Genomic DNA, 72,089 nt, shown 5'->3' on the forward strand with positions numbered 1-72,089 from the left:
TGTTGATATAAAGCGTAGTAAACAAGTAAATTCAATAATAATAAAACCAAAAGAGATTGCAAATGTGGAAGCAAAACAAAGCAGCCGAAGATAAAAAATACAACAATAACAAAAAATATGTAAACACAATCAGCTGTCATGTTTTTGTTTAGGCTACAGCTGTTTTTGATTTTATTTAAATTTAAATCACCCTGTTGCAAGTTTCCATTTTGGCAGGGTTTGGAATTTTTTGAAAATATTTATATGTAGTTAAATTTTTAAATATTTACGTGGTCATTCAGAAAATTATATAATTTTTATTGAAATCCAATATTATATGGATCCAGAATATATTGTAATGTTTTTACCTTTCATTTGGTTTATTTCCTTTAAATAAACCGGATACTTTTCATTGGAAATAAAATCAGTTTAGTTTAAAATTTGTAACAACTCTTTATTCAACTGTACTCAACACCAGTTTAAATAGTCACTCTGTGTTTTTATAGAAACACACGTTTATAATTCACAACACACTTAAATTACATTTTATATTCAGTTGATGTTAACTCTAACAGCGCCTGTGATAAACTAAAACACCGACTGCAACCTCTGCCACTATTTGTACATAGCGTCATTTTCCTTCAGTAGCTTCGTGAAAATTCGATTTCTACAATGATCAACTCAAAGTTATTATTCAAAGTTGTATCTTCCACAGCTGTTAATCGGACGGTAAACGATATTGTCCATAATTAGAATTCTATAGAAATAGAAATGTTGAGAAACATGATGCAACTTGAAACCAGCAATTAGAAACCGTTATATTTGAATTCAAATACAATTTCGTAACAATATATTGGTTTTTTTCACCTTTTCAAAACGTTGGTTTATTTCCTTTAAATAAACCGGATACTTTTGATTGCAAATAAAAGCCGTTTAGTAGTTTAAAAATTGTAACAACTCTTTATTTACTTAAAATGTACAACAACAACAATTTAAATTGTCACTATGTGTTCTAATACACACACACTCGTACTAAATTTTATGAAGATCGGCCCATAATTGCTCATAACCCCCAGAAGGACCACTTTCAAAAAACAAATTAACATACATGAATTTCTTATAAGCATCGTAATTAGTTTGAAATTCGATTTCAATAATCATTATTTACACAAGTAACTACCCATTTGTATCACCATCAAATCAACTGGTAACCACTTTAAAATAGTAAGAAGTGCTTTAGAAGAAGTAGACTTTACAGCGCCTGTAATCAGTAATGCAATATTCCTTAGAACTCATTCAACGGCCTTCCGGTGAGAAGCATTATCCAAGGCATGTTCTGGTTACAGCATAATCTTTTATCTAGAATTTTTTTTTTCATCATTTATTTATTGTATCTTCATTATTTATTAGTCCAGCCAGTGCCGGACGAAAAAATTTTGTGTTCATAGTTGTTTTGGTTAAATTGGCATTCTTCCTTCTAGATTAGGTCTGCTGTGTCCCTCCTTCTTAATCGAGTGTGGCCACGGTTATCTAATATGTTGCGGGCCAGCGGGTTTGGGTGAACTTCAAGTTTTTTTTAAATATTTTTGTACGTTTTTCGAGATTTCAGTTTTTACAATGGGCACGTTTAGATCTTTGTGTATATTCGCGTTTTTGATATACCAGGGGGCAACTGTGATCATTCTTAGAAACTTGTTTTGGCGTCTTTGTATCTTTTCTACATTTGACGCTGAGGCCGTGCCCCATAACTGTATGCCATAACACCATATCGGTTTTATGATCATGTTATAAAGTAGAAGTTTACAATCTAAACTAAGCGTGGAGTTTCTGCCAATAAGCCAATTAATTTGAATTGATTTCAATTTCATTTGAGTCAACTTTGCATCTATATGACTTTTCCATGTAAGGCGACGATCGAGATGTATTCCGAGGTATTTCACTTCCGATTGTTGAATTATTGTTTGGTTATTGATATGAATAGGGGGGCATGATTCTCTACGCAATGTAAATGTTATGTGTGTACATTATTGCTCGTTGACTTTAATTTTCCATTGTTTTAACCATTTTTCTAATTCAAATATGTGGTTTTGTAAGTAACGTGCCGCTTGTTGAGGGTTTTCATGAATGCTTAGAATAGCAGTATCATCAGCAAATGTTGATGTATGAGTGCTATTGTTAGTTGGCATATCAGACGAATATATCAAATATAAAAAAGGTCCCAGGATACTGCCTTGGGGGACTCCAGCTTCAATGGGTTGTGCAGTACTTAAAAAGTTTCCCTCTTTAACATTAAAAGTTCGACCAGTTAAATAGCTTTCCAACAGCTTATGTGTGTTTGCGGGTAAATTTTGACACAGTTTGCATATTAATCCAGCATGCCATACCTTATCAAACGCTTGAGATATGTCGATGAAGAGTGCGGAACAGTATTTCTTTTCTTCAAACGCTTTTCTCACCATATTTACAAGTCTATGGGTTTGTTCGATAGTACTGTGTTTTCTTCTAAATCCAAATTGATGATTCGGAATACAATTGTTTTCAGTTAACATCGGGTACAACTTGTTCATAAGTATCTTCTCAAATAGCTTTGATATATTAGACAATAGGCTGATGGGTCTGTATGATTCTACTTTTGTGTGATCTTTTCCCGGCTTGGGTATCATGGTAACCAGTGAAACCTTCCATTCTGGAGGATAATATTCAAGTCGTAATATAGCATTAAAAATAAAAAAATCCATAAGCATCTTGTTGCTGATCTTGTCCATACCAGGCGCTTTCTTGGGATTCAAATCAACAACAGCATTTTCGATCTCTCGAATCTCAAAAAGGTAGTACGGGTACGGCTGCTCCAAAATGGGGTGCAACAGGTGGCAACTCAATTTCTTCGTTTGATGTGTTCGGTGTAAATACTTTTTTTAAATGATTAACAAACAGATTCCCTTTTTCAGTATCATTTCTTGCCCAACCACCACTTGAATTTCGCAAGGGGGACTTACATATAACGGGTCTTTTAAGACTTTTTGTTGCTCGCCATAATGAGTAATCCGATTGCGGGGTTGCGTCCAGGCTTTCTAAATATTTATTCAATGATTCCATTTTTCGAAATTCCAAGAGCTTTTTAAGTCTTTTTATACAATCTTTAAGCTTCGATTTTAGTTGGGGGGATCTGTGCAATTGCCACTCTCTGCGAAATCTTCTTTTTCATTTAAGAGCCGTTCGACATCTGTAGAATTAATTCTATTATATCTGATTTGTCGGGGGGTTTGGGTAGCATGTTGAGCAGCCAGTTTGAGATTTTTATCGAAATTGATAAGAGAGTGATCGATGTTTTCTGGTGTTCTTAGCGGTATGTTTTCCGAGCAATGTGTACTGAGGTATTTTTTATATTTGAGCCAATTTATTCTTGTGCCTGCCATCGCTAAATTACCAGTCGGGGATACAATTTCTAGGGGGCTCAATAAAGTAACAATAGTGGGTGAGTGATCTGAAGATAGTTCCAGCGAGTATTCAATTTGAATCATTTATCTAGGGATTGTTGTGTGTGGCTAAGAATGCCATTTTATTAATTTATTATAGTGATGGTAATATATAACAATATGCAAATACTGATTACTAGTTACTATTACAAGATTGCCATGTTCTTATATTATGTTAATGGTATGACATATACATATACAACATCTCCCTTCTTAAGTCAAAATAGTGTAATATAAAATAATGATTTACAATAAATATAATATAAGTATAAATGTTAATAAAAATAATTTATAAATTAAGTTTCTTAGGCTGTTTTACAATTCGACCTTTTCTTGTTATATATTCCTTGGAATCATTATTAACTGATGGTAATTCAACACTTGTCTGACTGTTTGTTTGGTATTCTTGATTAACTGGATTTTCTATTATTTTATTTTCTGATCTTTTCTTTATATGATCTTGACTTCTTCTGTAAAGAGAACCATTAGAATCTTTTACTATAAATGACCTTGGTTCTTTACATGAATCTATAATTTGTCCTTGAAACCAACAACTTGTTGGAGTTCTTTTAAACATAACATTATCTCCCTCCTGTAAAGGTTCAACTCTTCTAGCAGATTGGTTGTAATAATCTGAATATTTCTGAATGTTTGAATTCAACTTTTTAGTATATTCGTTCTTATTAATAACATTTGGTTCTAAATTTTTTAAAATAGATGGTATTTTTGTTCTTAAGGACCTTGACATTAAGAGCTCTGCTGGACTTGGTAGATTATCTTTTGGTGTTGTTCTATATTGAAGCAATGCCACATAAGGGTCTGAATGACTTTCTTGAGATTTTAATAACATTTTCTTGATTGTCTGAACAGAACGTTCTGCTAACCCATTGGACCTTGCCAAATAAGGACTAGATGTTTTGTGCTCAATTCCCCAATTATGGCAGAAGTCTTTAAAGTCCCTAGAATTATAAGGTGGGCCATTATCTGTTATTAATATAAAAGGAATTCCGTGTCTAGAAAAAATCGATTTTAATTTAAGTATAACTTGGGAACTATTGTACCCTGAATTAAGTAATTCTATTTCAATGTACTTAGAGTAATAATCAACCACAAGTAAATATGTTTTCTTGTTGAACTCGAATAAATCACATCCTAGCTTAAACCAGGGCATATCCACAATTTCATGAGGAACTATTTCCGATTTTGTTTTCGAGTTTTGGTAACGCATACACACCTCACAGTTTGAAACTACATTCTCAATGTCATTGTATAAATTGGGCCAATATACTGACTGTCGAGCTAGGTCTTTGCATCTCTGTATTCCCATGTGTCCCTCATGTATTTTTGACAGAACTGATCTACGTAAGCTTTCTGGAATTAAAATTTGATGATTCTTTAGTAAAACGCCATCCAAAACTGAAATATCTTCCTTTATCCTAAAATATGGCATCACCAATGGTTCAACATTCTTTTTATTATTTGGCCACCCGTTTTCTACATACGCAATAATCTTCTTAAACGTTTCATCTTCTCCTGTGTGTTCTCTAAGAATGTCCATTCTTGTAAAAGGTGTTTCTAAGCACGAAGCCACAAAATTGCAATGAAGAGAAGTTTCCTCATCCATTTCAGTTAATATTGTCTCTGATAAGGGCGCTCTTGATAGAGTATCAGCTATTTGCAGCTCTTTTCCTGGTTTGTAAGCTACGGACAAATTGTATAACTGTAACCGTAACATAAATCTTTGAAGTCTAGCTGGAATTTTGTACAGTGGCTTGTCAAATAAACTAACCAAAGGTTTATGGTCAGTTTCAACCAAAACCTTTGACCCATATACGAATTGATGAAACCTAGTACAACCAAACAGAATTGCAAATAATTCCTTCTCAATTTGAGCATAGTTTTGTTGTGATTCTGTCAATGAAACTGATGCATATGCTATTGGATGTTTATTATGCATAATTGTAGCACCAAGTGCAAATTTTGAAGCGTCAACGGACAACGTCAACTCTTTATTTGGGTCGAAATATGTTAATACTGGCGATTTTGTTATTTCCGATTTAAGATTCTGAAACTCTAACTCATGTCTCTCCGACCAATGCCATTGAATATCATTCCTCAAAAGTTCTCTTAAATTTTTATTTTTTAACGCTAAATTTTCTATAAACGCGCCTAAATAATTCACCATCCCCAAAAATCTTTGCAATTCCTTCACATTTTCCGGTTTAGGCATTTCAACAATAGATTTTATTTTATCTGCATCCGGTTTAATTCCAAAATTACTAAAAATATGACCTAGAAATTTTATCTCCGTTTGAAAAATTTTGCATTTAGACCTATTAAATCGTATTCCCACATCCTTTGCCCTTTGAAAAACCAATTCCAAAATTCTAAAATGTTCCTCTTTTGTAGACGAATAAATCAAAAAATCATCAATATAAATTATCAGCCCCGGAATATCGCCAAATAATTTTACCATTTCTGCATGAAAAATTTCAGGTGCAGAATTAATTCCGAATGGTAATCTCAAAAACCGATAACGCCCAAAAGGCGTATTAAATGTACATAACTTTGAGGACTGTTCATTCAATGGAACCATCCAGAACCCACTGTTAGCATCAAGAGCAGTGAAATACTTCGAACCATTTAGTTTGGCTTTACAGTCTTCAATATTTGGAAAAGGAAAATGTGGCCTTAAAATGGCCTTATTTAAATTTCTAGGGTCCAAGCAGAGTCTTAAATTTCCGTTAGGTTTCGAAACAAGTACAATTGAATTTACCCATTCAGTTGGTTCACTAACCTTTTTTATCACATTCAAATTTTCCATTCTGTTCAATTCCATTTTTAGTGGATCATACAATCTAAATGGAATCTTTCGTGGTGGATCAATTACAGGAGAGACATCCTTCTTTACTCTCAAATTACATTCGCCACGTAAAAGACCAAGGCCTCCAAACACATCAGAATACTTTTCAAAAATTTTATTTACGGACAAAATATTCAAATTTTTAACTAAATTCATTTCAATTGCTGACTGAAGACCTATTATATTTTTGCATTGGATATCTACTACATAAAATTTTAGAATATATGTTTGATTCTCATGAACAACTTTCAAATTTACACTTCCTAAAACTGACAACTTTTCTCCACTAAATGTAAAAATATTAACTTTAGTTTTCTTTAATAAGTTCTTAGTATTTAACTTATTTATAGAGTGTGTTGAAATGATATTAGCTTGAGCTCCAGTATCGATTTGACATACCATTTTGTTGTTTTCAATTCCCACCTCTATATTCCATTCTGCTACTGTTGATTTTGTTGTTTTAGAAAGAGCGCCAATAAATAAATCCTCTTCTTCTTCATCATTATCATAGTCGCCATCTTCGTCGATATTGACGTTTTTGACATATCGTTTTTTCATGAAGCACATTTTTGCAAAATGACCGCTTTTCCCACAATAGTGACATTTGACGCCTTCGGCCGGGCATTTGTTTTTATGGACTAGACCACATCGACCACAATGTGCAACCTGTTGTTTGTTGTAATTTGCAGACTTAAACGTTTTTCTGCGTACCATATTAACGACTGGTTCGTCATCTTGGATGTCCTCCAGTTTCAAAGCATTTTCTTTAGCCATAGCTATGGATTTAGCAATAGCAATAGCCCTATCCAAGGGAATACCACCCTCTGCCAATAACCTCTCTCGGATATTTCCATTTTTTGGCGACAAGCCGCAGGTAAAAATGTCCCTGACGAGATCTTCCCGCAATCCACCAAATTCGCAGTTTAAACTTAAGTTTTTCAAAATTGTGACATATTCATCAATTGCTTGATTTGGTTGTTGTTTGCAAATGAAAAATTTGTGGCGCTCCATTGCTATATTTACTTTTGGTATAAAAAAGCTTTCAAATTTTTCCACCAATGTTGAGTAGGTAATAGTATCAACATTCTCGTTAAAGGAGTTAAAAATCTCAAGGCAATCGCTGCCTAGATGATGAAGTAATAAGGCTACTTTACGACGATCTGCTTGTGTTTCCAAATTTGAAGCAGTCATAAATATTTTAAATTGGGTGTACCATAGCTTCCACTCCTTTGCCAAGTTTGGAGACTTTAAATTGATAGGCTGCAACGTTGTTGCAAAAAATTGTCCTCCTTCTATTCGTTGCATTTTGGAGGGAGCTGCCAAAATTTGCTCACCTTCCTGCATTTTTCTTAAGGCTTGTTGTAAATATTATTTTATATGTTTACTGTAAAAACTTTTATTTTATAGGCTTGTTAAATTCTTTACTCTTTAGATCCCACTTCTGACACCATGTTGTGTGTGGCTAAGAATGCCATTTTATTAATTTATTATAGTGATGGTAATATATAACAATATGCAAATACTGATTACTAGTTACTATTACAAGATTGCCATGTTCTTATATTATGTTAATGGTATGACATATACATATACAACAGGGATATTTTTCATCACTCTAAAATCTATAACATCCGGTATTTTTCGTGGGTCAGTAGGCCAGTAAGTAGGTTGGCCGCTCAAAGCACATTCAAATCCATTTTAGAAATTGTATTGAACAAAACACGACCTTTAGGGGTAACCAGTCGTGATCCCCAGAATGTGTGTTTAGCATTATAATCGCCAGCAACCAGGAAACGGGGGCCTAGTGATTTAAAAAATATATTATATTGACTTTCTGTAATTGAAAATCTAGGGGGTGAGTATATCGATGAAATCACTAAGTTTCTACGAAAATCTTCAAGACAGATTGTAGTAGCTTGAAGATAATCTTCGCAAAAATCACACATTAAGTAGTGTTTGATTCGAGTTTTTATTAAAATTGCCGAGCCTCCGCATGCTCTACCTCTGGGATCTTTGGTGTCATATATTACATATCCATTTATTCGAAATGAACTTCTGGACGTCAAATGAGTTTCAGAAACCAGCATTACATCAATTTGTTGGTTTCTTAAAAAATATTCGAGTTCGTTTTTGTGTTGGAGTATGCCGTTTGCATTCCAAAAACATATTCTTAGGCAGTTCATGGTCTGTTAAGCACAGCCTTCAATAACATTGGGGAAAATCTTTGGTTATCTAGAATGATGTCTATGTACTTTGCATTATCCCTGATATAAAGGCTGATTCCATTCAGTCTAGGTGGTCTTAAGTCATCAATCTTGTACCTCCTACTGAAGAGAACCAGTTCCGTATTTTGGTGGTTCACACAAAGTCCACTCGAAACACTCCACTCAGTGCAATGCAGATTCCATACAATATCAAGTACCCAGAAATTTACTAGATGTTAATACCGCAACGTCGTCAGCATATGCGACTGTTTTGATCCTTCTGCTATCCATTTCGAGCAGTAGTACACCTCCCAGCTTTGTTCCACGATTAGCCACTTTTGAGACACTAATGCCACCTAACGTAGCACATATGACTCTGCGGGAAAAATTGCTGGGGCTTCACTTTGTAGGCCTTCTAAAAGACCTGTTTACACATTCTTTAAGGTCGGATAATCATTCCACTGTGCCTTCTAATAACAAGTGATTGAATAAAAAAAGTATACAACAAAAAATTCAATACTGAGAATCATCCTTAGTATGTCTTCTAGCAGACCTCTAACAGAAGCGAGTTGGGAAGGTCTAAAATTTAAACGATTATGTCTGCAAAATAAGACCTTAGGAAAGCTTATTTACTGGATCTTTTTTCCCGTTGGGTTTGGGGTCCATCATCAAAAAATAAACTCGAATACTTCCACAACCCCAGCTATGCCTATGTCAAACATCATGTTAATCGGATCAGCCAGTTAGAATCGCCAGATTTATATCTGAAATGTTGAACCAGGAGGAAAATCAATAAATTTTAGATGTCAACTATTTTTATCAAATTTTAAAGCAATTTTTGTTTAAACGGATTATTTTTTTTCTTGAGCTGGTTTAATGTTCATTCAATTTGATTTTTAACACTAAAATTTTCAAACATCTCATTAAGCATATGTATACTTACTCATAGAACAGAAATAACTAACAAATATTGAATTTTCAAATGATTCTGCAATTAAACAGACATTTATTTATGTGAACAAACCCACAACAACCATTCGGAACTTTAATGATTGTTTTCGGTTAATGAACCTTTGTTGATAGTTCATGTTGCTGATGATCATGACGACGATGATGTGATGACATGCCTTCTACAGCAGCAACAAAATGCACAAATGCAAACTGACCTTGGTTAAAATAATGAATTTACTGAACCGGCTTTATGATGAACGATAAAAACAACAACACTTTATTACTTATTGAAAATAGGGAAAAAATAACTACAAAACAAATCCAGTTTGGAATAAAGGAATATTGAATGGAAAATAACGCTACGAAAAGTGCATCATTATTGAAATGAACAAGGAAATGAATTATTTAAATACGACCAGACAATACAATTATACACTGGGAGAAATGTGTATGTAATATTTGCATTAATTTATTAATAAGAGTTTCAAGGCGTTCGATATCAAATAACGACTGTAAAACGTAGTGCCGATATTGGATCTGATCTGCAAGACAGAAAATCGCTTACAAACATGTGATCAAATACTGCGACAAGACGCCAAGGGAAGAAAGGAGTTCCCAAACTTAATCCTTAATCGAAGAATGACGAGCTTTGAAAACATCAAAGAACAATGAAAAGTCGCTTTTGTCAGATGAACAATTAATACGATGGAGGATGTACTTTATGGAAACCATCGACAACAATAGAAACCGCTTGTTCCTTGTTATTATTCAAGAATTATTGCTGAACAAGTAAACTGCGACAAGAAGAATGGCAAAGTAATCTGTATCTCACTTTTGTAGATTGGAAATGTGGGTTCTCTTAAAAATCACTGGTATTCCACACATAAGAGCTCAATATGTTAACTTTCAATGTAGAGTCTTACACAGCAACCGGCTCTCAGAACCATTACTTTCGAAATCGGGTGTAAGACAGTAACTAATCGACGCGGTATCCAATGGAACTTAGCCAGTCATTTAGAGGAATAAGACTACACTGACGAAATCTGCTTTCTGTTCACTAAATATTCGGAAATGCAATCGAAAATTGAAATGTTGGTCTTAAAATTATCACGGGGAAGCAAAGGCGATGAAAATAAGAACTGCACACAACAACCCTTTTGTCATCGATCAGGAACAGGTTGAGTTCTATTCTGTTACCTGGGAAGCATTGTTTCATTAGAAGATAGCGCAAACTCAGACATCGAACATAGGATTGGTAAAGCAAATAGTGCGTTCTTTCAACTGCTTTATAGTTGCGAAATGTGGCTGACTATTACAAACCGCTGCTTTCGTTACATTTTGAATATCTGGTGGTCAAACGTCATAACCAACGACGAATTATATAGAAAATTCAACATTGAGCCTATCGAAATTATTATAAGAAAGTGGAAATGGATAGGGCACACTCTTCGGAAGGATTCAGATGAAATAAGCCGCCAAGCCCTAGATTGGAATCCACAAAGCAACAGAAGAAGAGGTCTGCCAAAGGTTGCGGAGGTTATGCCAGGTTATGGCACGTTGGTTTTAGTTCCCAGCCGACCTATATCTTCATATAGGAAGCTGGAACTTTAAATCATGTATTAAAAAGTTAGGTTATGAAAACTAAAAACGGTACAGTTAGACGACGCCAAACATTATCCAATGCGAGAGTGAGCCGCAAAACTCTCGAAGGTAGCGAAAAAGGGACGGCCTTAAGCGATAATGACAATGACGTGCGAGCTCTTTCTCCACCCAGAGCTGAATTACAACTGAATTTATGTTCATGTAAACTTATTTCGTGCAGTGTATTAACGGACTGTCAAAGCTTAAACAATAGTTGTAAACAATAATGTAAACACAATTCCGCCCCAATTTAAGAACACTAACACTTGTCAATGTAGAACTGGATAAAGTAAACGTGTACTTTACACTCTAGACTATTTAATTGCAGTCGTGCATATGTGCATTTGTAGTATATCAAAAATGACTAATAAATTTTGTTATTCGCATGTATGTGCATTATACTTCACATTTACATCTTTAAATTGACCTTTTGATATGACGTCATTAAGACAATGGTGCCAGCTACTGATGAAATTTTTGAAATTGTCGTAAAAATCATCGTTACTCGTACTCATTGTAAGTAATTAATAGTGTTCACAATGATCTACAAACAGTAAATGCAGGCGCAATGAAATGTAAGATAGACTGGTTTATGCACTGGATAGTTAGAGAGAATATTTCTCTTAAAACTGGCGCTATAGATACTGCATGTATATTGATAAGTTTGAAGATACATATGTACATTATTTCGAGAATGTCATAAATAAAAACAAGTAAGAGAGCTATATTCGGCTGTGCCGAATCTTATATATCCTTCACCAAATTATACTTAAAAATACAAATTTTAAATATTTTTAGGTAAACAATATTTATTTTTTTTCCAAAGTTGTTTTTTTCATTTTTTGGAAATTTTTTTTTTCGAATTGTTGTTTTTAAATTTTAAAAAAATTATTTTTTAAAATTTTAATTTTAATATTTATCGAAAAACAAAACTTTTTTTTTCCGATTTTTTTACTATGGTCTTATATACGTAGTTGCAAAGGTCTTTAAAATATCTATCTTTAGATATCCATATTGTCTATATTAATGACTTAGTAATCCATATATAGGTCAAAAATCGAGGTTGTCCTGGATTTTTCCTTATACAGTGGTTGACAAAACAATGGAAACTTTTCCAAATATTCCATATGTAGCCCAAAAATATTCACTATTTCGCTACTGACAAAAAAATGGAAACTTTTAAACTTCTGCAAGAAAGAACGATGTAAAAAGCATCCTGTTTATAGTTATTTTATTTTTAAATTCTGGTAATTTTTCACAATTTCGTTTTCTAAGTTTTTCGCATAATTGCTTTTTTTCAAAGTTAACGAAAATGGCTAAAGTTAAGATAAGTAAAAACTCAATATTTAGGTGGAAGACCTCGTAAGACTACTCCTAGACAAGATAATTTAATAGCGAGAGAGTTCAAGAAATTCCCAAAAATAACTCCTCGAGAGGTTGTTAATAGCCTAAAATTAGAAATAAGTACCCGAACAGTTAGTCTCAGGGGAAATGAGACTGGTCTTGGTTGCTATCGTCCTGTGAAAAAACCACTCATTTCTAAAAAGAACTGTTCTGCTCGTCTACAATTTGCCTGGGTTCATTTAAACTGGTCGATACAGAAATGGAATACTGTCCTCTTTTCCGACGAATCCAAATAAAATTTAAGAGGCCCCTAGTTTGGAGATTCCAACACGACAACGACCCGAAACACACCTCTAGGGTTGTAACTGTGTGGCTACAATCCAACGAGGTACGTGTTTTGAAGTGGCCTGCCCAATCGCCACATCTCAATCCCATAGAGAATCTATGGGAAATTGTAGATCGTAAAATAAGGACCCAAAATTACATCAGGAAGGAAGATTTATTGGAGGCGGTTATAAGGGAATGGCAAAATATTTCAAAGGATACCTTTGACTCTTTAATTGGTTCAATGCATCGTCGATGTGTAGCAGTTATAAAAACTAAGGGATACCCAACAAAATATTGAGTTATTGCAAAGTTAGACCATATTTGTTAAAATAATACCTAAGTTTCCATTGTTTTGTCAATGCCGTAATAAAGAAATCTTTTAATTTTGTTTTCTCATTTTTAGAATTTATTTAATTATGTCCTTTGTTTTTTGTTAAATTAAGTTAATAAAAGTATATAAATAAAATACTACAAAAATGTTAAAAGTTTTTAAAAAATTATTTCAGATTTTAGGACATTAATGAAATATTTGGAAAAGTCAACCACTGTATCTCAGTCATTTGTGGACCGATTTTTTCGATTTTAAATAGCAACCGAGCCGGATATATTCATGTATGAATCGTGTATGTAGGTTATTTGGGGGTTTCGGAAAGTTGATTTCAACAGACAGATAGACGGAAATAAAAAACGATTTTGCTGAAAATGCCGAATTCTACAACAAGTAAAACATTTGCAGTATTCACCGCAACAAGCATTAGTGGATTTGACAGCTTCAGCATCCAAATAACCATAACCAGCTGATCGGTTGAACACACCTGTTAAATCAATTCGCCTTGATAAAGTATCAAGGTGCATTTAATAAGGTGTCATCGGGAGCACAAATGATTATTGATGTAGTACGCATAAATGTCAAACTACACATATAAAAAATAATTGAATTCGCTTGTATTTATTTGAATTCGCCACTTGATAAAGTATGTAGCAAAAATGTTTTTCCTTTTTTTCTCTATATAATTTTAATGGACATTAAGCACCCTACTCCATAGACTTTATGAGTAATATGTTAGTTATTCCGTTTGTAATTTATGATTCATAAATACTGAAACAATTCCGCTTGCTTATAAAATTCTAAGACGTTGCAGATTTGACCGTCTGTCCGTTAAAAGTACGATAATCTTGTTGATCAGAAATGTTTGGTATTGAAAATGGTCAAAATCGGTCTAGTAGAACCAGTAATAAATGTGAGGTAATCTACAAAAATATTTATGTTTTTCCAAATATTTTTCAGATTATACAATTATGCACACATTACTCCTACGATAAAAGTATCAAGTCTGTTAAGAAGAATCTGTTAAGGTAAGAATCGGTCCTTGATTTTGGCTAGACCCCATAAAAATTTGTTCCCGGATCATGGTACATAAATACTTATGGACTAGCAGTATCCAAACAAAATGCACAAACAAATGAAGGGTATATCCAACTGATCTTTCCGTGCACTTCGAGTAACATATGGTTTGCATCATCGATCATTTGGGTGAGCACTAGAGTTTTTCACGGGAATTCCCGGGACGTGAAATCCCGGGAATTCCGCAAAATTTTCAATCCCGAAATCCGGGGAAATTGTGCGAGAATTCCCGGGAATTATTTTCCGTAGTTTTAGGTGATGTTTTTTAACTAGACTTTCTCTAAAAGATGCTTAAAGCTCGAAAATAAATGCAAAAGATTCATACAGCAAAAAAGATTTAACCCAAATAGACCAATAACAAGTTCATTATTCAAAGTATTCCAAACACTCAGGTCTTCTATTCCGATCGAAAGTGGAATTATTTTAGTATTTAGCTTTTTCACAAAAAGTAAAATTACAATTTTTGAATTCCGTTTAATATTATTGGGGTTTCTTCATGTTTTAATTAACATCTTAAATTCTTTTAAATTTTTGCGAATTAATTGGAATCTAATGAAGGTAGAACAAAATCTAGTGGGAATTGATGCCATTCCGATACAAATGGGTGACAGTTCATCTCTTTATATTAAATGGTTAATGGATTTTTATATTTATTACCAATTATATTTTAAAACCCAAGAATAAAATTTTTATAAGCTGTTTAACTAAGTCTACCTTATTAAAATTTAATAATTTGCTCTAGGCGGGAATTCCCGGGATCCCGGGAAATGAAAAAGTGCGGAAAAAACTCTAGTGAGCACCTAATTTAGATCGTGTGATATCACACCTCTGGATTTTTTCTTTAACCAGCTACGATTCAATACTTTGATGTCAACTTTACTCACGTAATTCGCGAGATACCGGTAGAAATGCTGGAAAGAGTGATCGAAAATTGGATCTTTCGAATGGACCTCCTAAAGCGTTATTTAAAACTTAAAAACACCTTTAAATTAATATCCCTTTACATGAGGCAATATTTTTTAAGGATATATATTAGATTAGACAAATAGGTCAACTCAGTGCAATTTTTATAGTGGTGAAATTAGGACAGTCTAGTTGGCATCTCAAATCGTTTGCGATAAATAGAATATTGCGATCATACCAATGAGAGAATATGAATCTGAGAAATCTGTTCAAAGATAGAGAATGAGTGGAGTCTTCTATGAGAAAAAAATAGATACAGGTTCAGATAAATGGAAGCATGAAGCGTCATTCAAGTCGAAATTTTCGTAGTATATAAAACGGTTCAATTCATAAATAAGAGGCTAATATAAACAAGGAATAAGGCAGCTATAAGTATGTCCCTACCGTTGACATAGGGAGCTAGAGGTTCTTAGGAAGAACACATGTTAAATCTGTACACAGGTCACAATAATATTCAAGGTAATAAAGAATCATTAGCACGAAATGAAGCAGATATTAAATAGGATGTTACTTATCCTGGAATATATTCCACGGTAATAATTATGAAGAATCGATGATATATTTACTACACTGTAAATTATGTCACTATCTTAGGTTTCACGATGGACAGTATTCCTATTATTTTTATACCCTTCATACCCTTATACCTATCACTATATAAGTTTGTCATTCCGTTTGTAATTTCTACATTTTCCATTTCCGACCCTATAAAGTATATATATTCTGGATTCTTATAGATAGCGGAGTCTATTACGTCTGTTGAAATCAATTTTCTGAAGACCACAGATATCTTCGGGATCCAAATCTTCAACATGCTTTCGAGAAGTTTCCTATTTAAAATCATTTAACTCTGTGCACAAATGGCTGAGATATGAGGAAAAAACCAGGACAACCTCGATTTTTGATCTATATCTGGATTACTAATACATTAATATAGACAATATGGATATCTAATGATAGATATTTCAAAGACATTTGCAACGACGTATATAAGACCAGAGTAAGTTGGACCTACAATGGGTCAAAATAGGAAAAAATATTTTTTAACCCGAATTTTTTTTTCACCAAAACAAAAAATTTAAAAAAACTAAAAAAAAAATATTTTAAATTTAAAAAAAAATTTTAAATTTAATAAAAAAATTTTAAAATTTATAAAACTTAAAACAAATCGAATAAAAATATGTTCCAAAAAATTAAAAAAAAAAAACTTTGGAACAAGAAAATAAATTTTGTTTAAGTATAATTTGGTGAAGGGTATATAAGATTCGGCACAGCCTAAGAAACCTGTTGTCTTCAAGAAGGACTTAATTGCATTCATGTTGAGATATATAAAGGGCGTGCAAATTTGTTATGAAGCGAATTGGCTTAAAAGCTATTTTTTTGGACAAATTCATTTTTATTGATACCAATGTAAAGTAGAAATGAGAATATGAATATGATGTCGGGCAAATTTTCACCAATAGTACGTCTGAAGACATCCGCTCTTTTCACAAATTTTTAAGCCGACTTTGTAAAAACGCTTCTCTTCTCCAAGACATTGACATCTCCAGTTCTAGAAATTACACGACCAGGTCATTTCTAAACTAAAATTTCGCAACATCCGAATTGTTTGGCCGGTCGTGTGACTCGTGGAGCCATCAATGATGTCAAGATTAGCCAATTGTGGTCACAAAAATTCGGTTATCAATGTTTGGAAACGTCGTTTCATTTTTCATCTTTTTAAAAATACGGTCTGATGATGCCGCCCGACCAGTTTTGTCACTTAGGTTTCCAATATATACAATAAATATACATATCAACTCGTGATTCAAAATATTCGGTTTGGTGGTGTTAGAATTCCATTTGTCCATGAAAAGTCTATTTCTTGGTTTATCAAGACTCTTACGACCTTGTTGATTTATTTGCTATGTTGATGGCAGATTTTGAAATGTCTCCATGTCATAGGTGGTTGAGTTTTGGTTTGTTTGACCAATGACATTTATGACTCCTTGAACACTCCTATTTTCGAGAGTTTAAATATTTCTCTTCTGACGCTTTTCAACGGCCAATATTTCGTATCCATATAAAAAAAAACGGATTTAACATAACTATGTTTTATAAACAAACTTATTTTAGGATACATTATTTAGATTTCTAACAGTCCCACTGTTTTACGGTTTATTGCTATTTGTCTAGTACTAGTAGGTACCTGCTGATAGGTATTTGGGTATTTCCTAATTTAGCTAATACATATTAAGTATATACATAACTAAGTAAATTATTGACCTAAATGTGGTTTTAATAGAATATGAGAATTTCAAATAACCCAGTCCACTAAGACTACAAACATATATATGTATGTATATACTAATTTATGGTGTAGGGGTACTGAAATATTAAAAATTTCCATTACAACCTTATCAACGTTTAGCTCATCACTAGAGATGATTCAGTTAATGTACCAAAAACAAAACTCATTTCCAATGTTTATAGAAACTGAATACATCGATTAAGATCACTCAGTCGCTACTGCGGCAAAAAAAAGAAGAAAACATTTTGTTGCTGTTGAAGCTGCGTTTAAAGATTTGTCTAGTGTTTTGACAGTGGAGCAAAGCGGAAAGGTTTGAAAATAAATTATGAATTACTTTGAAATTTCAAACTTGATGGATGTTCAAGAGAGAAAAGGAAAATTGGTACGTCTTCTTCTAATGGTACTTTTTTAATATATTTAATTATTTAACTTATATATGTACATAATAGTAGAAATTAGGGTTGCCAAATGTGCCGATTTTCGAGGGATTGTCCCGCTTTTAGTCATGAAATCCCGCGTCCCGCTCGGGATTCGTAATTCCCGCTTTTTGGATTTTCTAAATCTAAAAATTTTAACAATTAGTGGAACTGATATGTATGTATTTCCCGTGAGCAAATATTTATTCAGAAAAGAGTTCGTATACTTAACCAGTTATTTCTTAATGATCAATCGGCTCTGAATAATAATCCGTGACTAAAATACCCAAGAATTGGAGGCCGACCGACCATACTTTGTTATTCAATAATGATAGTTTCCAACTCAACAAATGCTTGCGAAATCATTTGGAACTACTGAGTCAGCAATTACAAAACGTTTGCATTAAGCAGGATACATACAAAAGCAAGGAAATACGAATTGAAGCTGAGATACGTTGAAAGACGTTTGAAATGCTACAGTACCTGTTAAAAGCCACATAAAATAAAGTGGTTGGGAAGTTTTGCTTCATCCGCTTTATAGTCCAAACGTTGCCCCGTCCGATTTCGATTGAAGCAGAACGTTCTATATGCAATACACTTCACTTTGGAACAGAGTATCCGATATTGGCTTGATTCGTTCTTGGCCTCAAAAGATGTGCAGTTATTTGGGCTCCCAATATTTTCCAATATATATTTATACCCTACACCACCATAGTGGGGAGGGTATTATGCGTTTGTGCAGATGTGTATAACGCCCAAAAATATTGGTCTAACACTCACCTTAAAGTATACCGATCGACTTAGAATCACTTGTCGATCCGTCCGTCCGTCGCTGGCTGGTTGGTTGGTTGGCTGGCTGTCCATGTAAACCTTGTACTGTCCATGTAAACCTTTGGTACATGTAATTTTTTCGGCCAAAGGACGAAGCCTATTGAAACTGGCTGAAATCGGTCCATTATTTCACCTAGCCCCCATACAAATGTCCTCTTGAAATTGGACTTTATCGGTCATAAATGTTTAATTTATATATGTATCTACACAAATTTCGCTCCAAATAAGTTTTATATATACAAAATTCATGTCACCAAATTGTGTTACGATCGGTCCATAATTAATCATAGCTCCCATATAGACCCGCTTCCGAAAATCACTTTAACGTGTTTAAATCACTTAAAAATTTTGGTATATACACAAAATTCAACATAAATAACTTTCCTATAGACATAAATCACACGACCTAATTTTATGGTGGTCGGTCCATAATTGGTCATAGCCCACTTCCGAAAATCACTCACGAATATAAATTATTGATATTTTAAAAAAAAAATATTTTTACTCATTTACTTGGTGTAGGGTATTATATGGTCGGGCTTGACCGACCGACCATACTTTGTTACTTGTTTTTTATTTTTTGTATGGAAAAATTCCAAATCAAATTAAATTGGCACACAAACCAACAAAACATTTTACGTATTTTTTATATTGGACGAAATTTTCTTTAATTTAACTCTATTAAAATATTTACATAAAAAAAATTTTAAATTTAAAAAATGTTAAAAAAATTTTTGTTTACCTAAAAATATTTAAAATTTTTATTTTGAAGTATAATTTGCTGAAAGGTATATAATATTCGGTACAGCCGAATATAGCTCTTTTACTTGTTCTTTTAATCACATTAGCTTTTAAAAATTTGTCAGATATTATCTTTTCCAAATCATTATTTTTCAACTGTTATTTCGGTCAAAAAATGAATGGACTTTTCAAAAAAAATGAATGGACTTTCAAAAAAAAATAAAAAAATAGCAAAATATCTGAAGGTTCATCGTCACACTGTTTCTAAACTTTAGAGATAACCTACAATTGTAAGAGTATTTTTTGTAGATCTCAATTACTATTTATATTTAAAATTTCAGCTCTTTCGGATCATAAATGTATTTTTGGCGATTTTTTTAAAAAATTTAAACTTAAGGTGACCAACTTTGAGGGGTTACACACTGAACAAACGTAAATTAACTCGAAAACACCTCAGCTCAAACCATATGAAATTATTTCCAAAAAAAGTATCTAAACCACGGTGATTTTGAGGTCCGTAGTGGTGTGAAAATGTACCGAATTATAGCGTACCGAACGTAGGATATATCCTTAAAAACTACATACAATTTCCTTTATTAAATAATTTTCAATTGCGATTGGGTTGGCGAAGCAAATCGGGTCAGCTAGTAAAATCTTTTCGAGTTAAATTTCAACTCGATATCAGTACTTATCAAAGAGTTATGCATGTAAAAATGGTATTCGGTAGTGGGCTTTATATGGAAGCTATGAATAATTATGGACCCAACAGCATATATTCTACAACAGAATCTAATTTCATGTCAGTCTGATCAACCACCAAGAACTGTTTAGTTTCTTTCAAAAATATGTCTATTTCATCCCACTGTCTATTTGATTAATGAATGCAGTTTTAGTAGAGAGCAAACAAAAACAATACAAAAAAAAATAATATCAATAATTAACAACTGCATACAATTTGCTCTCATTCCCACTAATGCTCTCTTTCGGTCACACATACTGCATTGTACTTTATCTCGATGTTTAATGAATGAATGAATAAATGTTTTTGTTTCGACTTCAAGTCCATTTTAATCACCCAACAACTCTTCTCCAGCATCTGAGTTTGGTTTGTGTTTAGCTGTTGTTTGTTTTGTTCTGGGTTTAGAACATTTTGTTTTTAATAAAAATCGAATTACAGAATATTGTATGCAGTCAGTTTAAGTTGATCTTTGTTTTAGCAAAGTCAAGTCACACTTGTTGATTGTATTTATTCTCTTTGGGTGCGAAATTTTAATTGAAGAAAAAAAAACCAAATAAACACATTTAAATATTTATTGTAAATTTGTTTTAAAGCTGCTGTAAACTTTACTTAAGAATTTAAATTTGTTTGGCAAAAAATATAATTAAAAAAATAACAAACAAATTCAGAAATTTTCATTACAAAAAAGGTAAATAATTTAATAAAATTGTGTTTAAAAAAGTGTTGTAATTAATTACTATTATTAATTATTCAATAATTTCCTATATAATTAATTTTTTAATAAACGGGTTAATGCTCGTTTATTGTTATAACCTCGAGAGAGCAATGGATAATTAAATAAATATTGTCAATCGCCGTCGAAATGTCAATAAAATTGATTTATTAAAAAAGATTCGGAATATCTTTGAAACTAACTACATATTTATGTAGATTGTGCATTAGAATAGTAATTATATATCGTTAGTTGCAATGCAAAACTACGTAACTAAGAAACAATTAAAATGAAAATTGTAACAAAAAATACCGAAAATTAACTACTCCAGCATAAGTGATTTAAATGATATACATGCATTTTTAATAATCGACCGACCAACAAGTTCTTGCAAGAAGTTGTTAGTAAAAATAAAGATATAATATTCCAGGAAAGAAAGTTTAAGGTGAATGTACCGTTGAACACACAAAAATTACGGCTATATATTGGATTTAAGCCAATTTCGGATGAGAGAAATTATGCAAAGATTTAATATAGAATCTCAAGAAATATATGCCAAAATTGAATATGTAGATTTACATATTCTACGGACATCATAAATCAACATCGAGCATCTTTTTGAAACTATTGGACGTGGGCCTTATATGGGAGTTATGACCAACTATGGACCGATCGTCATTAAATTAGGTGGCGTGATTTCCTTCTATATAAAACTTATTTTTGTTAAATTTTATTTGGATTCCAACAATTTCATAAGATTTATGCTTGTTAAAGCGATTTTTGGAAGTGGAGCTATGAACATTTATGGATCGATTGTCATAAAGTGAAATAATTTGGTAGCATGTGAACCAATTATGGCACATCGGAGATGATGAGTTGAATTACAATCACAAGGTACCCTAGCAGGTATATGGGCGATACCCTCACTATTTTTCACCTCGGTTTATAATATATACACCATCTACTCGTCCTCAATGAGGGTATATGTATTTAAGTTTATTAATTTATAAGTAATACTGCAATAGAAACTATATTCTGAAATTTCAGTTTTCCCATAACATGAATTCATACCAAATATGTAAATTTACTAGTAAATTTCAGCATTTTTAAGAATTGAATCGTTTATTTCAAAAACCAGTCAAGTAACAACAAATCCAAAATTGAGTTATTGGGCGAATACTGTTTTGAAAAGGTAAATGCATCGTTTAATAATGGATAAAACAAATAAAAAAACAAATAAACATAGAAAGAAAAAAAAATTTTAAATGTGTCCGCATTTAAACAAAAAAAAGAGCCGACAGGCACTTTTTAAAAAGTCGATATTCTTGGTGACCAAAACTGGTAAAAATAGCACCACTAGAACCTTTTTTTAACCTTTATATCTCCTTAATTAATAAACATACAATAAACATAGAAATTAAACTTTTAATTCATCGGACTCGGAACAATAGAGAGTAGAAATCTTATTGGTACTTTTTTGAAATTCGAATTTCAAGGGGGAAAATGGTATCCTTTTTTGGTACTTTTTTATTAAAATTAATTATTTCAATAAAATTATTATTTTCTAATTTCACTTTTTACTGATAATTAATATGAAAATTTTCGAAAATTATTTTCACACGGTGAAAAGAAGAGTGCTTAAAAATCGGACATTTGTACAAATTAAAAATTAAAAAAAGATAAAATTTCTTCCAACAACACAAAAAAATCCAGTACATCAGAAAACATATTTTGGTACTTTTTTGAAATTCATTTCTGCTATTCTATTCTAAGTACTTTTATTTTAATTTATTCACTGAGACCTGAATCCAAGTTGTTCGGCTACAGTTCAGTAGTCTAAACCCTTACCCCCATATTCATAAAAAGTTTTTAAATTTATCAAAGCTTTATAAAACAAAATTTCCATACAAAATATTGAATGTAAATTTAAAAATAGTTTATGAATAACACGCCTTTAGACTACACCAGAATGTTTATTTTATTATATTTAAAATAGTAATTTTATTTTCAAACATAATGTTTCACCCTATTCCTTATTAGTGGCATTCAAATCTAACTTTAGTTATTAACAAAAGGTACAACCGTTATGGGCGAAAAAATATAGTAAGGGTTATGCTAAATGTCTGATCAAAAATCGTTGCAGATTTTTCTAAAATAATTTTGAATAAGCAAGTGAATGTAGATCCCCACAGATTAAGCATAATCGCTTTCAATGCTATGTATATTAAACAATTTTGCATAATTGATGTAAATTCATCTGATAGTACATATTTTGGATTTTTGTAAAAGTTAGAACTTGAGATTCTCTGAGACTTAAAAACCAGAAAGATTAAAAATTAGAAACATATTAGTTCTCCATTCCATGTGAAATTATGAGAATACTAATCCAAATCCAAAGAAGTCAAAATATTCTTGATTCTTATACATATTGTTACGTTTTTATCTTTTAAAAATGATGGTTTATTTCCTTTAAATAAACCGGATACTTTAGATTGCCAATAAAAGCAGTTTAAAATTTGTAACAACTCTATATTTATTCAAATATATTGAGGTATTCACACGGTCTACTATTTGGTCATATTGTCATAATGTCCTAATATATTTTGATAGTTTAAACAAATTTTTGTTGTGTTGCAAACAAAGAAGTTCTAAACTAATAACACTATTTGAACTAAGTTTATTGTTATGTCATAAAATAATATTTTTTGTTTAAAACACAACAACAACTATTAATAGCAGACTATGTGAATACCCCAATATGGGGTATGCTTTTAATGTTTATAATGCATTCACTTAAATTACACTTTATAATGTACAGCAAACTTGTCTTTACTTAACGATGCATCGCGATGCTTCAAATTAGACTGACTGGTTGGTGTTCTCACGGCCAATTTATATACACTGCATTACCATCTAGATGCTTCTTGAAAGCTCTATTTCTACAATGATCTTAACCCTTTGTGGACCAAGACTTTAAATCGTTGAAAAAGTTTTATTTTTTATGAAATATTTAAAATAAGGACTTCAGGAAGTTATTTACAAAATTTTATCTTTGTGGAGGACCTGCAAGGAACCTAAAGGAATCTGCAAGGATCCGAAAAGGACCTGCTACCGTTGGGTCAGCATCAGCCAAAAGATAAAAACCTCATAGATTTTTGTTTAAATTTTATTAATATAATGATTAGTTTTGTAACTTTTATAACATTTTCTATTACAAGTCTAATTTATAGTATTTTACGAAACAGTATTTTTTATGTTAATAATATCCACAGATATGTTAACATGAAAAAGAAAGGTTGAGAAACATTATGCAACTTTAAACCAGCTGTTAGAACCGTTATATTTGAATTCAAGTACAGTTTCGTAACAATATAAAAATATTTGTCCGTCTGAGTATGTACGAAACATGAAAATGTTGGTATTTAAAATCAGAGAAATCCATTTACAAATCGTGGAGTTATGAGGAATTTACCAGGTTTTCCCATCGAAAATGGGTTATTGGACCATTGCAATAAATAGGTAGCATATACAGTGGTTGACAAAACAATGGAAACTTTTCCAAATATTTCATTAGTGGCCTAAAATCTGAAATAATTTTTTAAAAAATTTTAACATTTTTGTAGTATTTTATTTGTATACTTTTATTAACTTAATTTAACAAAAAACAAAGGACATAAATAATTAAATTCTAAAAATGAGAAAACAAAATTAAAAGGTTTCTTTATTACGGCATTGACAAAACAATGGAAACTTAGGTATTATTTTAACAAATATGGTCTAAACTTTGCAATAACTCAATATTTTGTTGGGTATCCCTTATTTTTTATAACTGCTACACATCGACGATGCACTGAACCAAATAAAGAGTCAATGGTCTCCTTTGAAATATTTTGCCATTCCCTTATAACCGCATCCGACTGTTCGGGTACTTAATTCTAATTTTAGGCTATTAACAACCTCTCGAGGAGTTATTTTTGGGAATTTCTTGAACTCTCTCGCTATTAAATTATCTTGTCTAGGAGTAGTCTTACGAGGTCTTCCACCTAAATGTTGAGTTTTTACAGAACCGGTCTCACGAAATTTCTTTATAATTTTTGAAACTGCTGATTTATTTATTGAATATTTGTCACAGATACTTTTTTGTTTTAAACCAGCTTTAAAATCGTTACTTATTTTATTTTTTAAGTCTTCACAAATCTTAACTTTAGCCATTTTCGTTAACTTTGAAAAAAAGCAATTATGCGAAAAACTTAGAAAAAGAAATTGTGACAAATTACCAGAATTTAAAAATAAAATAACAGGATGCTTTTTACATCGTTCTTTTAAATATTATTTTTGTTTTACACTTCTTAAAAGTTTCCATTGTTTTGTCAGTAGCGAAATAATGAATATTTTTAATTCACTTTTTTCAGAATATAATTAATTATGTTGTTTGTTTTTTAGTTAATTTATATAAATAAAACTATACAAGTAAAATACTAAAAAAAAATTTTATTTTAAAAAAATATTTTAAATTTTGGAAAAGTTTCCATTGTTTTGTCAACAATTGTATTATCGAAATTTGTGAATCTGGGTGAATAAAAAAAAACGAGTCTTTGGTTCCCTTTCCTTTGAGTTTTTTAAACATAGAAAACAAAAAAGGTTGATTTCCCATATGTATCACAAGTGAAGAAGTAAAAATGGTTATTTTTTTGGTCAAATATGGACCGATCCAAAAAAAAACCAAGTAAGAAAGTATGGTCAGTCAAGCCCGACCATATAATACCCTACACTAAGTAAAAGAGCAAAAACATGTTTCTTTTAAAATTTCAATAATTTATATTTTTGACTGATTTTCGGAAGTGGGCCTTATATGGGGGCTATGACCAATTATGGACCGATCACCATGAAATTAGGTCGTGTGATTTATGTCTATATGAAAGTTTACTATGTTGAATGTGAGTATACCAACATTTTTAAGTGATTTATGCACGTTAAAGTGATTTTCGGAAGCGGGTCTATATGGGAGCTATGACTAATTATGGACCGATCGTAAAATTTGGTGACATGAATTTTGTATATATAAAACTTATTTGGAGCGAATTTTGTATAGATACATGTATAAATTAAACATTTATGACCGATAAAGTACAATTTCGGGAGGACATTTGTATGGGGACTAGGTGAAATAATGGAATTCAATAGGCTTCGTCCTTGGGCCGAAGAAATTATATATACCAAATTTTATAGAAATATCTTCAAAATTGCGACCTGTACTCTGCGCACAAGGTTTACATGAACAGCCAGCCAGCCAGACGGACGGACGGACATCGTGTAATCGACTCAGAAAGTGATTCTAAGTCGATCGGTATACTTTAAGGTGGGTGTTAGACTAAGATTTTTGGGCGTTACACACATCTGCACAAACGCATAATACCCTCCCCACTATGGTGGTGTAGGGTATAAATATGGTATTGCGAGTTCTTTTAGCTCGAATCTCAGTTTGTTACGTCTATTTTATATGTATTTATGTACAGAGCCATATTCCAGGAAGAAATTATTATGACGTGTCAGGATGCTCCCCAACTAAAGCAAAATACTGTCAGTTGTGTGTACTTTTGTTTTATGTTATCATGTTATCACAAAAATTAGAAAGAGTTATCATTTCACTACTTACGTAGTTTGGAAATTGTGGAAATTTTGAATTTACTTTGAAGTGTTCAAAATTTGAAATGAAATTACTTTGTCCGGAGTTGAAAATAATATTTAAAATATTGGTTCCAACTTCATGAAGTATGTTTTACAAAAAAAAATATTGAAATATTAATGTTTTTTGCATTCTATGAGACAATTTTTTGAACAACTCTTTAAACTATTAACTGCTAGAATTATATGCTGTAAAAAATACTCATTTCAATATATAGAATTGATTGATTAATTACCTAATCTAATACTTTTTCTGTCACTAAAATTATAAACAGGTGTTTTAAAATATAAACATCTGAGGTTAACAAACATATTTTTCTAGACACGCTTTAAAATTAATTAAACACTACAAATTATTAAACAAATTAAAACTATTAAAATATTATTTACCTACAATTACTAATTTATACAGGCAGATACAAGTAAATAAGAAACATTGTTTCATATCCATCACATGTGATAGATATAACTGAGACATTTTAATGGCGCTGTTAAATCAATTAAATAGTTAATCAAATAATGGAAGTTAGCTTTTAGAATGTGTTAGACGGCTACACGTGCAATCAAGTTAGAGTACAAGGGTCATATGCAAATGTGAGTAATTAAGATTAACCCTTTAAAGACTAGTAATTTCAGCAGACAGTTATAACTCCTCTGGTTTATGATGTAATTTTTAAACAAACAACTTATTTATTTCTGTTTTCAAATAATATAATAAAACATATTGATTAAATAAAACAGGTGTTGCTTTAGCCATTTCCCTTTTATGGGTTAAAGTTAGTACATAAAAAGTTCAAAGTCGAAATTGTTTAGAAAAATTTCCATTTTCGCCATATTCAGTTTTATATTGTAATGTTAAAATAAACAATGATTACGAATTTTTGTTTTTAACTAATTTCAAAATTTCTATTTAAAAAAACGCATTTCAAATATTTGCTTAAAATAAGTATAAGTTATAAGCATCCAGCTAATTGGTAAAGAAAATAGTTTTAAATCAATATTAACTAAACAATTGTTTAATAAATATTATTAGCTTTTTGTATTCTAAATAATGACACTAAATAAATCTATTAAATTCAATTAATATTGAAAAGACATGGAGATAAATATAGGAAATTAGCCCTTAAATGTCTAATTGTTGCAACAATTGATAAATAATAGCAGTAGTTAACAAATTATTTAAATAATTAATTAATTGTAGCTAAAAATAAATTGATTTTTTTATTATTATTTTTAAATGTTTACTAATTGGTTGATGTAGTTAAACAATTAATGTCAATAGTACAGACGCTCTAGCAATAAAACATTATAATAAATTTTGTCATAATAAAAAACCGAATTCGATCATTCAATTAATAAGATCTTGAGTTAAGATCGACTTTGTAAATTTGAAAAAAATCATGACTTTATGCGATTATTTTCTGTGATTGGATGGAAAGATTTTCCAAATCATTTTTTAATCTATTTAGGGCTCTTCGATTAGGCACTATCCGATAGTGAATGATTTATTTTATAAATAGCTAATTTTTATATTGATAAGGACACAAAGAAAAAAGTTTGAGGGTTCAAATTGAGATTTTTATCAAAAATTTAAAACTTTTCAAAATGCGCAAAACAATAACAATCGATTCACTAAAATAATAACCTGATTACAGCAAGCTTAACAACAAAATAAATAAAATTACTCATAATATGTATTGACAAAATTATTTGTGTTTATTTTTTTGCCCATAAATATTTGAATACTTATTATTGTTAACTTATCAAATGCAAAACAAGAGTATGAAATAAATTCTAAATCCCATTCTAAATTCAATACAAATGCACATACAGTGATTGACAAAACAATGGCGAATTATATTTTAATAATAAATGTTTTTTATTATTCATAAATTAAGGCATACGATTAAAATATTTCAATTGTTTATAAATAAACAATTAAATAATAATAAAACAATTAAAAGTATGCTACCAAGATTTAATTTCCTTTCAAATAAATTTTCATATTCACAAAATATCACTTCATGATCATTGATCATGATTAAGAAACAATAAACATTTGTTTTTGATTTGATTACATATTGTAAAATCTTTAAGGTGTTTATTAAAGATTAAATATTTTTAGACTTTACGGTATGTAGTTGTTAATACGATTAATTAAGACATCACCAATAAGTAAATAAAATATAAGAGACTTCTGAAAGAATGGTGCAATGTTGGTGGAATGTGGGCTAGGCTTTAGAATTTAATAGATATTTACTATGCATTAATGTGTTTTTTTTTTGCTTTTCTGCTAGTCTGTTATCAAAAATATACAAGGTATTTTTATATATTATCAACAGATTTTGTTTCTATAACATCTTAATATTTAATCAATTAGCCTAAAATCGAAAAAAATAAAAACCGATCGGTTTCATATTCGGCTGTGCCGAATCTTATATACCCTTCACCAAATTATGCTTTAAAATAATTTTTTTAAATATTTTTAGGTAAACAAAATTTAAATTTTTTTTGTAATTTTTTTTTAATTTTTGTTGAAAATTTTTTTTCCAATTTTTTTTTAATTTAAAAAAAAAATTTTTTGAAAAAAGAATTTCTGAAAAAAAATTCGGTTTAAAAAATATTTTTCCCCACCCACTTTGAAATATCATTAGATATCCATATTGTCTATATTACTGACTTATTAATCCAGATATAGATAAAAATAAAAGGGAATAATAAAAAAACAACTAAAATTATAACAAAACAAGTAAGAGAGCTATATTCGGCTGTGACGAATCTTATATTCCCTTCACCAAATTATACTTCAAAATAAAAATATTAAATATTTTTAGGTAAACAAAATTTTTTTTTTCCAAAGTTGTTTTTTAATTTTTTGGAAAAAATTATTTTTCGAATTGCTATTTAATTTTTTTTTTTTAAATCTAAATTTTTTTTTTTAATTTTTTTTTTTGGTGAAAAAAAAAAATTCGGGTTAAAAAATATTTTTTCCGATTTCGACCCATTGTAGGTCAAACTTACTGTGGTCTTATATACGTCGTTGCAAAGGTCTTTGAAATATCTATCATTAGATATCCATATTGTCTATATTAATGTCTTAGTAATCCAGATATAGGTCAAAAATCTAGGTTTTCCTGCTTTTTTTCCTCATATCTCAGCCATTTGTGGGCCGATTTTGCTGATTTTAAATAGGAAACTTCTCGAAAGCATGCCTGACAGAATTATTGAAGATTTGGATCCCGAAGATATCTGTGGTCTTCAGAAAATTGATTTCAACAGACAGACGGACATCGGGACAGACATAGGGTCGGAAAAGTACATTGTGGAATTTACAAACGAAATGACAAACTTCACGAAGATGAAGGGTATAACAAGCAAGAAAGTATGGTCAAGTCCGGCCATATAATAGCCTACACTGTAAATGAACAAATACGCTATTTTTAAGTTAAAAAAGTTGACCTTATATGGGAGCCATGACTAATAATGGACCGATCATTATAAAATTACGTGACATGTCTTCTGTATATGGGGGAGTTCACCTCAAGTGAACCTACTTTTAAAATCGATTCTTCCGATCGGGATGAAATTTATACCAAGATTTTTCAATAAGATCGGTCAAGAACTCTCGGAGTTAGAGGGCTATCTAAACTATTTGGAACAAAATTTGACATTTTGTTCCAAATAGTTTAGATACCTATTTCTTCAATCTTTCGAAAAAAAATATTTAAAAAAAAATTTTAATATTTTTTTTTCCGAAATCAAAAACTTTTTTGACAAAATGGTTCCTGTTTTTTCTTAAAATAAAACTTATATATTTTCCTTGAAGACCTTTGGGTCAAAATGACCCAAAAAATGTATTATTGCCAAAATTCGGAAAAAATGCTATTTGTTCAGTTTTTGTAAAAATTTTGCAACTAAATAAATACTTTTGGAATTGAATGCAAAATAATCAAAATGTGTACGTAATTATCGTTGTAATGAGATATAAATGACAAAATTTGGTTAAAAAATGTTAAAGTTATTACAAATTTGCCAGACCATTAACGTGTCTCAGGCCACTTGAACAAAAAATTTAGGAAAAAAATTAACATACATATTTCGAGAAAAATTAAAATAAATGCTAATTTTTATTTAAAATATATCCGTATTTACTTGTGTGTGAGTTTTTGTCTTCGTAGGCTACCGTTAACCTATTCGCAGTTATGGCCAAAAAAAATATTTTTTTTACGACTGTTTCGAATCTCCATTTTCAAATTTTAAAAAATTTTGTTAAACTAATTTCAGAATTTGTTGATCATCACTATAGAATTTATTAAGATCAAAATAGGGAATACAAATATGAAAAAATTATGTCAATACATCTTACAGTTTTCCCGTACCTGCGATTTAAATTTTCCAATTTTCAAGAAAAACTAATTTTTTGTCCATATTGTGGCGAATGAGCCCAATTTCCTTACTGTTTATGTAAAACGTATTCACAATATTATATTAAATATTTAAATATGGTCTGAAAGTTTTACTAAAATCGGAGAACGTTAACCTTTAAATCGTGAAGGTCAAAATTTTTAATATTTATTCAGTATTTTGGACCGATTTTAATGAAACTTCAAAATACATTTTTTTTAACTTTCGTATTCATAAATTTTGCGGATATCCAATTGGGTAGAGGAGGGTTCGGACTACAGAAGTGTGCAAGATTTTTATTTCCTAAGAATAGTTTTTATTTTAGCAAAATACTGAGATAGTCCATTTTGGGATACTCTGTTCGCTGTAATATTGTTTGATGTAGAGTTGTAATGTTTTGGCTCCCGAGGTTCACTGGTATTTACTTACAACATAACTTTAAAATCGCTGACCATAAAAAGTTACTTTTGGCCGTCTTCTCAAATTATGTGCTACTGTGCGACGGGAGAAATCGGATTATATTTACTAATGATCCTCTTCTTTTGCCTCCCACTGGTAAATTGATTTGTTTGTGTTCAAATGTTTCATAGAATATAAAAATATTATTTAGTAGATTATGATTAATATACAAAATACCAATGTTGAACTAGAATCACAACAAAATCCGGTGCGATTAGTAGAACTTTGAATACAAAGCAGAGCGTTATAAAAACGTCCATAAACAAAACAAAATATCATAAAAGCATTTAGTATTAAAAAAGAGTGTTTACAAATTGTTATTCACTATATAAAAATAAACTACATAATTTTAGATTAGTGCTTAAAAATACTCTGTCTTATGGTAATTATGTGTAATTAATTAAAAAATACTTTACAACGAACTGAAATTGTTAAATTGTGAAAAATATAACTTCCCTGAATACAAATAAATATTGGCTACCGAAATAATGCAAACAAAATATATTCACGAGGTCTCGTATGTCATAATGTCCTAATATTTCATGAGTCGGCGGCTCGGTTTAACTGACTCTTAGGTGGTCGGAGGCGCAGGTCTCTGCTGGTTGGTTACGATAACACAATAAACATACAGAGTAGTATTTTTTTAGGAAATTTTTTGCTTGAAAGGCAATAACAACATTTTCAAACCATTGTGAAATATTAGGACAATATGACATAATAGGAGATCTTGTGAATTAACCAAGTGTTTAAAATATAGGAAGGTTCCACGGATATTAATGTAAATAAACTAATTTTTAATGAAAACTTTAATAATAACAATTGTTTTGTGGTTATTATTTTTCATATTATATTAGATAAACGCAATTTGTTTCAGTTTATTAAACATTTATTACAGATCCTTATCTTTTAATGCCTCATTTTAAACTTAATTTAGTTTGTTTTTATATACCATTGACCTCTTTATAATTTAATTAGGTTTTGTGATAACATGAGAATTCAAATCAGAGGTTCGAAAGAATTAATTCTTAATTTAATTTTTTCCCTTAACCTTTCTATTCAATAATTCATTACGAATTGATTCCTTTGTTTAACTATTGTTACGTTTTAACCTTTTTAAAACGCTGGTTTATTTCCTTTAAATAAACCGGATACTTTTGATTGCAAATAAAAGCCGTTTAGTAGTTTAAAAATTGTAACAACTCTTTATTTATTTAAAATGTACAACAACCACAGAATTAAATAGCCACTCAATGTTTTTTTATACAGATTTATAAATTCTCAGAATTACAGACACAATTTATAACAGACATCGGCAGAGAGTAAAATTGCCTTTGCACACTAACACCACTTTGCGTTTTTTGAGTACCGCTCTCTGGCTTTCAGTGCACTGATACAAAGGTTTGTAAGAATGATTTCTTGTAATTTTTTTTGCCAATTACGTACGTGTGAAAGAAAATAAATCCAGAGAGCTCTTAAGGTGGCTCTTTGCCGATGTCTGATTTATAATGTACACGAATTTACTTGAAAAACACAACACACTTTAAGGCACTTAGATGATGTTTATTCGAAAAGCGTCTCTGATAAACTCACTCACGACTGCAACCTCTGCCACTATTTATAACACTGCATTACCATCTAGAAAGCTCTTTAACTGTCAAAGTTAGAATATTCTAGATCATACGCCATCTGTGGTGTACTTTCTACAATGTTCCTTAACTGAATATTCGAATACAGCGTTGCCAACTTACGATCAAATCAACTAAAAGCTTTTATTTAACAATGCCCACAGATATGTTACAGTCTGCCATTACAGCACTGTTATTTAGTAGCATTATGCTACTTTTAAATCAGCCCATAAAATCGTTATATTTGAATTCAAGTACAATTTCGTAACACTATTTTGAGAAGTCATTCTTTATAGAATTAATTCCTTATTGAATCATTCAAAGTTTTTTTTTTTTTTTTTTTTTCTTCATCATTTATTTATTGTATCTTCATTATTTAATGAACTAACAATAAGTGGTTCAAATCTTATATCTAATATTATTATTTAATTAGTCCAGCCAGTGCCGGACGAAAAAATTTTGTGTTCATGGTTGTTTTTGTTTTGGTTAAATTGGCATTCTTCCTTCTAGATTAGGTCTGCTGTGTCCCTTCTTCTTAATCGAGTGTGGCCACGGTTATCTAATATGTTGCGGGCCAGCGGGTTTGGGTGAACTTCAAGTTTTTTTTAAATATTTTTGTACGTTTTTCGAGATTTCAGTTTTTACAATGGGCACGTTAGATCTCTGTGTATATCGGCGTTTTTGATATACCAGGGGGCAACTGTGATCATTCTTAGAAACTTGTTTTGGCGACTTTGGATCTTTTCTACATTTGACGCTGAGGCCGTGCCCCATAACTGTATGCCATAACACCATATCGGTTTTATGATCATGTTATAAAGTAGAAGTTTACAATCTAAACTAAGCGTGGAGTTTCTGCCAATAAGCCAATTAATTTGAATTGATTTCAATTTCATTTGAGTCAACTTTGCATCTATATGACTTTTCCATGTAAGGCGACGATCGAGATGTATTCCGAGGTATTTCACTTCCGATTGTTGAATTATTGTTTGGTTATTGATATGAATAGGGGGGCATGATTCTCTACGCAATGTAAATGTAATGTGTGTACATTTTTGCTCGTTGACTTTAATTTTCCATTGTTTTAACAATTTTTCTAATTCAAATATGTGGTTTTGTAAGTGACGAGACGCTTCTTGAGGGTTTTCATGAATGCTTAGAATAGCAGTATCATCAGCAAATGTTGATGTATGAGTGCGATTGTTAGTTGGCATATCAGACGAATACATCAAATATAAAAAAGGTCCCAGGATACTGCCTTGGGGGACTCCAGCTTCAATGGGTTGTGCAGTACTTAAAAAGTTTCCCTCTTTAACCTTAAATGTTGGACCAGTTAAATAGCTTTCCAACAGCTTATGTGTGTTTGCCGGTAAATTTTTACTCAATTTGTATATTAATCCAGCATGCCATACCTTATCAAACGCTTGAGAGATGTCGATGAAGAGTGCAGAACAGTATTTCTTTTCTTCAAACGCTTTTCTCACCATATTTACAAGTCTATGGGTTTGTTCGATAGTACTGTGTTTTCTTCTAAATCCAAATTGATGATTTGGAATACAATTGTTTTCAGTTAACATCGGGTACAACTTGTTCATAAGTATCTTCTCAAATAGCTTTGATATATTAGACAATAGGCTGATGGGTCTGTATGATTCTACTTGTGTGTGATCTTTTCCCGGCTTGGGTATCATGGTAACCAGTGAAACCTTCCATTCTGGAGGATAATATTCAAGTCGTAATATAGCATTAAAAATAAAAAGAATTATTTTTATTGCTATCCGGGGTAGCTCCATAAGCATCTTGTTGCTGATCTTATCCATACCAGGCGCTTTTTTGGGATTTAAATCAGCAATAGCATTTTCGATCTCTCGAATCTCAAAACGTAGGGGTACGGCTGCTCCAAAATAGGGTGCAACAGGTGGCAACTCAATTGCTTCGTTTGATGTGTTCGGTGTAAATACTTTTTTTAAATGATTAACAAACAGATTCCCTTTTTCAGTATCATTTCTTGCCCAACCACCACTTGAATTTCGCAAGGGGGACTTACATATAACGGGTCTTTTAAGATTTTTTGTTGCTCGCCATAATGAGTAATCCGATTGCGGGGTTGCGTCCAGGCTTTCTAAATATTTATTCAATGATTCCATTTTTCGAAATTCCAAGAGCTTTTTAAGTCTTTTTATACAATCTTTAAGCTTCGATTTTAGTTGGGGGGATCTGTGCAATTGCCACTCTCTTCGAAATCTTCTTTTTTCATTTAAGAGCCGTTCGACATCTGCAGAATTAATTCTATTATATCTGAGTTGTCGGGGTGTTTGGGTAGCATGTTGAGCAGCCATTCTGAGATTTTTATCGAAATTGATAAGAGAGTGATCGATGTTTTCTGGTGTTCTTAGCGGTATGTGTACTGAGGTATTTTTTATATTTGAGCCAATTTATTCTTGTGCCTGCCATCGCTAAATTACCAGTCGGGGATACAATTTCTAGGGGGCTCAATAAAGTAATAATAGTGGGTGAGTGATCTGAAGATAGTTCCAACGAGGATTCAATTTGAATCATTTCTCTAGGGATATTTTTCATTACGCTAAAATCAATAACATCCGGTATTTTTCGTGGGTCAGTAGGCCAGTAAGTAGGTTGGCCGCTCGAAAGCACATGCAAACCCATTTTAGAGATTGAGTCGAACAAAACACGACCTTTAGGGGTAATCAGTCGTGATCCCCAGAATGTGTGCTTAGCATTATAATCGCCAGCAGCCAGGAAACGGGGGCCTAGTGATTTAAAAAATCTATTATATTGACTTTCTGTAATTGAGAATCTTGGGGGTGAGTATATCGATGAAATCACTAAGTTTCGATGAAAATCTTCAAGACAGATTGTAGTAGCTTGAAGATAATCTTCGCAAAAATCACACATTAAGTAGTGTTTTATTCGAGCTTTTATTAAAATTGCCGAGCCTCCGCATGCTCTACCTCTGGGATCTTTGGTGTCATATATTCTTAAATTCAAATTTATTACAAAACAGCTTAATAAAATTTATTTTCTAAAGTAAAATACGCGAAAATTTTGGATTGTTTAAAAGTTCCAAGTCTATGGCGAAATTGGCAACTTAATCAAAATTAACCGTTTGTTACATTATTGAAACATATATGTACATATTTTGTAAGCAGTTGATGTTAAGAGATAACATAACTACATTTTAACAATCAATGTCAATGTCATGCTGAGTTACATGCTATTCGATGTTAATACTGGCTGTCTGTAAATATTCAAAACAATTTACAAACTGGATAACCTTGCTGACATTTTTGCACACTGTTGTTTTCTGTGGTTTTTTTTTATTGGTCAGAAATTATATTTGTTACAGTGCACAGTGTTTTAGAAACTAAAGAAAGTTTGGTGTAACACATTTTCCATGAAATGTTACCAATTGTTAGCAATTTGCATTAGCGATTTGAATTTAACGCTCTGTAGCAACTGCCAGCAACATTCATGGTGTTTATAAACTTTTACATCAGTCGACGAATATACTTCTCAACAATGTTGAAAGCATGTGATTGATTAGCATTGTTTATACATATGACAACACTAAAGCTGCTAATATTAACTTCAAAAGCTCTAGAATTCGAATATAGTAGTTGTCCGTTAAGATAATTGCAGAAGGTTCACGAAAGATGGCGTGTGTATAAATAGTGGCAGAGGTTGCAGTCGTCAGTAAGTTTATTATAAGCGCTGTTAGAGTTAACATCAACTGTCTTGTACATTATAAAGTGTGTTTGTATTTCTGCGAATTTATAAACGTGTGTAAAAACACTGAATTAGTCACTCAGTGTTTTTATTTAATTATGTTGTTGTTGTACCTTTGAATAAATAAAGAGTTGTTACAATTTGAAACTACTAAACGGATATTATTTGCAATCAAAAGTATCCGGTTTATTTAAAGGAAATAAACCAACGTTTTAAAAAGGTTAAAACGAAACAATATGAAAAAAACGTACAAATTTGTCAAAGGGGGCAAGGTTTGTGGAACTTCTGAGGAGCAAATAAAGGCTTTTTATATAAGTATTAGATATTGGTGAAAACCTTAGGACTCAAAGATTGATATTTTAGTAAAATTAATCAAAAAAGAAACTAAAAAAAATTAATATAGGGATTTTCCATAAACAAAAATATAAAATTTGAATTAATGCACAGTGGAACTATTTCATATATTGTTACGAAATTTCAAATTGATAGAGCTGAGCTATTTTCGAGTTGATCTGCATTTGTTCAGCTATCTAGCTCTATTGGGGGCCAGTGCAGGGCCCCTCAAATTTTGTCACCTCGGGCCCCAATTTTTTTTAAAGAATCGCCAAAAATCCATTTATGAAGTGAATGCGCTGAAGCTTAAAATATAAATAGTCCTAGAGAAGATCTATTAAAAATGTAAGGGTATGTGTAGGTTATCTCTAGTAGTTAAAGAGATATTTAGGTTTATTGATTTATTTTTTTTAATTTTGCTCGATCTTTTTTTGGTTTTTTAGATATGGCAGTCCAACGGAGGGTCCAAATTTATTTTTAAAATATCAGCTATATTGGTGATAAAATTCTAAATATAATAAATAAAACTTGCTGACAGTTATCTCATCCCAATAAAATGTTACACGCATCCAAAGTTGGAACTAGTAAAAAGGTCCGTATTTTTTACGGTTTTTCCAAAAAAATACCATATATTTTTTTCTTTTGTAAAAAAAATTCTTCGGGACTATATACAATTTTTACATGATCCGGAATGAGAATTTAATGCAAAAGCGTGTAAAGTAAAATTTGGCCCCCTTAAGGGAACCTAGTCCCCACCAGGCCTAGCCAAATTTGGGCAATTTTTTAAAAAAAAAATTAGGTTTGAGTAAAATATTCTAAAAAGGCAAAGCACTGATCCTCCAAAGCGATGCAGATTTGTATAACCCCATATGTTTCTTAAATACTTACAAAGTTTGTTTACTATCATATGGTAAATAACGTCACAGTCGGCACTTTTCTAAAAAAACTCAGTTTTTGGAACTTATTTTCCCCGTTTTAGGAATTTCGGTATTTAGAAATAAAAAATGTCAAAAAAATTCATAAAATTATCTAATTTTATTAAAATATCAATCTACAAGTCCTAAGGTTTCCACCAATACCAAATACTTATATAAAAGGTCTTTACTCCTCTGAAGTTCCACAAACCTTGCCCCCTTTGAAAAATTTGTACGTTTTTTCATATATTGCATGTTTTCCAAAAACTGCCTATTGTGACGTTATTTACCGTGTGATAGTAAAAAATCTTTGTAAGTATTTCAGAAACATATAGGGTTATACAAATATGGAGCTGTTTTAGAATTTTTTACTCAAACCGATTTTTTTTAATCGGCCAAATTTGGATAGTTCTGGGGTGTTGTTATGTCCCCTTAAGTGAGCCAAATTTTACTTTGCTCGCTTATGCATTAAGTTACCTTTTCGGATCATAGAATATTGAATATAGTCCCGAATATAGTCCTGTTTACAAGTTCCAAATTTGGATGCGTATAACTTTTTATAGAGACAAAATAACTGCTAGCAAGTTGATTTTATTTTATTTAGAATTTTATTGCCAATATAGCTGATATTTTATAAATAAATTTTGACCCTCCGTAGGCCCACCATATCTAAAAAAACATAAAAAGATCGACGAAAATTAAAAAAATAAATAAATCAATAAACCTGAATATCTCTTCAACTAATAGAGATAACCTACGTATGTAATAATTTTTTTGTAGATCTTCTCAAGGACTGGGACAAGTTTCAGCTCATTCGGAATATAAATGGATTTTTTGCCATTTTTTAAAAAAATTTAGACCCTAGGTGACCAAATTTGAAGGGCTAAGCACTGGTCCCCATTAGCTCTAGGAAGCTGAACATATGTACGTACGGAAATCAACTCGAAAACACCTCAGCTCAAGCCATGTAAAATTTCGTAATAACATTTCCAATAGTTCCCGAGATAGCGAATTATTTCCAAAAAAAAACAAAAACGTTTCTAAAACACTGTGCAATGTGGGTCGATAGGAAAAAAACGGTTGGAAATATAAGTATTTTAAAACTATTAAAAACGTGAAACAGCTGTAGAAAAATTGTTAACCTAATTTTTTAAAGAGATGTCATATTCAAACACAAGTTGCACAGAGTAGAGGATATTGTTACGAAATTGTACTTGAATTCAAATATAACGATTTTAACGGATGATTTAAAAGTAACATAATGCTTTCAAATAGCAGTGCTGTAAGAGCAAACTGTAACATATCTGTGGGCATTATTAACATTGAATAAAAGCTTTCAGTTGACCATTGATCGTAAGTTGGCAACGCTGTTTATTCGAATTCGAATATTCAGTTAAAGAACATTGTAGAAAGTACACCACAGATGGCGTATGTATTAGACAGCTATAGACAGTTAAAGAGCAATCTAGAGAGCAGATGGCAGTGTTATAAATAGTGGCAGAGGTTGCAGTCGTTAGTGAGTTCATCAGAGACGCTTTTCGAATAAACATCAACTGAGTGCCTTAAAGTGTGTTGTATTTTTCAAGTGAATTCGTGTACATTATAAAGTGTGCCTGTATTTCTGCGAATTTATAAACGTGTATAAAAAAACATTGAGTGACTATATAATTCTGTGGTTGCTGTACATTTTAAATAAATAAAGAGTTGTTACAATTTTCAAACTACTAAGCGGCTTTTATTTTCAATCAAAAGTATCCGTTTTATTTAAAGGAAATAAACAAACGTTTTGAAAAGGTTAAAACGTTACAATATTTAGACAAAAAGAAATGAATCTAAGATTTCTAAACGGAATGCCCTATTGAATGAAACATTATGTATGTAGCAGAAGTATATACCTATCGGGGAAGGCGTAACTATGTCCCAAGGTTTCTTAACCGGTTTAAAAGATCGGATGTTGGTCTATACAAATCTATTGTTTAAAATATATTTGCATTTTAAAATAAACACTTTAATACCCCCACCAAATAGATGTGGGGTATATTGATTATTTCATTCCGTTGTATAGAAATATTGTTCGTAGAATCAAAAAACATTCTTTCTAGTTTTAACCACCTTAGTCTGTAGGGTTTCTAGTTTTGTTAAAATAAACAAGTAAGAAAGCTATATTTGGCTGTGCCGAATCTTATATGTATACCCTTCACCAAATTATACTTCAAAATAAAAATTTTAAATATTTTTAGGTAAACAAAATTTATTTTTTTTGCAGTTTTTTTCATTTTTTTGGAAAAAAAAAATTTGGAATCGTTTTTTTTTAAATTTAGAAACATTTTTTTTTTGTTTTTTAATTTTTTTTTTAATATTTAGCGAAATAAATTCGGGTTAAAAAATATTTTTTCCGATTTACTTACTATGGTTTTATACATGCCATTGCAAAGGTCATTGAAATATCATTAGATCATATTGTCTATATTAATGACTTAGTAATCCAGATATAGGTCAAAAATAGGTCAAAACCCGAGATTGTCCTGTTTTTATATATCACCTATTTGTGGACCGATTTTGCTAATTTTAAATAGCAAACTTCTCGAAAGCATGTCTGACAGAATTATTGAAGATTTGGATCCCGAAGATATCTGAGGTCTTCAGTCTTGATTTCAACAGACTGACGGACGGACATGGCTTAATCGACTCCGCTATCTATAAGAATCCAGAATATATATATTTATAGGGTCGGAAATGAAAAATGTAGAAATTACAAACGGAATGACAAACTTATATATACACTTCTCACGAAGATGAAGGGTATAAAAACGAAAAGAAGATAAAAATTTCCTTTATTAAGTTTTTGAAATCAAAATCAACATCATGCATTTAATTGAAATTTAAATTTTAAACTGTGTAATTTAAATAATATTAAATAAAAAAAATTCTCTTTTATTTCCAGTTAATAAAATGCCCTCCATAGAATATAAACTCCATTTAGATGCTGAATTGCCAGAGGACATCAAAAAAGTGGCCATACAAAATGGTGAATGTGAACTGACTAAAACTCAAATGATTGCCGAATTTCGTAATTATATACAAGAACATGATCGCTGCCAGCCACATCGAACTGATGATGAGTACTTAATAAAATTTCTCAGGGCCCGCTATTGGAAAATTGAGGCCAGTTATAAATTGGTAAGTTAAATAATAAAACAAACTAAAACATTTTTTTTTTAAAAATCTACTGTAATTTCTGTATAGATGTGCCATTACTACAAGTTCCGCGAACAAAACAAATCGTACTATGAAAAAGTACGACCCGCGGAATTGAAATTTATAGGTGAAGCGAATATTTTAACCGTTACACCGTACAGAGATCAAAACGGCCACCGTATCTTAATCTATCGCTTTGGCCTGTGGAAGACCAGTGAAGTTAATATTGATGATATATTTCGTGCTTCGGTGTGTCTTTTAGAGTTGGGTTCCATGGAACCCATTGGCCAGGTTGTGGGTGGTGTGGGTATATTCGATTTGAAAGATTTCACCTTAAATCATGTGCTGCATTTGAGCCCCAGTGTGGCTCAGAAAATGATAGCCATAATGGTGGTAAGTACTTTTTTTTTACTTATTACAAGTATTTGAAATATTAATTTTAAACATTTAACGGTTTCAGACTTCAATGCCCATACGTACCACAGCTTTACATATAGTCAACCAAAATTGGCTTTTCAATATGGCTTTTAATATATTCAAACCTTTTTTGGATGCTTCCATGAGAGAAGGTTTATTTATACATGGTTCGGATATGTCATCGCTGCATAAACACATTAGTCCCGAATATTTACCAAAGAGGTAAGTAGGGAAATTTTGATATCGGGTTTTATGTAAAGTGGGGCACTAATTCGTGATAGCAACCAAATTTGTTGCCAATCGAATGATTCTGTCTTAGTGACCGAATTTTACAGTTGTGGCTGCAATATTTTGGAAGGAGTAACTAAAGGTTGGTTGACTCAACTGAAATTCTTCTTTATCAACTGACATTCTGTTGTTAGAACTGAAAAATTCTATGTGTGCAACCGAATTATTCGATTGGTAACAAATTCGGTTGCTATCACGAATCTGTTTTCTCTGTGTATTTTCAAACTCAAATTGAATGTATCCTTTTAACAAATTCCATTAAACGATTCAGCACGAATTAATTCGTTTTCTTAATTCTATAGTACTGAAAGCATATTGATTTCATTCCCTTAAGAATTCTTTATTTATAGAATTAATTCCTTATTGAATCATTCAAGTTTTCTTTAATTCAAAATCATAGCTTAATAAAATATGTTGAATGATTCAAAATTTCGTCAATTCATATCAATTACAAAATAGGCTCAAGTCAATTTTTATATTCAATATCAAAAAAGATACATTCTGGGTCCTCATAAGATTCTAAGGCGATCTAGCTATGTCCATCTTATAATAATTAATATCGTGATGAAATTGGACATAAACAAGTTTCAAATTAACCTAAATCTTTCTACCAACTTTTGTGAGGATCTGTCCATAATTGTATACATGATTTGGAACAACCGAATATAATACTCTTACTTGTTATACCCTTCACCTTCGTGAGAAGGGTATATATAAGTTTGTCATTCCGTTTGTAATTTCTACATTTCCGACCCTATAAAGTATATACATATATTCTGGAAATCCCGGGATCCCAATCTTCAAAAATTCTATAATAATTCTTTCGAGAAGTTTTCTATTTAAAATCAGCAAAATCGGTTCACAAATGGCTGAGATATGAGGAAAAAAACCAGGACAACCTCGGTTTTTGTCCTATATCTGGATTACTAAGTCATTAATATAGACAATATGGATATCTAATGATAGATATTTCAAAGACCTTCGCAAATATATAAGTTAGTAAGTTTGACCTACAATGGGTCAAAATCGGAAAAAATATTTTTTAAACCGCATTTTTTTCACAAAAAAAAAATAGAAAAACTAAATTTTTTTTGAAAAATTTAAATTTAAAAAATTAAAATAACAATTCGAAAAATTTTTCCAAAAATGAAAAAAACAACTTTAAAAAAAAATAAAAAATTTGTTTACCCAAAAAGTATTTAAAATTTGTATTTTGAAGTTTAATTTGGTGAAGGGTATAAAAGATTCGGCACAGCCGAATATAGCTCTCTTATTTGTTTTCCATTAATTTTGTAAATGAATGAAGAAAATTTTTTTAAATTCAATTTGTATCATGGTACAATCAGTTACCAGGTACAATTATTAGAGAGAGTTTTCATTATTCAACCCTAAAACGTCAAACTATGTGTTTAATTACTTACCTTTTTCAATTTGTTACCGCGATATTTTATACATTTTTAACGTTTTAATTGAAATTAGTACACATTTATTTAATAAAATATAGTTTTTCTTCAATTATTAATGAATTTATGGTTGAAATTGAATTTTTTCGTAACAAAAATTTAAATTCAATTATTTTTTTTTGGCATTTCCTTTTTATATTTTTTAATTTTCTTTTGTTTGACGTTATAGGGAATGTATAATTGAGAGCATACTTTCTAATAATTGTACCTTGCTAATTCTACAATGAATTTGTATTAGATTTGAATTAACAAAAATTTAATCATTCAATAGATAAATATATTCTATTCCATTGCGAATTAATTCAACATTGAATGAATTCTATTTAAATAAATCTAGAATTTGGAATTTTTTAATTAAAAATATGCTCAAATTGAAATAATTCGAAAATCTGATTCGAATCGAGAACGTAAACATATCATTTCTATTCGAATTATGGATTATCCCCCAAAATATTTTTTAATGATTTTAAGATCTTTTCCTAGGTCTCCACGTAGCAATATTTATTACCGCAATTGTCAAATTTGATTGCGTCCATAAAATTTGAGATGTGCAAATTAGTATAAAAAATCCACACACAAAATATAAGCAAAATACTCCTCTGTTTTTCACACAACATATAACGTTGAACATTTTGTATTTATAACGAAGCATTTATACGTTTTCTCCACCTAAAGCAATCGCTGTGCTGTTGTTCTACCAACGCACAGTAGCGCCTGTAGAACAAGTGAGGTTGAAAAAATTAAAAATTTCATTACAGTAAATTGTCCAACCATTTCAAATATGCTACTCTTATTAAAATCAGATTTTTGGTTCAGAAGATATAGCCCTTCAAAGTTGGCTGATTTTCAAAAAAACAGTCCATTTTCAGATACAATATATTTAAAACTATGTAACGGATCTTCATTATTTTTAATTCTAATGATAGATATATTTATTAAGAAAAGAATAAACAAAAATTTTACTGTTTGCTTTGTATTTGTCCTGGTAAATCAATATTTACCAACTATCCATTTTTTCAATATTTCTCAGCTTTGATGGAAAATAAAAAAAAAACTATCAGTTTCTAATTGCCATATTTTCAAAATTCTTCTTTGATTATTCCTTTACCTAGCTGCCCGCCATTGCCCCATTTTTTGTTAGAGTTAAAATTTTGAGAAAGACATGGTTCCAAAAATGTCATATGACCGTGATTTTTTTCAAAAAAACGTTTTTTTTAATCTTTTCTAAAATAATTTTAAATCATAAAAGCCTTTAAAAAGAAATATAAAAAATTAAAAAATTTTAAAAAATATGATATTTTTATTTTCAAATTGATTTTTCTACAAATTTCAACTTTGGTAACCCATATGTAGGCATCTGGAAGGCGTAGAACCATTTTCAAACACTCATTTCATAGACTGATCAATTATATATCATATGCTTTTTAAATTTTTTGATTATCTTATTTGGTTCAAAAGTTATGATTTTGCAACGAAAAAACTCAAATGGCGCCACTGTGCGACGTTTTTGCTTGAGCATAGCAATAAATATTGCTACGTGGAGACCTGGGGTTAAGACATTCAAAGTGCTTTTTATAGAAAATATATCCTAATTTATATTACTTAACTCTACCTCTTTTTCTTTACAGATATGGTGGCATTCATGAGGACTATCCTAGTGATTTATGGTTCGATGGTCTCACTAAACACAAGGACATGCAAAAAGATCTAGAACAACTGGGCTATGTTTTCGATGAGCCAATTTAAAGGAAAAACCCAGTACTACGATAATTGACAATAGAACTGATTAAAGATTTTTCTACTTAGATTATTAAGAAAATATACATATATCTTTTTTAAATAAAATACAAATTAAGCCATTTTTGTAGTCGCATTGCTTTAAATTTTTATTAAACACTAGCAAAACCACTCAAAGCACTTGCAGAAGGATAGTGAGATCTCAAAAGCATACAGCGCTCACGATCCAACCATAAAGTGCGACGTTTCAACATGATTTCACGTTCCAAAGTGCTGCGTAATTGCATAAGTTGATTTTTAACATTTTCAGCCTCATCCAGTTCCTGCAGCATGGCACTGACACCGCTTTGTATGGTGGCCACTTCATCTATAAGATTCTGCTGGGCCGAATCCCGGCAATTTTCCACATTCGGGCGAAAACTACGATTGTCCATGCGGGTTTGGGCCACTTTCATGCCGGCATCAAAATTGCGTATGGCCCGATGTAGCTTGTCAATGCGAGTCTCAGTATCGGCTAGATTTTGGAGACACTAAAAACAAGAGAAGATATTGTTTTAACAAAATAATTTAATACTTAAACCTAATAACCTGTCTTAGATCATTTTCAAAACGTTGCAAATTCTCTTGGGTGCAGTTAATGCGCGCTACAAAGGCTTTTTCCACCACATCGGCTTGACCTCGTATATCACGAGCAGCATTCATTAAAATGGCATTTAAAGTCTGCCTTAATTTGAAAGACTTTTGACGACATTTTTCACATTCCTCCAGAGTCTCCTTGCTGAAATGCTCCCAATAATGCTCCGAGGCTTGCCTTAATTTTTTTATAATTATAAATATTTTAAGAACTTCATTAAACTATAAAACCTACTCTGCCGGTTGTCGTACTGCGCCTGGCCTAAACATTATCGTTTTAGAGCGATTATTAAGACCCACATTTAAAGCATCTATTTCATAGGCTTCCTTTTTATCGCTCCAATCATATTCCAAACGTTGACGTGCCGTACGATTTTCCACTTGCTGCTGCTCAAAGTCTTCTAAAGTTTTCTTTAGTTGCTGTCTAATTTCCGCTATTAAAGCCAATTCATTGATTAACTCCTCTTCCGGTACATCCCTTACCAATTCAGTGTCTGGTCTGCCACAACGCTTATCTATGCATTCCTTGACTATGGATTCGGGTACCCCCAATATAACTAAAGATTTCTTAAGTCTTACTCTCTCCTCCTCCAAAGTACTTATTTCATCTTGCATAGCTTTTATGGCCGCCTCCAAGGTAATCTTCCATTTACCAATCAGTTGAGCTCGTTGGCGCATATTTTCAGTGGTCTCCGTTTGTGTCTTATCTACTAGGGCGTTAATACGCATCAAGGAGGTGTTGCAACTGTATTGATTTCTGTAATTTTTGCCAGGGTTTTTTAATTTTATTTATCTTTAATTAATTTAATTTTAAAACTTACTTAATAGTTCTATCAAACACTTGATTTGTGTTTTTCACGGTCTCCAAATTTTTGGCTCTCCATTCGTTGGGACTGAATCTTGTTATAGAATAACGATCTACTACTGGTCTTGTGCCAGTTAAACCCGCCATAGGACTCCAATCAACTTTACCGGTAGCCCAAGGTCCTATGGGACCCATTGGCTGTAAATTATCCTTTTTGGGCATTTGATCTTCTGGTTGTGGTAAATAGCAAGGTGGATTATTGAAGTCATCAGCATGGGGATCAATAGCCATCTAAATATATAAAGAGAGATAAATTCATATAAGAGAGGATTTGTGCCTTTGAAACTCTGCACATTTAAAGTGTTATTAGAAGAAAAAATATTATGTGAAACGTTTAATTTAAGATGGAATTTTAAAATATGAGTTTCTTTGAAGAAAATAAGAAATTCAGTCTCTTGTTATTGATTTAGTAAAGGTTTTAAGATTTCAGCCGTTGTATTTTGGAGAATTCGTATTAGTAGGACATAAAAACCTCTCTTTAGTGATTTAGTCAAGTTGTGAATTCGTTTTCAAAACAGCTTAACTGAACACATGTGGATGATTTTTCTTTATCTGTGATGTTAAATTTTTGAATATAAACTTACCGCAATATTTTCTTGTTTAGAATCCTCTTTGTGGGGAATTTCAAAATCTCCTCCTTCAGCTGGATGCATTTCTTCCTAGAGATAAAAGAACAACTTATCAATTAGCAAGTAAGAGAGCTATATTCGGCTGTGCCGAATCTTATATACCCTTCACCAAATTATACTTAAAAATGCAAATTTTAAATTTTTTTTCATTTTTGAAAAAAATGTTTGGTTTTTTTAATTTTTTTTAAAAAAAAGAAGAAAAAAATCGGGTTAAATATATTTTTTCCGATTTTGACCCATTGTAGGTCCAACTTACTATGGTCTTATATACGTCGCACAGTAGTATGAGAATAAAAAAAGAGGGAAATAAATCTGTAACTTCTAAACCCTTGAATGAAATTTCACATGTGCAAAGAGGAAGTGTAGTCGAGTTTAAGTTTTGAATTTGGACCTCATGAGCCCACCAGGAGTGGGTCCAGGGGTTCCTAAAGTAGGACACCTCGGGTATGTTCAATTTTTAAAATGATCCTATTTCTTCGTCTGTGTTCCGATATAAAATTACACATATAGAATCTCCTCGTCGAGCACTACATAAAACCTCGTCGTAGCTAGGAGATATTCGCATTTAAAAATTTAATTTTCAACATTTTTACCCACCCTACTCCAGTTTTTTGGTGACCGCGGTTCCAAATATTCCCGATTTTATCCATTTTTCTTTTATAGGATTAACAATAGATGTATATAGGTAAATTATCTGCGAGTTGTTAAGTTTTCCCTAATTTATTTGACACGTAAAAAACACAAAGTAGACATGTTATATATCAATGGATAGAGGATTTTGTCTACTTTTAAAAAATGTATATAACTTTTGACAATTAAAAAATTCATGGAATACTTTTTTGAAAAATATGACAAAAAATGCTTTTTATTTAGTTTTTGCATAGATACAAATTTTTCAAATTGGAATAAAATTTTGATTTATGAATATTTTTTAATGAAATTTTACACTTATATAGATTTTTTTTATTGAAAATGGAAAAATATTTTTGATTTATAAATTTTGAAATTTATAATCAGGAATCCCGCAATTCCCAAAATAGTATTGAAAAATTCCAAAAATGGTATTTTTTCGGTTTTTGGCTATAATATCTATACCACGGGCGGGGTTATAGGGCCCATACACAACACCATCGTTATTGAGCAATCAAGTGATTGTGCAATTAAGCTTGAAGCACACAATACACCAGCATGCTGGTACAAAATTAATTTTTTTTTTAAATTGTGTGGAAACGTTTATAATGAATAATGATAAAATTTGTGGTGCACTTATTGTTGCTATTATCCTAAAATAAAAAATGAGCAAAAAAATCGTATTTGGATAAAGAAATGGATAGAAAACAATGGGGAACTAGAACATACTAAACTTCTAAAAGAATTGACAATCAGCGCAGAAAGTGATGATGGTACATTTTCCATTCCATTACATTCCTGATCTTCCAAAAATTTAGTTTATCGTAATACCACAACGAAGACTCAAAAACATCATCTGTTCCTGCAGCAGATTTTTCACTTTTTTGGTCGAAAAACTTGTTATTTGTTCGAAATTTGTTCTTTTTACCACTTTTTCTCTATCTGCTTATTGGTCTACCTGTTTTAATTGTTCTACCATTCCGTACTTTTAACATTCTATAGGCTAGGCATTGTTTACTTTCGAGAAATGCTCCCCAAAATATTTTTTCTTTGGCATTCATATTTAAATTTTTTATTTTTTTGATGTTTATGCCATGACGATTTTAATTTTATGAGCTAATTTTACAACACACGATTCAATCATGCTGATACAATCCAAAAAATAGCAAACTATTTTTAATAAAGCACCAGCAGCTCGTATAATCACACCACAAGCTCATACACGGTCAATCAGCTGGCACAAGCACTTGATTGCACAATTATATGGTGTTGTGTATGGTCCCTATTATCGGAACCCTTTACAAAATGATTAAGAACATATTGGGCCATCTAAATTAGGTTACTATATTTTGATATCGAGTATGCGATTTGAGAATTTTTGCCCTAAAGTTGAATTTTACATAAAAAATAGGCATTTTTTGAATGGACCTGGTCCCCTAGGTATCAAAAAGTATACATTTTTCTTTCATTTAAAATATTTAACGTAAAGTTAGCTTTTCAAAAAGTACAAATTCATTATACATCCTTTTAGAAATTTTTTAGATAACTTAAAAAGAATAAAAGTACTTTTTTCCCCAAAAATTTGCGAAAAATTGACTTTTTTAATTTTTTTAAATTCAAATGCATGTAACTTTGGACTAAGTCATGATTTTTAAACACGTCTTTCTTTATTTGATATATAGATCTATTGTTAATCCTATATCCTATTTCTATCATTAGATATCCATATTGTCTATATAATGACAGATATAGGTCAAAAATCGAGGTTGTCCTGGTTTTTTCCTCATATCTCAGCCATTTTAAATAGGAAACTTCTCGAAAGCATGTCTGACAGAATTATTGAAGATTTGGATCCTGAAGGTGAAGGGTATAAAAATGAGGGTAATTGGAATAAATTTACTTTTCAGTTTTTTTGTTTCATCGAATCGTTTTATAAACTCAATTTCTAGCCTGCTGTCATTAGGTTTGACTTTGGGAAACCGTTAACAGTTTCTCATTAGTTTGGCTACCGTTACCGAATTGCGTTAGAACGCAATTTTTATTCTAAACTACTTCTGTAGAGTTTTTAAGGAACTAATTCGTTGACACTATTTATACATTAATTTTAGAATAGTTCTTTAGATCACTTATTAGTACCAAAAGAACTTTTTGGAACCCGTATGAAAACTTAAATATTTTTTTTTTGGAATAATAATAAAAATATTCGAAAAGTAATTCCATTTTTTTTTTTGTATAAATACACAAATTAACTATAAATATACACAAACATACAGTTGCGAACAAGATAATAGCAGTACCAGAAATTTTTAAATATTTTAACTTTTTTCATAGTGTACTGAGTTTAACATACAGAAGAGAGTGGACGTCGAATATACTGACTACAGCCTGAACATCCAAATAAAACCAGTTTAGACCCGACAGCTCACAAAATATTACGATATTTGCTTGCAAACCAGACGGCATTCAGCGTACTCCAAACGAGTACCACTATGTATTTTTGTTAATAGTGGCTTTTTCCTTAGACTTCGTTCTGTGAAGTTTGCTTCTAGAAATCATCTCCTTAGACCCCTTTCACACTAGGCAATTTAGTTGCGCAAGTCTCTTGTGTTTGTTGATGCCAGAGGTAATGTCGGGTTAAGGAGAAGAAAATTTAGCATGTTGTTTTGTTGTTGGGCAAGAGACTTGCGCAACTAAATTGCCTAGTGTGAAAGGGGTCTTACTGTCATATCAATAACTTCTAAATTTCATTTGGTTTTTATTTGCTTGACAGATTAAATGGATTGCATTTGACGATTCTGACGATATTTCGATCGCCCTGAGGTGCAGTTTTCCGTTTGCAGTCCCTATTTTCTATTTTTTTCTTTCCATTCAATAGCGTTTGATATAAAGATTTTCTTTATTTTTTTAATTTTAAAATTAATTTTCACTAAGCAATGGTGCAATGTATTGCGCGAATCACTAAAATAGGAATTATATAAAAAAGAACTATACTTAACATTAAAAATACAATACAACTTTATCTTAAAAAATATTTGACTTCTTTAAAAAAAATGAATTCAATAATCCAGCACTGCTATTTCAATGTTAATAAAAAAATACATATTGTCATATATAAGAGCCTTTATTTCCGAAGTTATCATTATTTTTACAAAAAGATTACCTCACAAAAAATTTACAGGCTTGACCGATTATGGGTATAAACAAAATTTTCAGTTTAAAATTTTTAAAGACGTTGTACGCCATTTCAAAAAAAAATTCCTTGTGGTACTTCTATTTTCTTGATCGTAAGTGTATGTACACATATTTTATGCGTACCGCGGCAATATTGGGAAACGAATCTTTTTCCAAAGGCTTTGCATCTAATGCAGCCAGCACAAGAATTAAAAATCCATTAAAGCATATTGTTACGAAATTACACTATCAATTTGAATTTATCGGTCTGTAACGTATGCTTGCAACATTCATCATGTTTATAAACATGTCCATCAGTAGAAGCTTCTACTTATCAACAATGTTTATAGCACGCAGTTATTAGCAGTGTTTGTAAGTATGACAACACTAAATATTTAAGCTGCATTAACATGGAAGCTGCTAAAAGCTCTAGAATTCGAACATTCTAGTTTTGTCCGTTAAGATCATTCATGAAGCTACTGGAAGGAAGATGACGCTGTGTATAAATAGTGGTAGAGGTTGCAGTCGGTGGTTAGTTTATCATAGGCGCTGTTAACATCAACTGCCTTGTACATTATAAAGTGTAATTTAAATGTGTGTATTATTGTGAATTATAAACGTGTATTTTAGAGTAATCCTTAGAATTAAATTTTTTGAAATGTTGAAACGGTACCCGCTGAAAACTTTCGTAATAAAATATACTACCACCAAAAAAAATTTTAGCTTGTTCTAAGAAGGGCAACCCGTGCCGACTTTCGATTTAGTTTTGAGGTGCATTTAAAGCATAACAGCACAAAAATGAAAAATAATCCTTAAGAGTACTTGGGGTCCAAATGACTCTGAACTTTTAAAATCACGAAAAACACAGTCATTTTGATCCCAATTGTTCTTAAGGGTTAATTTGCAGTTTTGTGCTGTTATGCTGTTAATGCACCTAATGTTATTGTAAATACTTGACTTCATTTTATATTTTTCTTAAGTTTCATCAAAATCGGCCCAAAAATATATAATATTTCGCTATCTTTCCATTAAAAATTCCAAATATTGAAACATTTGACCTTTGACCTTCACAATTTAAGGGTTAACGTTTTCCGCTTTTAGGAAAACTTTCAAACTATATTTAAAATTACCTGGAATATAATATTCTGAACAGATTTTACTTAAATTTATTAACAGTAAGGAAATTGGGCTCATTCGCCAAAATATGGCCAAAAAAATAGTTTTTCTCGAAAATCGAAAATTTATATCGCAGGTACGAACAAACTATAGGTGGTATTTACATACTTTTTTCACATTTTTATTCCTTATTATGTTTACAACAAATTCCCATGTGATGATCAAAAAATTCTGAAATTTGTTTAACAAAATTTTTAAAAATTTGAAATTTGAAACTGACGTTAAAAAAAATATTTTTTTTGGATATACCCAAGATGTATTAACAAGGTGGCAGCGTAACTACAACAATTACAACAATACAAGAACAATAATCATTTTTGTTTGTGCAAAACCGTGTAAAGCGTCAAAAAAAAATTCACAAAAACGCACTTTTATAAATGAAATTGTTTTTTTTAACACTTTTAAATATTTTATACACATAACTCGGTGACAAATACTCTCTTTTTTAAATATAAAATAATCTTTTTAATCTTATAACAAATTTAAAAAATTTTGTAAACAAGCTTTTGACATTTCACAAGGCAAAACACGAGTAGAGCAAAAAATAGTCAGCTGGCGTTACGCTGCCACCTGGTTAAATATGCCTTGGATATACCTGCGAATAGGTTAACTGCATCCTATGGAGATAAAAACTCATTTACAAGTAAATATGGATTTATTTTAAGTAAGAATAAACTTTTGTTTTAATATTTCTCAAAATATGTTAATTTAGTTCCTACATTTCTTGTTCTAGTGGCCTGAGACACGTTAATGGCCTGGCGATTTTTTAATAACTTTAACATTTTTTAACCAATTTTTGTCTTTTATATCTTATTAGAACGACAATTACGTACACATTTCGATTCTTTTAAATTAAATTGCAAAAGTAATTATTTAATGGCAAACATTTTAAAAAACATTGAAAAAATACAAGAGGAACCCCCTTGTAAATGCACCTCAAAACTAAATCGAAAGTCGGCACGGGTTGCCCTTCTTAGGACAAGCTAAAACATTTTTTGGTGGTATTTTAGGTCATTACGAAAGTTTTCAGCGGGTACCGTTTCAACATTTCAAAAAATTTAATTCTAAGGGACACTCTAGTGTATTTGTATAAAAACACATGTGACTATTTAGATTCTATTGTGTAAATTTGAATAAATAAAGAGTTGTTTCCATTTATATTTCAGAATTTTTAATTTTAACTTAAAAAGTTTCTTATTGTATTAAAGAATTTCCCAAATGTTTTTAGAAATTTCTGATATTCAATTAAAAAATTCTGAAATACACGGGGTTGTCATAGAATCCAATCATTGTCGGAATCGGTTTTGAAAACGACAGAAAAAGTCTTTATCGATTAAAGAAAAAATTACATTGGATTTCATAAGACAATTGTACCTTTTTTGTCGTTTTCAAAACCGACTCAGACAATGATTGGATTCTATGACAACCCCGACAATTGGAAATTTCTGAAAAAATTTAAGTTTCTAAAATACAATTAGAAATTTCTGAAACACAATTGAAGATGATGTAGTTTTTACGAATGTGTGCTAGATCCACAAAGCTTCTTTAGAACCAGTTCTGCAACTTCAAACTAGAACGAGTACTGGCTATATGCATGCGTTCTAGAACTAGTTGGATAAAAGTTTATATATTTTGTGTATATTCTTATGATTCCGTTAATATTTGAAAACAGTTTTATTCAGCCTAAGCAAAAGTATGTAACACTTTCGGGGTTGTCATAGAATCCAATCATTGTCGGAATCGGTTTTGAAAACGACTGAAAAACTACATTGGTCTTGTGAAATCGAAAGTTATTGGTTTTATATTCGATCTAGAATTAAATTCTTTGTCGATTAAACAAAAAATTACATTGGATTTCATAAGTACATTTTACATCGTTTCAAAACCGATTCCGACCATGATTGGATTCTATGACAACCCCGTCTATTCGATTAATTAATTTTCATTTTAACCTAATCCATCTTAGGAAAGGAATATATGCAAATAAGTTGCTTATATTTAGCCTGGAAGAGAACCTACACAGAACTGGTCCTTTAGTTGGTCCCTTGAAGATTGGGAACAGTTCTAACTCTTAATACGATAGTGACTTTCACATGGCGTTGTCCAAGGACTGGTCTTGAAACTAACGAATTTGTTGTGTTTTGGATATTATAATACTAAACACCAAATTGAATTGATTTTTATTTACAAATTTGTTTAAAGTTCTACATTAATCTGTGAGTTAATTTAAATATTGAAGCTTACATAAATAGATACATATATTCTTTGAACTTACCATTTCATTAGGATTATACGAAGACATTTTAACTACAATATTTAGATAATATTTACAGCTAAATAAATTTATTTAGAAAAATATACAATTTAAATTCAGGAGCAAATTGAAAATTTTATTCAAAATATAAACAGAATTATCGGTTTCCGCTTTTGCAACACGACGTCAATGAAAAAAGTTATTTTGACAGAGTCAACAAAACATAAATAAATGGTTGCCAGGTTTTCTACGAGAGCTTCTATGGAAACTCAAAAGTATTGCCATCAAAATAAACAAAAATTTAACCCCTTTGTAAAGGTTTCTTGAATTTTTGAAAGAACCTCACTGTAAATTCCAATATATTGCGTGGTTTGTATTTCAAGACATTCAAAACATAGTCATGCAAGAAATCCGACAGTTCAGGATGTTTTTCAAAATATTCCATGGCATTTTCATAGGTCAGTTTCTTTTTCAAACGATATTGATCCAATAACTGATTTTGACTGCGCCACATTAATTCCAATTTGGGTACAATTGGTTCTTGTTTGATTATAATCCCCTTAGTTTCATGTATAAGATAATTGAAATTATGCCAATAATGTAGAATCATTTTGCCATGGACGGTGTAAAATGTTTCCGATACTTCTTGGGGATAATTATTGAAATACTGGGTATTGATAACGTGCACAGCATTCTTGAAAGTACGATGAAACATTTTCAATTGTTTACGCTCCTCACGTATGGTCAATTGGCAGCGTATAATTTTTCCTAAAAATAGAAAATTTCAATTAATAATGATTGGTTTTCATTACTTAAATGTTACCTCTATTTTACCTATTAAATTCATGGAAAAATAATGAAAATCACCACGAAAATTATTAACAATTAAATAACGCATAAGCAGCAACACACCGCCATCTAAAATGAAAACATCATCCCTACCCTTGACATTAATAACCGCCTTGAAACGTTGGTTGTCATTGTTGATTTTTGTCTCACGTTTTGTTATCAATTTCTCCTCAATTAAACGGACATCTAAGGTCTTTTCCTTAAATAAAAGGAAAGTTATTGTTATTTAAAATCTTTTTTTATTATTTCTTTAATTATATACTTACTATCCTGGCATTATCCACAAAATCATATTCACTTCTTTTCTCACATATCAAATTTAATTTGTCATCATATTTGCCTTTAACCCAATGACCACACTCATATTTTCCTTTTCCCTTTAGCATTTTACTCTTCGCAAGGACCACATAACCATCATAACTTTCTTCTACTCTCAATTTAAATTCCCCCAATTCCTCCAATTCACTTTCTAGAAATATTTTTGTTTCTTCATTTAACTTGCAACTGTTGTCTTTTAATTTCGATATATACAATTGTTCCTCAAAGATAATGGCCTGTTTTTCATTTAGCAAATCCTTGGCTGGCACCTCAAATTTAAGTTTTCCTAAGTGTTTTTGTGTGGGTTCAATGCGATCTAATAAAGCCGAGAAGATACTATCCAAACTGATCTCATCTTCGGGTTTCAATTTGAATTTCTTTTGACAGGGCAGTAACTCGAAAGCCTCTTCTGGCAAAGGATTTTCTATGTCCTCAATATTGTATTTCTGGAGTATGTTAAGTTCTAAAGGAGTTAAAATATTGAATTGGATGTATTTGCTGAGATTTTTCTTAAAGAAACTTACCCATTTTATGTGAAAATAAATGTTTACGCTAATAGTTTTGGAAGAAAAGCCAAGGATAACATTCGAATTTTAATAACTTTTAAAATTAAAGTTTCGTAAAAGTTTGTAAATAAGTACAGTGGGTTTCATAATTATAGTTGTTGGCCTTTATATTATCTTGTAAAGGTTGAATCATTTAGAGCAGAGTTTGTCAAACAATACATTTGGAAAGATCCATGTCAAAGCGGACAGCAGTAGGATTTACTATCTCCGATTTTAATATATCCAATATGTTTCACATATCAGTGACTTTTTCAATGGAAACTCATTCCAATGTAAAAATATCGCGATATGAAAATGGAAAAATTTGTTAAAATTGTATAAAATTATATACACATAATTGCTTATAACTTTGAAACTACTCAAAGACCTGCATTTTTGAATCCATTTTTAGGACAAAGATATAGTCCTTCAAATGGTGTGAATAAAATAGTTTACTTCCAAAAGGTTAAAGGTCAATTTTAACAAATTTTTCAAATTTCAAATCGCAATATTTTTTGAAATGGAATGGTTTTCCAATGAAACAGTCCTCAAATTTAAGTTGAAACAGTCATAGATTTGAGGAACCCTTTGGAACAGTAATATGTGTGGTAAAATTCATTAAAATCGAAATCAAATCCGAAAATAGCAGTTTTCTATCCGTTTTGATATGGATTCTCCCATTTGCTTCGTATTCTAGTGTAACGATGTGTGTTTTTTTTTCTCTCCATTACTCCTCTTGGGAGCATATGGCTTCCACAAAGCATCTCCATCTTACACGATTTGTTGGAGTTGTTTTCGCGTCTTCCCATGTAAGATTGTACTGTCCTAGTTATTGGGCTTCTAGAACCTTGAGGGTTCCACTCCAGTGCCATTCTTGTTATACTGTCAGGATTCTTTCTGATAGTATGGCCGATCCACCTCTATTTCCTACGTTTTATTTGTGTTAGTATGGATTCCTCCCTGGTAAGGTTCCAGAGATCCGTGTTGCAGATGTTGTTAGGCCAGCATATTCTGCATATGATTCTGAGGCACTTGTTGATGAATACCTGTAGTTTTTGCATGATGGTGTTCGATACTAAGTTTCACTTCCGTACAACAGAGTAGACTTCACACATGCGTTGAATTTTCTAAGCTTGGTTCGTCTGGATATTTGTGAGTTTATTCATACTGGTTGTAGTATTACGAATGTCGCTCTCGCAATATTGAGCCTATTACTTACCTCTGTTTCAGCGCCACCATTCTTTGATACTGTACTGCCTAGATAGCAGAAGCTTTCTACATATTCAATTTGTTGACCTTGTATCATGATGTTATCGGAGCTAACATTGTTGATTCTGATAGCTTTGGTTTTCTTGATATTTATCTCAAGTCCAACATTGCGAGCTAATCTTTCCAAATCATCCATCTTTGCTTGCATGTTGGAGATCTTATGCGAGAGTAGACAAATATCATCTGCATAATCCAAATCCTCGAGTTGGCGTGAGAGGCTCCATGTTATTCCTCTTCTCTCTGAACAGACTTCGCTCATGATGTCATCCAGGCGATAGGGGACATCCTTGTTTTACTCCAGCGTTTGTGTGAAATGGTTGACTTATATTCCCGTTGTGAAGAACTGATAGTTCTGCATCCTCGTACATCGCTCTGATGATTCGAGTTATTTTCTGGGGTACTCCTTTTCTTCTCAATGCTTTCCATATTTCAGTCCGACTGATGGCTTTCTTGAAATCTGCGAACAGTAGGTACAGGGGAGTTCGCCAATCTAGAGATTGTTCTATTATAATGCGTAAAGTATTGGCCTGGTTTACGCAGCTCCAGTTTGTCCGGAAACCTGCCTGTTCATCACATAGAATGACCTCTATTTTAATTTGAAGCCTTCCCTGTATTATGATTGCTAGTATCTTGTATACGGTGCACAGTGGGGCAGAATCAAAGTTTTTTGGAAATAAATCTGGCATTTCTAAATGGCTGGTCCGATTGGGATAAAATAAAATTGACTTGAGCGTAGCCAAGGAGTATTCGAGTTTAAGTTATTAAAATGGGCCCTACAACTGATCCAAAGGCGGCCCTATGGGTGCTCAAAGTAGGGTACCTTCGATATATAAAATTTTTAAAGACGTGCATTTTTTTGTTTCCCACCGATTTCAAAGATTTTTATATTTTTGTAAAGCGCTTGGTTAGGTCTTGACTTGTCAAAAGATCACAGGCAATCCCGCAATTCCTAAAAATTGGAGCAAGAATACCAAAAATTGTATTTTTTACAATTTTGCCCATGGTGGCCACCTTTCCTTCTGGGCTGGGAAAATACTTTGGGGATAAATAAAGAACACATCAGGACTTCTAAAACTGCTTCCCGTTTTTTGATCCCAGCTGTGGGATTTTAGAACATGTGGCCCAAATTTTAAATTTTGATAAAAAATAGGCCACATTCCGAAGGTCGTAGGGGCGACATACTCGAAAAATAGGAAATTTTTTTATACCAACATATTCTTCGTAAAGATGCTTTACAGAAATATATAAAATTGTTATATGTTCTTAAAGAAAGTTTATTTCTAATAAAAAGAGTTAAGTCACCTTTTCGACCAAAAAACAGCAAAAATCCACTATTTTTTGAATATTTAAATTGAAAATCGTTTATTTTTGGATCCATAATTGATATTGCTCTGCAATCTTTTGTATGTTATTCATAATTTAGTTGTCTAACCAACAAAAAAAATTCGGTCCAATTTTTAAAAGGACAGACCAAGGTATGGCTAATTTTAAAATTTCATTTTTGAATTGCCTATAACTCGGAAATTATAAGAGATAAAGAGCACACCAAACGCTTTCCAAAACTAAAAAAAAACTTTGAAATCGGATGGGAAACAAAAAAACGTGTTTGAACAGCCTCCATATCATTTGAAGGGCCCATTTTAATAACTTAAATTCGAATACTCCCTAGCAACGCCGATGTCAAATTTTATCCCGATTAGATGAGCCGTTTGGAAATGCCAGATTTATTTCCAAAAAAGTTTGATTCTTCCCCACTGTGCGGTGTTAAGCAGAGTAATACCTCTCCAGTTGTTGCAAGTCGTTCTCGAAGAAATATGGGCGGATGACGCCGGCAGTCCAAAATCCACACCATTGGATGCCCTTGGATCTGATGTGGATTGGTATCGTTCAAAGTTCGACACTTTCGTTTGCTGAAATGGGCCGTTGCCCGAGCAGAACACTCATATTTTGGCAAAACAAACTGAAGAAATAACAGCCAATTTGGCAAATGTTGCTTCAACAATATGGCCGCTATCAACGGTCAAAGTCGGAAAATCCTATTGGAAGACCCTATATATTGAATAATTTTATTCGATTTCATTTGTAGTAGGGAATGTAAGAAAATATAAACTCACTGTTTATTGTTGGTGTTTTGTTTAAGCTTTGATATTTTTACCTTTTGGGAAAAGGTTTCCTCATGATCTGGCCTAAGCATCCATTGAAATGCGCATAGGAACTAGCTTATCCCCCAACAATAAATTTCAGTGAATTTATCAATTATTGGGAATTCAACACACTAATTCTTAACAAAAAAAAAAAGATTTCTATTTTAATTTTCACAAAAAATCTAAAATTTTTATAATGATATCAAAAGCTTTGCCATAAATCCAAATAATATAACCACTACTAACTACCTTTTATTGTTTTAAACACCAACCATTCTTCTCACTTCCCTCAAATTAAGACATTTTCATCAAGGGAGTTCCTTTAAATGCTCATTTACTAAATGGCCATGATTACTAAATAAACTTCTATGAACCATGTTTCCCATTTTGACATCAACTAAATAAATACGCAAACAATCAACCAAGAATAAAGACACAACTATGTATTTTATGTTATAAAATTATTCAATGATCAGATCAACGCAATTGTTAACGATAACTTGTGATTAATGGCTCTAATATATCAAAATAAACTTCGTGCAGCATACAGTATCCTCAGATGTATTATTGCAACCAACAACAACACTAAAGAGCTTAGATTTTGGGCTGGCAAACACAAAAAAATGGTGTTTTATTAGACCAGAAGAATGTCATTTGACTTCTTCACACCTTGATTTAGGGGAATGAAAAAGAACACAAGAGAGAAGTCAACACATAAGTACAACCAGGCATGGGGTGTGGAAACAAACAAACAAAGCTAACAAATGGATACAAGAGAAAACAAACAGCATTTGTAATGTCAAAACAATATTTTATTTATTGAAAGGATGTTGTGTTACTTACAATGTTCTTCATTGATTTTCTAAACTAAATATATGGACTTTTTTAAACGGTCCAGAAACTAACCCTTATATGCTCTTTTAAAGTTTCTAAAGCAGGGGTTCGCAAACATTATCCCTTATATGTTTTGGAGAGGTTATGTAAAATTGTTTGAGACATGAATAGATAAATAATTTCGAAAATTTGCACAGAGAATGTGGATTTTAATGTTTGTATTAGATTATGTGATTCAAATTGCTAAAGTTTAAGAACTCCAGCTGCCCAATGTATGTATTTTATGTCTGAGAATAGTATCCATGTCTGCCTGTTGTCTCTATTTGTACTGTTATGTGTGCCAGTGTGTTTACTTTGAGGCCACATTATTTATTTGTCAGATTTCGGCCTCCAGATTAGTAAAAATGTTTTTCTAAAATAAAACTTAGTTTGTCCAAGAATCAATTCTTTTCTTTACATTTCAATATATTCGTGTGTGCCAGTATCCTCTTTGGTCAAAGATAAATAACTTTACAACACAATGTTTCATTCATTGTCCCTTTTTTTGGGGGGAATTTCCAATTTGGCGACATTGTTTGCTTTTCTTCAAATTTGTTTTACAATCATATCATTTGTAGTTTTGCAGTCTTTTTTCTTTTGTTAATAAATTAAAGAAGTATTTCTTTTATAGATATTCCATTACAATTTCGTTTTTGTTTAAATGTAACAATTTGTCGACCATTAATTAATCGATGGCCATTATTTATTGGTTTGTTTGAAACGTATTGTGGAAATATATGTATATTGAAATTACTTAACATTATTAAAAAATTGTAAATTTTATTCGGTATATTTATTGTTCATTATGTATTTTAATGTACATTTACTGATTAAATCTACAAAGAGTAGTAATAAATGAATGTATAGAAAATATAGCATACTTTTAGGGCTGTATTAAAATAAATTAACTGTAACTACATAGTGATGGAATAATTGAATTTATATTTAGCATACTTTTAGATTGCTATAATCCGTTAAATTTTAACAGAATTATTTAGTAAAAATGTAGGACTTATAAAACAAAATTTTCACAGAAAAAATTGGTTTTGTGAACTTCTGATAAGTTAAACAATTTATTATGAACTGGTATCGCCTGGTGACAGAAATTCGACCATGTGAAAGCTGAGCTCTCAGAATATTGGTCGAAAAAAGTTAACGAGAAACTTTGAATTCGTTGTTTCGGTTGGATGAGTTGAACATGGAAATATTTCATCTCTTATCTATACACAGAGAAAACAGATTCGTGCTTGCAACCGAATTTGTTGCCAATCGAATGATTCTATCTTAGTGACCGAATTTTACAGTTGTGGCTACAATATTTTGGAAGGGGTAGCTAAAGTTTGGTTGCCTCAACTGAAAGTCTTCTTTATCAACTGACTTTCTGTTGTTAGAACTGAAAAATTCTATATGTGCAACCGAATCATTCGATTGGCAACAAATTCGGTTGCTATCACGAATTTGTTTTCTCTGTGTATATATAAAAGAGTAACGTTACTGACTGACTGATTCATCATCCCACAGAGAAGGGATTTTTGGAAATTCGAACGTTTAGGGATAAAAAGGGTAAAAACGGGTAAATTCGGTAACATTATGTCTTCAAAACTAATAAAGATACAAAAAAACTTAAAATTGCATGTTACTCCATTTAAAAAAAAGCCGACAGGTGTTTCGTACTTTTTCGAAATTCGAACCTTTTAGGGGAGGAAACGGGTAAAAACTGTATATTGGTACTTTTTTGGCACCCTATGTATCTTTTAAACCAATAAACATAGAAACTAAATTTAAATCGTATTCTTTACTTATCAAAAAATAAAAAAATATAAGTTTGGTACTTTTTGGAAATTCGAACTCTTAAGGGATAAAAATTGTGTTTATTTTTGGTACCTTTTCATAAAATATGTTTTTAAGCTCCCACAACGATACAGAAATGGGGATAAAAAAGGTACCAAAAAGGGGATAAAATCGGGAAAATACATTTTATTTGAAATTATTAAGCCAATTTTGATAATTTGTTTAACATTGGTTCCTGGATTCATACAAAAATTAACTAACAGGTTGTTATTTGGAACTCGCGAGTGTCAAGGTTTATATTGGGCCAAATCCGGGTAAAGAGTTTGGTAAATTTTTTTTAAAACATAGTTTTTCTTGTGCACATTAACACAGATTTTAATCGTTTGATATATGTCTGTAGCATACACAAATTTGGCAAAATGATATATTTTTAAATTTCAAACTTGAGGGGTGTTCAAGGAGGAAAAGGGAAATTGGTACTTTTCTCCTAATGATACTTTTTTAATATTTTAAATTATTTCATTTATCGACATTGAAGTTAGCTGATATGTATCTGAGTGATGTTAGTGTTAGAAATAGGGGATAATATTTAGGTACCAAAATGTGAGAACTGTACTTTTTGAATTTTCTATAATAATGGACCTATAAACATAAAATTAAGCATGTATGGTTCTATGTGTGTGAGAATTCAAAGTGGTACTTTTTTATTTTAATCACCAATGAACTTAGAAACATTATGCTAAGTTTTTATGGACCCGAATCTACAAGTAGTGACATTATGTAATTTTTGCTTTATTTTAACGTTAATTTTTCAATTTTTTACAATAATATAATTAAATATATGAAATTTAACATATATGGAACTGAGTGATTAAAAGTGTGACTTTTTTTAGTAGTACTTTATAGTACTTTTTTTTTGTTCTAATGATAATTTCTGAATTTTCTATAGAAATTGACCTAGAAACATGAAATTAAGCTTTATGGTCATGAGTGAGAATTCAAGGGGGAGACTTTTGCTACATTTTCTTTATTCGAATAGTACTTGTTGTATTCTCTAAGCGAAAGGAAATCTACAAGTGGGGACTTTATTATATTTTTTCATTATTCTAATGGTACTTTTTGAATACGCTATAATAATCGACCTAGCTAAATTCAAATAAATAGGAATCAGATGGAATAGGACGATTAAATATTTTGAAAATTATGTACAAAAGTTTTATGCTAATCAAATAATTTGATAAGTTAAGATGTTTCATGCTACATAAGTAACACAGTTTTTAATTGTACATTGATATACTTTTATTTTAATATCAAAATATATGCTAACGAAGTAGCTGGTAATATGCTAGATTAAATTATGATTCCGTGTTTATGTTAAAGTTATTCTCTCCCAGTTATTTAGCTAGATTATATTGAACGGAGATTCAATCCAAACTTATTGCCGCTATACACTGATTCCATTTTAGCGAGACTTGCAACTAAATTGCCAAATATAGAGAGTCGAACTAATTGTTATACATACTTTGTTCTAACCCATGCCAATTGGAATAAGAACCTGTGTCTGTCTATCACATAAGATTAGTCTGCTTTAATGACTCTGGACACAAGAACATTTTGAGTGCTATTGCAACTGCTAAATCTATACAATTTTATAATCCGTGAGTTTAGCATGGAAGACCAGGTCAAGAAATCTAATAAGTTAAATTTATGGGAAATGTAATAAAGTAATAAAGCCCTGGCCACATGCTGGGAATAAATTGGGGGCGGCACGGTCTATGCGATCCAGAAAGCATTTAGCCTGTTATTCCATCTCGATCTGAGTTGTGTTAAAACTACTCTTCAGGTTCTTCTCTGTGTCTACAATAGTTGGTGGCAAACTTCCAAATACGACATTCATACGGTATTCTGCGACTACGGTATTGGTGCAATCTCTAAGAATGTCGTTGAAATATACCGTTTACAAACTCCGATCCAAAGGATCCTGCACATAACTATCTATGTCATTCTTGTATATATGAAGGTCTTTCCGTGTCTTGGGGTTGACTTCAACTGTATGATGTTGAAACTGATATAACTCCTCCAATGACATCGTCATTCGTTAGGCGGGACATTGTCGTTATAGATCTCCAGTTCTATTTTTGAGTTATTTTCAAAGAACCTTGTATTCGTTTGAAATATGTATGCAGATCGCTCGTTAGTTTTAGCTCCTGGAACTTATCAGCCACGATGTTATTTTGACGCATAAATCGGGTTATCATAGTTATTTTGCGTTGGGGAGGGTGGCAGCTTGTCGTATTATGATGATGTCGATGTGTTTTGTTACACCAAACCACTCGCATTCATGAAAAAGTTCCTTAATTGTCTGGACATGTAGTGCAATCGGTTCTGGCAAACTGTGCAGAACCGTGGTACGGGATTTATCTTTCTTATATGGTCCAATAGGTCCGCTGATGAAAAATGTCTAGTAAATCGGGTCATTCCTTTGCATAGAACCGGCTGTCGTAGGAATATTACGTTATTCCCTTTACATGCCCTACCAACCGCAGTATTGGAAAGTTTCATGTGAAATAGATGGGATAACAGTTCTGCAAGCCTATTATTTAATTCAACCAGTCTCTTGAGAGATGAACTTTTGAATTTAACGATCGTCTCTGTTTTATCTATCCAATTTCACATAACTCTAGTGCATAAATTAGGCTGAATTTGACTAATGACATGAATTATGTTGGCTGTGGTTTATGGCTTTTTGGCATAGACTTAAGAAACCCCCACAAGAAAAAGTCTAACAATGTCAAATCGCACGATGTCGGTGGTTAGTTCAAAACATTTCCACGTGAGATATCCATGCTCTAAAATCGCTCGTGCAGAGATCCAATGCTGTGTGCACTAGGGTGGCCCTTAATAAACGAAAGTTGGATTTTGGCCATTCTCACCCTCCAGTTTGGTGAACATTAGCAAAAAAATCATCCTGAAAAAATTTTAGGTAAATCGGTTGGGGTTAAGACGTGCCGCAAGCCCTCTGAAGTTTTGAGATGCATTTACAAGGGGAAAAAATGCATTTTTTTCAGTTTTTGTAAAAATTTTGCCATTAAAAAATTACTTTTGTAATTTAATTTAAAAGAATCGAAATGTGTACGTAATTGTCGTTCTAATGAGACATAAAAAACCGAAATCGGTCAAAAAATGTTAAAGTTATTAAAAATTCGCCAGGCCATTAACGTGTCTCAGGCCACTAGAACATGAAATGTAGGAACAAAATTAACATATTTTGAGAAATATTAAAATAAAAGCTCATTTTTACTTAAAATATGTCCATATTTACTTGTATATGAGTTTTTGTCTTCGTAGGATACCGTTAACCTATTCTTAGGTATGAACAAAAAAATTTAATTTTTTTAACGGCAGTTTCAAAACTCCATTTTCAAATTTTTAAAAATTTTGTTAAACAAATTTCAGAATTTTTTGATCATCTCATTGGGATTTATTAAGAGTATAATAGGGAATAAAAATGTGAAAAAATTATGAAAATATCTCTTATAGTTTTTCCGTACCTGCGATTTAAATTTTGAAATTTTCGAGAAAAACCAATTATTTGGCAATTTTTAGGCCAATGAGCTCTATTTCCTTACTCTTATGAATTTTAAGTAAAACCTATTCAGAATATTATAGTCCAGATAATTCAAAATATACTCTGAAACTTCTACTAAAATCGGAAGACGTTAACCCTTAAATCGTGAAGGTCAAAGGTAAAATTTTTCAATATTTGGAATTTCTCTTGGAAAGATTTCGAAATGATCGAAATGTTGTATATTTTTGGGCCGATTTTGATGAAATTTAACAAAAATTAACATAAACTCTAGGGTTTATAATAACAGCACAAGAATGGAAATTAACGCTTAATGGCACTTGGGGTTAAAATGACACCAAACTTTTAAAATCATAATTTTTTATGGTTTTAGAAGTTTGGGGTCATTTTAACACCAAGTGCTATATAGGGTTAATTTTAATTTTTCTGCTGCTTTTGTAAATACTAGGCTTTGTGTTATATTTTTGTTAAATTTCATCAAAATCGGCCCAAAAATATACAACATTTCGAACATTTCAAAATCTTTCCAAGAGAAATTCCAAATATTGAAAAATTTGACCTTTGACCTTCACGATTTAAGGGTTAACGTTTTTTGATTTTAGTAAAAGTTTCAGAGTATATTTAGAATTATCTGGACTATAATATTCTAATTAAGTTTTGCTTAAAATTCATAAGAGTAAGAAAATAGAGCTCATTGGCCTAAAAATTGCCAAATAATTGGTTTTTCTCGAAAATTTCAAAATTTAAATCGCAGGTACGGAAAAACTATAAGAGATATTTTCATAATTTTTTCACGATTTAATTCCCTATTATACTCTTAATAAATCCCAATGAGATGATCAAAAAATTCTGAAATTTGTTTAACAAAATTTTTAAAAATTTGAAAATGGAGTTTTGAAACTGCCGTTAAAAAAATTAATTTTTTTTGTTCATACCTAAGAATAGGTTAACGGTATCCTACGAAGACAAAAACTCATATACAAGTAAATATGGACATATTTTAAGTAAAAATGAGCTTTTATTTTAATATTTCTCAAAATATGTTAATTTTGTTCCAACATTTCTTGTTCTAGTGGCCTGAGACACGTTAATGGCTTGGCGAATTTTTAATAACTTTAAAATTTTTTAACCGATTTCTGTTTTTTATGTCTCATTAGAACGACAATTACGTACACATTTCGATTCTTTTAAATTGAATTACAAAAGTAATTTTTTAATGGCAAAATTTTTACAAAAACTGAAAAAAATGAATTTTTTCCCCTTGTAAATGCATCTCAAAACTTCAGAGGGCTTGCGGCACGTCTTAACCCCAACCGAGTTACCTAAAATTTTTTCAGGATGATTTTTTTACTAATGTTCACCAAACTGGGGGGTGAGAATGGCCAAAATCCAACTTTCGTTTATTAAGGGCCACCCTAGTGTGCACGCATCAAAAATTATTAAAGTCTAAATATTTCAGTTATAATTTTGCGACTTCCTTACTTCGTATATTATTTTTATAGTTCTAATTAATAGTGATGAATTTATGAACCTTTTCCGGAAACCCTTCCAATAAGGTTTTAGTGAGCTTTCTGTCACTTTGTTCGAACAAGTAGTCCATCTCAGTTAAAAATCTACCACACTTTTGGACACCTTTTGTTTGCTCTTCAATTCTCTTTTAACAAGAGACCAATATCCAGAGTGACAGGATGCCAAATCAGGCCAAAAATAAGTGGACACATTAATAAGTCTTATGAATGGAATCATAATTTTTTGTAAACATTCCTTGATGTAAATTTCGGTATTTACAGAGCCCTTTTTAACAAATGTTTTGCTTCTTTTGCCGCAACTGCATACCAAAACCTTCCCTCGAGCTTCAGCAACATAAAAATATTTACCCTGAAAGCGATAAATTTCTAGAACATACGTTCTGTCATCCATTAAGTAGCAGGTATAGTTTTTGTATGAAATTTGACTTCAATTTCCGTGTTCTGTCTTTGGCCTCTACATTTTTAGCAGCGTTCCTGTCTGGAACTTTTTGAGTCTTGGATTTAACTTTTCGCACCAAATAGTCCGAGTACTGACTTAACCAGTCTGCTTTCCTACCGAATGTGTTGGGAGCTCTTTTGAAAATGCTTTCTATTTATTAGAAACATCATGAGGACCATTCCTTTTACCTGTACCAGGTTTTCTATTAACAGACAAGTTCTCCCAATCTCTTTAATAACATTGGAAACAGTTTGACGGCAGACTTTTGTGTTTGGCCAACTTTTTGTAGGACCAAGTTGGGTTTTTTATTGAAAATATTTAATAATTTTGGTACGCACTTTTTTCTCGTCACTCATTTTAATCAGATTATCCACATATCTATCATAAAGTATATTTCATTCGAAACCTTCGTCACGCGGACTTTGGAACTAATAATAACACTGGTAGGTTGACTGTTAATTGTTCCAACAAAGTTTAAAATTAAGCTTTTCAGACCAGGGGAAGAATGAAAAAGTTGCTATCTACATTCCATTATAAAATTTATTCCTTTCGAAACCTCCATCATACGGGATTTAAATCGATTTGCAGGTTCAAGCTTAGATACGAGGAATGTTTACAAATAAGTAAATGTTTCCCTGATAAACTAAACATTCCTAAGTAAACCCTGAACTTTGTATGATACATTTTGAAATTAATATGAAAATTCAGATTCATTAAACAGGATAAACATATGTATGTATCTCAATAATTTGTCAAACATACTTACGCAAATAACAAAATATACACAAGCAGAAACATCATACTAAATCCAGCAAATCTTCTCGTAAGTACTTTCTGTCTTCATCATCTTCCATGTATCCATTGATTGATGACAATGTTGACGATGAAATGCGGGATTTTAAAAATCAATTGAAATTCAATCATAATAATCCGCATCAATTGAGGTCGTTTCACTAATTCCGCATCTTATCTGCGTATGAATGTGAGAGATTGAGTAAATATTTACCGCACATTGACGACGACGACAATCAATTGTAATCGATAACAATTCAATGTAAACAAAATAACGCAGGAATTATAACGTAAATAACGGTTCTGTTTAGTGGCATTGAAGAGAGGGTGACAGTTTTTTTTTATTATTTATTTTTGTTTTCTTTCCTTTTAATCCTCTGATTATCTGCATTTGAATGTTGTTAACAATTGTTTAAGTTTGCTTATTTGTATGTAGTATGTGAATGAGTATTTATAAACAATTCTAGCATTTTCTAATATTCCATACATCTATTATTTATTTGCCAGCATTTGATTGTTTGTTGGCGGTAATGTTCTTGTTGGTTTTAATCTTTTATATTTCTACCCCCATCGTCGAAGTCTCCTCATCAACAGCAGGAAGGGAAATCCTCATCATTGTCTATTAGGGTTCATTTGTTTGTTAGATAATTCTTGTATTATTTTTTTTATTATTTATTTGTCTTTCGTCGTAACCATAAATGAGCATCGTATTCATTATTATTTGAATTTAGCTAGAGAGTTTAATGAAAACTTTTCTCGCTGCTGCTGGCGAAACCCAATGATGAATTTTACTTCAGAATAAAATCAGTTCAAGTTATTCAAATGTAAAAGTCATTTAGTCAGTTAGGTCGTCAATGTAAAGATCGAAGAGAGCTTATGTTGACCTAGATGAGGTAATTTTTTAGATTCCTGGTTTTACTGTATTTGAAAGATATAACAAAATTCAAACTGAATTCGTTAACACTAACTGCATCATCATAATACCGGAAGTGGTAGAAGAATGAAGTAAGAAATTATCATTGAACCGATCAATAAACATATACTTTCGTTTCCCAAATCCCAATACTTCTAAAGAGTATTTCAATAGGGAATTCCGAACTTTGACAGTTGATAGCGGCATATTGTTGAAGCTACATCTGTCCAATTGGCTGTCATTTATTCAGTTTGTCTTGCAAAATCACCATGGAAGGATTTAGCGTTTTACAAAACATGTGCAAATGACAAAATTGCCTTATCAAAATTCGTTCGGAAATATTTTTTTTTTAAATGTTAATGCTCTAGTACATATATGTAAAATTTCTGGACATTCGGATAAGAACTGAATTTTAATTAATTTTTTTTTAATTTTGTAGATATGAGAATCTTTGGGGGACGCACACTAGCCCCATTACTTCTACCAGCCCATATAAAAACAAATCAACTCAAAAACACATCAGGACTGAATATGTGAAATTTAATTGTTCACGAGCTACCGATTTATTTCCAAAATATAAAGTTCCTAAACGACTGTGCGGCGGCTGATTCTATGAAAAGGCTCGTTGGGCTGAGCTCAACGATTTCTTTCGGGATTTTAATTGGAAACTTTGTTTCCTAGAAAATAACGTCAATGCAATGGCAAAAATGGTTGAGAAAGTAATCATGTTGCGAATGAAGACTTTCATTCCATCAAAGAAATCTTCGATTCGACCTAGACAAAAATCTTGGTTTAATCAGACTTGCAAAATAACAATCAGATTAAAAGAGGAAGCATTAAGAACTTGGCGCAATAGCCAAAACGCTGAAACTGATTACGAGCAACGCCTTCGTACTAAAGTCTTACAGCTCCCAGGGGTAGTAAAGGATAATGCTAGTTCCACAATTCCGACTATTTTAAAGGATAACCAAACATTCACTGACCCGGTCGGTAAAGCTAGCTGAATTATTCGCATGTAATTCTCACTTGCCAGATGTGATCAACCACTGCCCGAACTCGAAAGAGTATTAGTGACTATGCCAAATATATATTCTTTTGGAGTTTGTGCTGTAAAAGGTTCTCGGATCTCAACGTAAATAAGACTCCTGATGGCATTCCATCGCTGGTCTTGAAGTAGTGCTCTTCGACATTAGCTCGTCCATTAGCTAACATTTTCAGCACTTCATACCGTGCCGGGATATTTCCAGTATTTTGGAAGGTTGCTAATGTCACGCCGATTCCTAAAAAGGGAGAGGCTAATAAATACCACTGAAAATTACCGTCCAATAGCAATTTGTTCTGCACTTTCAAAAGTTATGGAAAGTATGGGAAACTACAATCTGGTTAAATATTTGGAGTCCAACAATTTACTTAACGGTAGGCAGTATGGCTTCCGTAGAGGAAGCTCTACGGGAGACTTGCTGTCCTTCCAATCGGAAAAATGATGTCGTTCCATTCAACGTTTTGGTGAAAGTAAAGTGGTGGCTCTAGATATTTCCAAGGCGTCCGATAGCGTGTGGCACGGTGCACTTTTATCAAAACTTATTGCTTTTGGTGTCGGTATTAACTTCTATACGAGTTGTTATAGATGGGATCTCATCAATCGAGTTAGAGATAAATTCAGGGGTACTGCAATGCTCATTTCTTTCTCCTACTCTATTTCTTAGTTTTCTAAATGACTAACTAAAAACTTAAAACTTCCAACCCTATCTATTATTTTGCATATGACAGCAACATTTGCCATTCATATTCTTTCAGTTACATATCAAGCATGTCGGTGATTTTGGCAATAAGGCGAAATATGCATGATTCCCTTAATCGGGACCTTCTTACAATCTCTGAATGGGATCGTGCAAATAGGGTCGCTTTCAACGCTCGCAAGACTAAGTTTGGCATGTTGATACAAAAACGAAAGACGCACCATGTCGCTTCATCTCTATTAATGGTTGGTGTACATCAGAGTGTCCCAAAAAATTGCACGGGTTGCAATCATGATAGAAAGACAAAATTTCATATTTAACTATAGTTTTATATATATATATAAAAATAGAGGGTATGCGTTCCAAAATTCCAAAAAAAAAAAAAAATTTGGGCATGAGAATACAATATGATGTCCGCTGGTCTAAACACATTTTTCAAGTATCGAAAGAAGCATTCAACTGTCTCGGATTTCTGAAACGGTGTAAGAATTACTTCACTCCATTTGATATCGTCACTATATACACCACCCATGTATGGGCCGTTGCTTCAAAGTCTATTTTAGAGCTTCTTGACCGCATACAGGAGAGGGTGAAGGTGATTATTGGTGACAGTTGGGTATCCAACTCTATCGATTCGCTGGAGCACCGTCGCAATGTGTGCTCGTTCCTGATACCCGAAAATTTTTACGTTTTTTATCAAGAACACATACCTTTGTGGTCGATTGGCCAGTGGAACGCACAACACACTACATGGAAAATTCGTTCTTTAGCCGTTCTGCATGTATGTGGAAC

At 31.6% G+C, this 72,089-nt stretch overlaps 3 protein-coding genes across 4 annotated transcripts; 1 reads left to right on the forward strand and 2 right to left on the reverse strand.

Moving 5' to 3' along the window:
• Positions 1-20,565: 20,565 nt before the first annotated feature.
• Positions 20,566-45,288, forward strand: LOC135951390 (alpha-tocopherol transfer protein). Its single transcript, XM_065501034.1, has 5 exons — positions 20,566-20,858; positions 40,994-41,229; positions 41,296-41,640; positions 41,708-41,886; positions 45,044-45,288. Exons 2-5 carry the CDS (start codon positions 41,002-41,004, stop codon positions 45,159-45,161), a joined length of 870 nt encoding a protein of 289 aa, XP_065357106.1. The 5' UTR covers positions 20,566-20,858; positions 40,994-41,001; the 3' UTR covers positions 45,162-45,288.
• Positions 45,283-54,666, reverse strand: Tektin-A (Tektin A). Of its 2 annotated transcripts, none has more exons than XM_065501031.1 (6): positions 54,532-54,666; positions 47,235-47,309; positions 46,607-46,881; positions 46,021-46,542; positions 45,741-45,963; positions 45,283-45,682 (listed from the first exon to the last, which is right to left on the reverse strand). In XM_065501031.1, exons 1-6 carry the CDS (start codon positions 54,556-54,558, stop codon positions 45,305-45,307), a joined length of 1,500 nt encoding a protein of 499 aa, XP_065357103.1. In that variant the 5' UTR covers positions 54,559-54,666; the 3' UTR covers positions 45,283-45,304. The 2 variants fall into 2 exon arrangements, with proteins under 2 accessions (XP_065357103.1, XP_065357104.1); XM_065501032.1 differs by having other exon boundaries at positions 47,235-47,305; positions 54,532-54,648.
• Positions 54,667-54,778: 112 nt separating this feature from the next.
• On the reverse strand, positions 54,779-56,297 carry LOC135951389 (uncharacterized). The gene is made up of 4 exons (XM_065501033.1): positions 56,202-56,297; positions 55,626-56,140; positions 55,345-55,558; positions 54,779-55,278 (listed from the first exon to the last, which is right to left on the reverse strand). The coding sequence occupies exons 1-4, from the start codon at positions 56,203-56,205 to the stop codon at positions 54,812-54,814; spliced, it is 1,200 nt and encodes a 399-aa protein (XP_065357105.1). The 5' UTR covers positions 56,206-56,297; the 3' UTR covers positions 54,779-54,811.
• Positions 56,298-72,089: the final 15,792 nt, after the last annotated feature.

This window comes from Calliphora vicina, chromosome 2, assembly GCF_958450345.1.
Source record: "Calliphora vicina chromosome 2, idCalVici1.1, whole genome shotgun sequence".
NCBI classification, from domain to species: Eukaryota; Metazoa; Arthropoda; class Insecta; order Diptera; family Calliphoridae; genus Calliphora; species Calliphora vicina.

Coding starts and splice junctions, on each gene's coding strand:
- LOC135951390 (XM_065501034.1), top strand. CDS start 41,002: ATGCCCTCCATAGAATATAAACTCCATTTAGATGCTGAATTGCCAGAG. Junction 41,641..41,707: donor AAATGATAGCCATAATGGTG/GTAAGTACTTTT, acceptor TAACGGTTTCAG/ACTTCAATGCCCATACGTAC. Junction 41,887..45,043: donor CCCGAATATTTACCAAAGAG/GTAAGTAGGGAA, acceptor TTTTCTTTACAG/ATATGGTGGCATTCATGAGG.
- LOC135951389 (XM_065501033.1), bottom strand. Junction 55,559..55,625: donor TTGTGGATAATGCCAGGATA/GTAAGTATATAA, acceptor CTTTTATTTAAG/GAAAAGACCTTAGATGTCCG. Junction 55,279..55,344: donor TTTTTCCATGAATTTAATAG/GTAAAATAGAGG, acceptor TTCTATTTTTAG/GAAAAATTATACGCTGCCAA.
- Tektin-A (XM_065501031.1), bottom strand. CDS start 54,558: ATGTCTTCGTATAATCCTAATGAAATG. Junction 45,964..46,020: donor GCAGTACGACAACCGGCAGA/GTAGGTTTTATA, acceptor AAAAAAATTAAG/GCAAGCCTCGGAGCATTATT. Junction 45,683..45,740: donor TTGAAAATGATCTAAGACAG/GTTATTAGGTTT, acceptor TCTTGTTTTTAG/TGTCTCCAAAATCTAGCCGA.